The 63,496-nt window shown below is 37.0% G+C and overlaps 3 protein-coding genes and 1 pseudogene across 4 annotated transcripts; 3 read left to right on the forward strand and 1 right to left on the reverse strand.

Annotated features, from left to right (window-relative positions):
- Nucleotides 1-4,333: 4,333 nt before the first annotated feature.
- Nucleotides 4,334-8,636, forward strand: LOC127161835 (gastrula zinc finger protein XlCGF26.1). 2 transcript variants are annotated; one of them, XM_051104588.1, is made up of 3 exons: nucleotides 4,334-4,424; nucleotides 5,088-5,237; nucleotides 7,194-8,636. In XM_051104588.1, exons 2-3 carry the CDS (start codon nucleotides 5,153-5,155, stop codon nucleotides 8,477-8,479), a joined length of 1,371 nt encoding a protein of 456 aa, XP_050960545.1. In that variant the 5' UTR covers nucleotides 4,334-4,424; nucleotides 5,088-5,152; the 3' UTR covers nucleotides 8,480-8,636. The 2 variants fall into 2 exon arrangements, with proteins under 2 accessions (XP_050960545.1, XP_050960546.1); XM_051104589.1 differs by having other exon boundaries at nucleotides 5,101-5,237.
- An 8,565-nt stretch (nucleotides 8,637-17,201) lies between these two features.
- LOC127161825 (uncharacterized) lies at nucleotides 17,202-19,977 on the forward strand. The gene is made up of 4 exons (XM_051104574.1): nucleotides 17,202-17,216; nucleotides 17,488-17,857; nucleotides 17,932-18,258; nucleotides 19,856-19,977. The coding sequence occupies exons 1-4, from the start codon at nucleotides 17,202-17,204 to the stop codon at nucleotides 19,975-19,977; spliced, it is 834 nt and encodes a 277-aa protein (XP_050960531.1).
- A 4,956-nt stretch (nucleotides 19,978-24,933) lies between these two features.
- Nucleotides 24,934-43,161, reverse strand: LOC127161833 (gastrula zinc finger protein XlCGF57.1-like; annotated as a pseudogene).
- A 3,452-nt stretch (nucleotides 43,162-46,613) lies between these two features.
- LOC127161834 (gastrula zinc finger protein XlCGF57.1) lies at nucleotides 46,614-56,826 on the forward strand. Its single transcript, XM_051104587.1, has 3 exons — nucleotides 46,614-46,684; nucleotides 47,599-47,799; nucleotides 54,619-56,826. Exons 2-3 carry the CDS (start codon nucleotides 47,625-47,627, stop codon nucleotides 55,881-55,883), a joined length of 1,440 nt encoding a protein of 479 aa, XP_050960544.1. The 5' UTR covers nucleotides 46,614-46,684; nucleotides 47,599-47,624; the 3' UTR covers nucleotides 55,884-56,826.
- Nucleotides 56,827-63,496: the final 6,670 nt, after the last annotated feature.

Genomic DNA, 63,496 nt, shown 5'->3' on the forward strand with positions numbered 1-63,496 from the left:
AAAAAAATACCCTTTTTGCTTATTTCACTTAAAGTCAGAAAACAATCGAGCTAAGTGTCGTGTAAACACGGCTGAAGATGCAAAAAGAGGAAATGAATCAATTGAGTGAATCAATTACACTGCAGCCGCTCCGATTGATTCAAACTTGTGACTTCTGTCTTTCATTTCAAGTGAATCACTAGCAAAAGCCAGATCAAATTAAAAGAGCCTTTCATTTGTAAATTTTGACATCACTTGTAATGATTTTAACAAGCACATAGTGATGGGTGAAACTGAGCTTTCTGAATCTCTGCACCAGTTAAACCATTGCACTGTAAAATGATTCACTACTTTGAAGCACTCCAGTCGGATTGTGTATCACGAATCATTTGATTTAGATCGGAAAGCGTTCATGAATCATTTAGCAAATGAATCATTCAAATCAAATGATTCATGATATGTAAATCAAATTCAGATCGGGACCTCAAAGCATTTGATTTAGATCGGAACTTCAGTGCGTGAATCTTTTTCTTCTGATTTTTTTTTTTTTTTTCTCAAATAGTAGAAAACATCAAACTATGAATGCAGTACAGTTATAAAAACTACAAAAAAAAGTATTTTTACACAAATACAAATGGTTTTACTATAGTAAAGTGTAGTATTCTTTGTAATACTTTGCATGTGTTTTATTTTTGCCATTTTTTCTTAGCATATTTTTATTGATCTATTTCTCTTTTTTAGAATTTGAAATGGAATATTCCTTGAAAATCAAAAAAAAAAGTGTCAGCGCCAGCAGCCTTGTGAAATGATTTTTACTCAAATGATCAAAAAAGAATAAAGGAGTTGAACAAATCTTATTTAATTATTTAAAATGTTTCTTAAAGACACCTTGTCCTCTGCTGTGACATCTTTGTCCTGTGGCGTGACAGTACAGGCGTCACACCACTGGACATTTTCTGTCACACCAAAGGACGCATTCGTTACTATTACTCTGATCGTCTTTATCTTTACATTAGCGCGACGGTTTGTTTCACGCAGCCAAGAGATGAAGCGGAGACCTGCACTGCTGCGGGACACGACACAACAGAGTGCGTCCGGGACAAAACTTGATGGTTGACAATAAAACGATTCTCAAGAATCGCAAAATAGAAATATCCGAACAAAATAAAAAACCTAAATTGTTATTCATCTATTGCACAAAAACGACTAATATGACATAAAAATGATTAACAGGCGCAAAAATAGGCAGTTCAGATTTAAAACTCTTGTTTACAGCTTGAGCAATGAGCCATCTGTTGATTTCTGGAACACATATTGACCAATCAGAGGTGTTTAAGTTAGAATCCACTCACCGCTTATAAGTTTTTGCCCAGTGCTGAATGTCGCATGCTCGTGAATTGTCTCATTACAACACACGAAGTGTAGACATTGTGGAAGATTCATTGTGCATATATTCACTGTGTTATAAGAGCTTTATGAGATCACGATGAACTGAGATGTTTTATCTTTAAGGGAGCACTGTTTGCTCTGCACAGCAGACGATGCTTTTCTGTTGAGAATAGCAGTGGTTTCTAAACGTTGATGCTGAGCCTAAATAACAAATATTTTATCAGGATCATTTATGCTGAGATCTTGTGGAAATTACAAGATGTTACAGAACTATTTCATGTACATTTCATGGATGTAGTAAAAAAACAAATCTACATAGGTTACTTTTATGCGGGCTTTTGCAGGCGGGAGCGGGACAAAACATGAATGTCGTGGACAGGAGCACGACGAAATAACACGTTTCTGCGGGACTGGGGCTAAAAAAATCTGTCCCGTGCAGGTCTCTAAAGGTGAAGTTTGCGTGCAGCGGTTGTAAGTTTTGAGCCGCCGTTCAGTCTGTGTTTAACGGTGGGATGAGGTTTGCTGCACCGAGTCTGAAGCAATCAATCACAGAACAGGAGAGAGGCCGTGCTTTGACCATTTTAATCTAACACATTAATAATGAAATTAAGCTATTTTAGGTTAATATTTAAATGAACTTTAAGCTATTCCCCTGGAGGATCACTGAGGCCCTGATTCTCTGTTGTAAAGGGTGGATTGTATTAAATCGCTGGAATATTTGTATTTAAAGACTTTAAAACAGTGCAAATGCTGTGGTTTGATGATCATGTTCAGATTGTGCTCCTGTACTGACAGATCTCTCATCTTTCACACTGTTCTCTGGCGTAACACGATATCAGCACAAGTTGTGTTAAATACTTCTGTCAGCTGCGATGAATCTATTGTACTGGTTAACACATCTGTAACTGGAGAGAGAGATGAGGAAGTGTAAATCTCGTCAAATTACTCAACTGTAGAAGTAATGATCACACGAGCTGGCGTCTCTCCGGGGAGAGGAAGGATGTGACACAGAACAAAACTACGATCAGAACCAGATTCTAACACCTCAACATCGCTCACATGAAAACCAGATGTAAACACCAGATCAAGCGTGTGATCTTTACGAGTAGAACCTGAAACTAGCTGTGTCGAATTAAAGGAGTCCAACAAACGTTGTGTTTTACAACGAATATGAATACTGGAATCTCCCAGGATTAACAGTCTGTCAGAACGAGGTGCCAGCGCTGACAAAAACTCTGAGAATTCACCAATAACGTCCTTATTATACTGAGGTGGTCTATAGATGAGAGCACAGAGTATGAGACTAGTTTGATCTTCATTAGCTGCACTTCAAACCTTGTAAAGGCATCAACAGGCAAACGTTTGCAGTGATGAAGGTTCCTGAACACAGAAGCCTGGAGTATTATGAAAGGTACAGTCGGCTGGAGTCAGTTCTCCTGAAGAGGTGACATCCACAGCATTTTGTCAGGTCTCTGTCAAAAAGAAGAAGTCCAAGTCCCTAGAGCTAAAAAAGTCATTCAGAATGAAAGTTTGATTTGAAAGAGATCTGGCATTTAGTAGTGCAACTTAACAGGAGAGGAGCTAAAGTTTCTGATGGAGTTTTTATAGGTGGCTTCATAACCTCTGGATTATCTGTCTGGTGACGAGCAGATGAACATAGTGAAGGAATACAGATGTTAAACACATCACTGGTGGTGTGAGACGTCTCATAAATACGATGAGACCCTCAATGGACATATCAGGGACGACATGCAATTCCTAGAGAGGTACAGATTTTGTAATATATATTAGGAATATCGATACCTTTAATTCTTATTTTTCATTAATGAACTAATATTTATCTATTCTACTATTATACATTTATTTTAATAAAAAAAGGTTGAGTCCTGATCATTTTGCTTTATTTATAAGTAATTTGTCAAGAATTATTATATAGCGTGTCATCACTATTTATATTCTACAAAAACATCCAAACAATATATTTGCTTTCTATCAAAGGCACATTAATACATTTATTAATCTGCTCTAAAGCCTCTTGATAGATCTGTGAAAGATGATCAGTCGTTGAAATATAATTACTGCAAAAGACACAATCACATTGACCAGACTCTTATAAAGTCAGCAGGAGGACAAATGTCTCCTAAAATCTCACAGTGAATCTCTTTTTCTTTAGCCGTGTGTGTGTGTGAATAGAAATGTGAAATGCTGGTGTTGAGTGTGTGTTGTGTGTTGATGTTTGTGTAATTGTTGTGATTGTTTGTGAGTGTGAATGAAGGTGTGTGTTTCCTGATCTGGATGATAATGAGTGCTGTAGATCTGCTGATGAGTCTCAGCGCTTCCTACAACTGCTCACATCCTTCCAGTGCTTCGTTTGCTTTGTCTTCAGCCGTAAGGACGACCTCCTGAAATCTCAATCAAACCGCAGCGTTTCAGCGCTTTAGTCAGACTTCAGGACTGTTTGAGCTCCTTCAAGAATCTGATGAAGATTCACACAGTCTCCTGATCTTCACCTCACACTTTCTACAGCTGCTGCTGGATATTCAGGTATTTTTCTTGTCAAAACGACATTTACTTCACTAATATCATAACATGTAAGTAGTTGTTTTCGTACTCCTGTGATGAATCTTCCTCTGTGTAAACAGGTTAATGCACTGAAACTGAACACTGTGCTGCCATATTTTTGTTGAATAAAGAAAAGTAATATATAATAATATATAAGAATTTAATCAATTATTTTCCTTTAAACTTGCCTTTCAAAAATTGCTCATATGAAAGAGCGTTACTGCTGAAATCAATCAAATCAAAGACAGACCGTAGATTCCTTACGGAATGTGAAGAAGTTACTTTTCTCTAAGTGTCTGTTATTTCATAGAGGACTGGAATGGGGAGTAAAATTATGTGTGAACATTAATTTTCAATAAATGAGAAGCTGTTTGTGAATCTGAGAGCTTTTTTATTTCTTTTTAAGTGTGTGAACAGGACTTTTATTGTGGCGGGGCGGGATGACGTCATCAGTCTGCGCCACACTCCTGCATCTGTGATTCTGCTGAAGAAAGGTTTGTGATTTTAATCCTTTATAGAGTTACAACCAATACAACCTGCTTAGACAGTTTGATAGAGAGCTTTGAAATGAATGAATGTAATGTTATAATGAATGTGATCACATTAATGAACATGTTTTTATAAGTAGAGCACATCCACACATGAGGAACATCTAAGGTCTCATTTCTCTCACTGTATAGTGAAGTTCATCATAAACTCGCTGTTTGTTCATTTTCAGATACTGAGCTTTTCTAAATCAGTTCAGACTCAACTGAATCAAGTGCTTGTGTAAATGATTCAGTGTTTGTAAGTGCTGCAATCACAGCAGACTGACGACACCTGCAGTACAGCACCGTCAATACAACAACAACAACAACACAAACATCTGTCATCACCACTAATACACTCACAGTGTTTACGTGAACGTGGAATCCATTAACTATAATCCACAAATCAGTACATACCAAATGTACATCATACAACATAAATACAAAACCTCTGTATGATCTGTGTTCTTTTATTAATGTGCAGTGCTAGTTTTGACTGTTTTTTATTTGTGTAATCAGATCAAGTCCATTAACTCTCGCTCTGACTGACTGACTACTGAATTACAGAGACTGACTACAGAGATTTAGTGTGCATTTATTTTTCTGTCTGTTCATTAATAATCATGACAGAGTTTCCAAACAGAGAGAAACTCCTGGAGAAGCAAGTGAGATCCACATAAAACACAGTCTTAAAGATGGCGTCTGTTAAAGAGGAGAGTGAAGACGTGAAGATTGAAGGAGAATTCAGAGTCAAACATGAAGATACGGAGGAACAAACAGGTTGGTTTATTCTCAAAGTCTTTCTTCATCATGAATCTCTTTACTGTGTTTACTACACATAGCTCATGACAAAATGAATAACGTCACTAATGAGGAAAAATAATAAGACATTTCTAAACAATTATTGTGTTTAACAGTAAACACAATATTTACTTCTGAAATAAAAACAACACATTTTAGACTGAAAAATAAAATGCAGTCTGGCATTTCATTTTTGACTACAATCTCGAGGCAAGACTGTAAATACAATGTAATGAATGTAAATACATGTTTTACAAAGCTTTTTGATGATGCTCACACAATAATAGAGTCAGTTCATATTAAAATGTCAAGTATCGCTTCAGTTTATTTTCACAGTTTTTATTTTCAGATTCACAATTAGTCTGTATGTAAATCCTGTGTGTTCGAGTCACAACGGCAGAATGTAAACGAGCTTTTATGGGAATAAGCAAAAGAAATGCAGTAACGTTTTTTCAGACAGTCAAACCAAAATATATCCAGACTTCAACATTTCTTACATTTATCACAGTTTATTTGCTATAGTTCAGAAAATGGTAATAAAATATGACAAGCAGTGTTGGGGTAAGTAATGCGAGTTACGTAATATTATTTTTTTCAAGTAACTAGTAAAGTAACGCATTACTTTTGAATTTCTAAGAAAATATTTAAAGAGTTACTTTTTCAAATAAGTAACACCAGTTAGTTTTCTCGATTTATTGATTGACAAGTCTCCTGTGGGGAAATTGTGAGTGAACATGATGTTACTGTTTTCTAGACTAAATGTGAACATGAAAAACAGATTCAGTTCCTCAAAATGAATAAAAACAGTGAAATGTAAACTCAAACCTGCAATAATTAAATATGTTAAATAAAACAAATATCCCTTATGTATTTAATCTCATTTTATTAACCGGTGTTTTTGCTGCTGACCTTCAATGATCCAATTCAACCATATTAATAAGACAAAATGACTTTAGATAAACGAACATTTGTGCTTCATTTTTATATCTGAAGAGTGATCTTCTGCATAAATGAACTTTTCTTTCAGTCTGAGGTAAATCATTTCACTTTTGGTGTAAAAGGGCTTTTACATTAGAATTGTTTCATATTAAAAACAAAGATTCAAGTCCTGCCCACATTTAATAAGTAACACAAAAGTAACGTAACGCATTACTTTCCATAAAAAGTAACTAAGTAACGTAATTAGTTACTTTTTCAGGGAGTAACACAAAATTGTAATGCATTACTTTTCAAAGTAACTTTCCCCAACACTGATGACAAGAACTCAGAGTTACACTGTGTAAATTCAGCTCAATAATGTCAGATAACTTCGTAATCCATTACATACCTCTCTATCAATCAACCAAAAATTCAGACAGCTGTTGGTATGACGATATTTACACTATCAATATATATAGTTTATATTTAAACTATCAATACTTTGTTACATTGAATTACCAAGTAATGCTTAATTTTGGTCAGTCTGTGGTGTAAAAAAGGTTGCATTAACAATTAAAGAAACTCTTAGGCAAAACATGGTCAGGTCAAAGTGCATGAATAAACATTTTTTTTATCGTTAGTGCACTGTATGAAGAATTTCTGGGTATAATATGTCACAGTTTACTTTATTTTGCTGTCCTCTCTTACTTAAATTAACAACAGTCTCCTGTACCCACTAGTAAAAATATCAAAAATTATATCCAGTGTCTGAATAATTTTTGGTTTGACTGTAGAAATCAATCAACAACTGTATATTGATTTTATATAAAGTTTTTATAAAAAGTGGGTTTTTATAAAAAGTTTAATAACTGCCAGTTTGAAAGTATTTGGGACGTGTTACTCTTGTTGTTGACAAGAGGTTCTGAGATTACAGGTTACACGTTACATGTCTAGGTGTTTTCATGGCTTTGTACCATTAAACTGGCGTTGACTTGTTTTTGTTCCTGTTTTCTCTAGACCTGATGCCCCTGAAAGAGGAGAGTCAGGAACTGAATGAAATGGAAGAGAAAAATCAGTATGTGAAAAGTCATGACTTCATAACTGCAGACAAATCTTCTAGTTACTCACAGACTCATAAAACACAAACTAGGAACCTTAAAGTCCAGATGAGCGTTTACACCGGAGAGAAGCCGTTCATCTGTGAACAGTGTGGAAAGAGTTTCAGGCGAAAACAAAGCCTTCAAATCCACTTAAAAATCCACAGTGGAGAGAAACTGTTCATTTGCCCTCAGTGCGGACAGAGATTTACACTGAAAAAAACACTCAGTGCCCACATGAGAGTTCACACGGGAGAGAAGCCGTACTCCTGCCAACAGTGTGGGAAGAGTTTCCCACGGAAAGGAAATCTTAAAATTCACATGAGAATTCACACTGGAGAAAAGCCGTACCCCTGCCAGCACTGTGGCAAGAGCTTCTCGGTAAAAGGAAATCTTAAAAATCACCTGCAGGTTCACAGCGGGGAGAAGCCGTTCATGTGCTCTCAATGCGGAAAGAGTTTCTTACAAAACAGACAACTTGAGGTTCACATGCGGGTCCACACCGGGGAGAGGCTGTTCATCTGCTCTCAGTGTGTGAAGAGCTTTAAGCAGAAAAAAGAACTTGATGCCCACATGAAAATTCACACTGGAGAGAAACCTCACACCTGCAAACTGTGTGGGAAGAGCTACAAAATCAAAGGACACCTTACGATTCACATGAGAGTTCACACCGGAGAGAAGCCGTTCGTTTGTGATCACTGTGGAAAGAGTTTCCGATATAAAGAAAGTCTTAATCATCACATGAGGATTCACTCAGGAGAGAAATGTTTTATCTGTCATCTGTGTGGAATGAGTTTCCCAGACAGGAATCACCTCGAGAATCATGCAAAGATTCACGCCGGAGAGAAGCTCTTCATGTGCCATCACTGCGGAAAGAGTTTCAAACAAAGAGCGAACCTTGAGAATCACAGGAGGATTCACACCGGAGAGAAACCTTACACCTGCACTCAATGTGGAAGGAGCTTCACGGTTAAAGGACACCTTGAGTATCACATGAGACTTCACACCGGAGAGAAGCCGTTCACCTGCCCGAACTGTGGAAAGAGCTTCACAAATAAAGGAAACCTTAAGACTCACTTGAGAGTTCACACTGGAGAGAAACCTTACAAGTGTCTGCAGTGTGAAAATAGTTTCACATACCACACAGAACTGAAACGGCATTTGCAAACTCATTCTGGAGAGAAACTGCTGTTTTCCTCAGCGTGAAAGGAGTTTAGCAAAGGGAGAAATTTCAACAGTCTTTGTTGCATTGACTCTGGAGAAAAATAATTCAATTGTGATTAGTCTAATAAAAACATCACATCTAGACATACCAATGGATGTAAATGTGAGACTGTGTTTGTGTTCTTTAAAAGAATTAAAGAGTCCCATTACAAAAAGATTTTCAAGTGTGCTGCTGGTATACTCCTTTAAACTAAAAATGAGAAAGTATTCTTTTAGAAAAATAATTAAAATACACTTATTCATAAGTGAGTTGTACTGACAGAAAAGTCTATGTATATTTGCCCTATATCAATCCTTTGATGAAGATACATTGAAAATTAGTATTTAGTGTAAGTATTTTAATTATACTTGCTTGTAGTTGTTGACTCTTAAAGAGCCTTTTATAGATTTACATATTTTCTTAGAAACCTACATTTTTTGAGTTTTTGAATTAGAATGTTTTGTAATGCACTGGTAATGTACAAATTAAATAATTAACTCTTTTCCCACCATTGACTAAAAATGACCAGCAATCCACGTTTTCACTGTTATATGGTAGGGGGCGCTATCATATAACGCCTTCTGAAAGAGTACTGAATCTCCAGATCCCACAGCTGCTGAAGAAGCAGAAGCAAGCAAAGGAGGCGTTGTTTACACACATGTAAAACAATGTTCATCAGACACTAGACAGCATTTAAAATCAAAGCTGCCTAACGTTACCAAATGAAATGGTAAAGACTGTGAAGCTTTGGGGGCGATGAACTCGATCTACTCCATCTGTGTCCTGACAGAGAAAGAAAGAAAAAACAAACAACAACGGAGATATGGGCCATCTTGATATATTTTGGAAATATAATTGTAGTCCCTGCAAAAAAAAAAACATGGTTGCAGATTTCATATTTCTTATTTAATTAAAATGAAAATATTGTATAACATTGTGCTAAATTAAAAGTGTAGTCGGAAATAATCTAAATAGTTGGGCCTGTTGTTTTTTTCCTTTGTAATGTAATTTTGTGCTTTGGTAAGGATAACGAATCAGGGATCGGGATATGAGAGGGGGCGAGAGGTGCAAAAAGAGTGAGATGGAAATGTCAGACTGACATGAGTTTTTCCATGAGAAACACCAGCACTGTAGTCCATCTCAAGGACATTAGAGAGAACTTTGAGCAAGTGAACTTTTTTTAGTTACTGCTGGTTAAGCGTGGCTGTGGAGCTCCTGACTAATTCAAAGTGCCTCACAGACACTAACAGGAGAACTGCTGCGGTGAGCCAATGCTTCTTGCATAAACTGTCTAGGATCACACTTGCGGATAAAGATAGCGATAAGAGGAATGACAACATATGTGGACCGTGCTGACAGGATTGTCGTCAACCGCTGACCAGAGTGAGAGGATCGGAGTTCAGAAGGGCCTTTCTGTAATGATTGGTATCACCGTTATATGTCAAACTGCATTACCCATAAACCTGATGGTCACAGGAAATAACGTGATAATAATAATAAAAAAGGAGATCTGTCAAATGCATGACACGTTGTGTTTAATCATAATATTTCATGATAGAGTGAACAGAAAAGCATGGTGTCAGAATACTAAAAGAACTCATAGGAAGAGAAGATGGACTCCGCTGGCGTGCCGATGCCCAGGATGGACTGGGATTCTCTGGATTTGTCTGACAGATGGAGGAGATTCTGACAACACTGAGCTGATGTTCAAGGGCCCGTTCCATGAAAAATCGGAAGAGGAACACTGCTGTTATCTCCTGCTGGGTGTAGGGGAGAAAGAGTGAGACGTTTATAACACCTGGACATTGACTGAAGAAAATGCAAAACTTCTAAGCACATACAGATTCAAAGCATACATGATGGCAAAGAAAAAACATGTTTTTCGCATGCTACAAATTCCATGAGAAATGAAAGGAAATGAAATTGTTAGTTAAAGACTGTGTGTACACTAATGTAGACGAGATTCTAAAGGACAGAATAGTTTTTGCCATAAACTCAAAAGTGAAAGAAAAACTGCTAAACTACAGACCAGATCTCACCCTAGAAAAAGCCATAGACATTGCACGATCTCACACAGTAGCACAGGGTCAACTAAAGTCTATGTCCAGACCACACAGTGCAGCTCAGAAGCCACAGGTCGTGCACACCGTTTAAACGAGGTAACCGGCAAGGTCATGCGAAAATAGCCTTCAAAGCTAAGCGGGACAGCACAAAATCTATGATGTGGATGATGCACGCAGGTGTACCAAGATAAGGAGAAATGCCCAGCAATGGGTAGACAATGTAAGAAGTGCGAGAAACTAAACCACTTCTCTAAGGCTTACAAGTCAACAGCCTTGGAAACAAAAAGCGGTGCACGCTGTAAGCAACGACACTGAGCCAGACTGTGAAACAACAAAGGAATTCTTCATTGACACGATAAATGAAGAACACAGTAAAGTGGCTTTTGCCAAAACTGATGTAGGTTTGAATCTACACAAAATGAGATTTAAATTGGAGTAATTTAACACAAGTAAACAATCCCAGTAAACAAAATTAGAGATGTCACACACCTCTGTAAACTAAAACCAGCAAAAAAAACTATAAGGATATAGAGGAGAACCCCTATTTGTAAAAGACCAGCTCCAATGCAAACATAAACAGACCAAAACCATGCAGGAATTTTATGTCATTGACACCCAAGTGCCACCAATACTACTAGGACTTAAAGCGTGCCTAGAAATGGATTTGATAAATCTGGTAATCTCCATACAAACAAGTAGCAGACAGAACAACGACCTGTTCAGTGAATTCAAAGATGTGTGAACAGGGGAATTCCCAGACGAGTGTAAAATACACCTTGATCCAGCTGCCATTCCAGTAGTATATTCTCCATGAAAGGTTCCATTCACCTTGCGCTGACACTTGAAGGAGGAATTAAACAGAATGGAATAGAATGTCAAGGAATAATCTCAAAGGCGACCGAACTGACAGACTGGGCCAATGCCTTAATCGTAGTGGAAAAACCCTGCACCAGGGAACTCCACATATGCCTTGATCTGCACGACCTCAATAAGGCGATCAAACGGCCGCATTATCCACTACCAATACACTAATACTTCAGTGTTTTAGACGCCAGATGAAGGTACTGGGTCATCAAGTTGGCAAAAAAATCTTCTAAGCGTACAACTTTGAACACGATTTTTGGATGATACCGGTTCCTTTGTCTGCCGCTCGGAACAGTCTCTGCGCCGGACGAGTTCCAGAGCAAAATAGATGAGACATGAGGGGCTGTTTGGAGTAGCAGCTTTAAAAGTGTACTTGCTGCTGTCCACGTTACATCATTTTTGAGTAAATTGAGTGCTTGGAAAAAAAAATATGTGTCCTTCCACATTCACAGCCAAAGAGTACACTTTGACAGACTTGCCTTAATCGGGGGTTGAACTCAGCACTCAAGCCGAGCCGAGCCTGCAGTACTTCAGAATGAGTACAGAACAAATGGAGGACCTGCTGTCAGTTATTGGACCTGACATCACAGGGATGTCTATAAATTATCGGACACCAACTGGGCCAAAGGAAAAACTTGCAGTAACACTGAGGTAAGCAATTTTCTGTTTAACCTATTTGTATATCTGATTTACACTGTAATATTATGTTGTTGGAAGAAAGAAAAAAATTATTTCAAAACAATAATTCGTTAAATTAATTTTACCATGTAAGCCATATGACAAGATAACTACGGTGATCGGGAGGGGACACCTTCGGTTCACTTAAGTTTGTCGTGGCCACGACATATCAACTCGTGGGAACATCATATTATGTCGTGGCCACGAGATGCTGTGATGAGGGAACGACATCCATTTCATCCAGTTTAATGTGTAAACAAACCTGATTGACCATAGTAACCCGGAATTATCAGAGACAGATTTATTACCATTTTATTTTGAATTAAGGAATTACCCAGCAAACACAGAACGTTCCCCTAACGTTCCCCTATGGTTCCCGTTTGGTTATTTTTTTGGGAACCAAATGAGAACGTTCTAGGAACGTTCCCTGTAGGTTGTCTTTTTAATAACCTACAGGTTATAATAACCCTGCAGGTTATTTTTTTTTTTTTAATTTTATAACCTAAAAACAACCTTCCCAGAACGTTCCCTGCAGGTAATTTTTAGGTTTTATTTTTATAACCCTACAGAAAACGTTCCCGGAACGTTCCCTGTAGGTTATTTTTAGATTGCATTTTTACAACCTACAGGGAACATTCCCAGAACGTTCCCTGCAGGTTATTTTTTGGTTTATTTTATAACCTAAAAACAACCTTCCCAGAGCGTTCCCTGCAGATTGTTTTTAAGTTTTATTTTTATAACCTATAAAGAAACTTCCCAGAACGTTCCCTGCAGGTTATTTTTAGTTGCCATATCCGTGTAAACTAATAAAAACTTGGCAGATCTTTCTGATCATTCTAATGCTGAAATGTATTCTTTTTCATCATAAACAAACTATTTTTTGCAGAATTTCATGTCTGAAATAAGCCTTTAATAAAGTGTAGACATCAAAGTGGTCAAATCGCATTATAATTATAATATAATTCCAATTAAGCGAAGGTTAAGCGTAGTCAATAAATCATATCATTAACACTGGGTTTGTTTGTATATTTCTTTTCTGCGCGCCTCTGTTCTGCACGCGCTTCTCCAGCACGCGCTCAATCCTGCCTTCCACAGAAAGCCGCGCACTCGCGTAATTTAAAAATTAACGGTCATTTCGTTTTACTGACTGACTAACATTCGTTGATTGATCGCTTTAATGAATAATTACTTATAATTAATATATATACGAGAGTAAATATTGTGATTTCAGGGGAATTTGACACGTCTAATTGAAGAGAACATGATGTTAACGGAGAAGTTGTTGTGTACTGACCAAAAGAGAGAAGCACATCGTCGTTAATTCAGTAGTAAGAAACGAATGTAATACTATTCTAAGTAAGGTCAAATAAATGTTATTCGTTTTCAATGTCTGTAAAAATAAAATTAACATTTTTAAAATCAAATATTTTGTTGAAGTCAGTGTTATTTGGTGCTTTAATAAACAAAATCTGGGTTATGGTACTTCTAACCTTATATATTAACGAATAAAACAAATCTATTAAAGGATAATTTAATCTCATTTTATGGTGGCTAAATGTGCTCTAAATATCTGTAAGGATTAAACAATAGTTTAAAACAAGACATGGTTTGTAGTAGTGATAATTGAGGTCCACATCCGTCTGTTTTCCATGCTGCCTACTACGGGACGCGGAGTGCTGACGTACGGCAGCGGTATGGGAGTGAAGAGGTTAGGAGAACTTTGAACTTAGGGAACCTTCTAGGAACATAAATAGAACATTCCTTATTGGTTTGCCAGGAAAGTTTTCTTAACGTAAATAGAACGTTCCCTGTAGGTTAGGGGAACGTTCTGGAAACCTACTGGGAACGTTCTGGGAACCAAAACCTAACGTTCCCAGAACGTTCTGGAAACCAAAGATTGTTAGCTGGGTATTATATTAATTATTATAGAAATAAATACATTATTAAATGATTATATTAACAACAGGGGATGCTGTCTGTGTGAATGCTGTCTGTGCGCGATGCATTCGAAAGAAGTTTGTCATTAATAAATATTACCCAAAGTACATCAAATAAAATAGGCCTACAAGATATTTTTATCCAACATTCTATTAACTGATCATTTTTTAAGTATTATTATTATTATTAGCCTATTATTTTATTTTCGTTTATGTTCCATCTCTTTACTTAACGTTCTATATGAAAATACTGTAAATGCTCGACATATGTTATATGACTGTGATTTTTACTGGAATGCAGTTTAAAGGTTGAATTATATTTTATTTTGTTTCGTCTAATTATTAGACTAGTGTTTTAGTGAGGAATGAATCATTCACGTAGTTTAATTTGTAAATGAAAACACTCATTTATCGTCACACACGGGCATAAATACAATTATATAGTCAAAACATTATTGGCATAATTGTCAAGCATTAATAAAATTAGCCCTAACCAGTTATTAAAATAATAATAGCCTAACCATAATAATAATAATAATAGGCTAATAATAAATTATAAGTGACTTATAAGTGGCTATATTTTTTATATTTATTGTGTATTGTGTAACGTTCTGCCCTATATGCTAGTATTTGCTATATTTTGCAAATACTGTAAACAATTATGCCAATAAAGTTTTGATAGAAGTTTTGATTGTATTTATGCCTGTGTGTGACAAATATTGAATAAAAATATCTTGTAGGCCTATTTTATTTGATGTACTTTGTATTTATTAATGATAAACTTCTTTCGAATGCATCTCGTGACCGCCCACATGTAGAAAACAAATTTGGAAGCCGTTTATCCTTCTTTTTTTAAAAAAAAAAAAAAAGAAAAGAAAAAATCAAACTGAAATCTTTTTTGTTTTTCTGAACAAATGAAAAAATGAAAAAAGGAGCCGTCTTCTCCTCAGGCCCGGTTCCAGAACCAAATCACTGAGGGTGCTTCTGAAAATTGTGAGGGTGCTCACAAAAAATATGCATGGAACTGTATGAAAACGGTACCACCAAATAGGACTGAGTAATATAAATCGTCTACACTAGTATCGTAATTGTAGTTTCAACAAATGCCATCTAACATCAAGAATACACTGTGAAGGTTATTACTGCATGCTCATCTAGGAGCAGTTCACATGTCGCGCCTAAAAACGCGTTCTTTCCAAAGCGCTAAGTTACGCTCCCATGGCGTCTGTCGTTACTAGGCAACCATGGCCTACGCTCTCCATGAAGACAAGTTAGTTTCAGCAAATGATAAATGGCTTTCTAGCACTGCCCTGCTACAAAATGTATTTTAAAAATGTCTATCCCTGTACAGCTATGATCAGCTGTTTCACCGTCTTGGCTGAGTTTTCAATGTTGTTTCTATAAAGGATGAAGCTGATTGGTTGGTTCGTGTCACATGACCCGAGGTGCGCTTTTAACAATTCAGCTTGTGCATTTACAGTATTTTTTACAGAATTTGCAGCGTTAAAACTAGTACACGTTTAACATGATAGCAAGCAAGATATGGAATAAAAAAATGTCCCATTCCATGTATTAATTTTTGTCTAGTCTGCGTGTTCATTAATTTAAAAATTAATACGCTATTAATAATTTTATCTGAGGGTGCTTTTGCTTTTGTTTGGGGGTGCTTAGCACCCTCAAGCACCCCCGTAGAACCGGGCCTGCTTCTCCTTTCTGCTTATTTCATTTCAAATTGAAAAACAAAGGATCAAAACGTACACGGACTTTTCTCCTTAATGAGAACGTTCATGCAAACTTACTTTAAAATAACAAGCTTTACCAGTGTTACTATTACTTATGACTTTTAAAACCAGGTGAAATGACAATTGTACATTTTACTGCCATTAAAAACTCTCAACAGTAGATATATTTGCACATCGCAAACAATGCTCGACGATCACACTGACGGTTTACAAACACTTCAACAATATAATAAATATAATGAAATAAATAAAGATACTTACTTTGAACGATGAAGTTTGAAAGGTTGAGGAAGTTTGTTGTGATCTCGTACTGCACCTTTAAATGACGATCAAAATGGCGCCATCATGTGCTTGTAAAATGGATGTGCATGTCCAGTAAACAGTTCAAATGAAGTTGGTCTGACCATTTTTGAACCAACTTATTAAATCAACTTTTTTCAGTTTTAATGTCCAGTTAATAGTAGAAAGATTTCTACTATTACTAGAAGAAGAAGTCATTACTATCTTCCATCTCACTCTTGCAGCTCACTTCTATGGTTTATTTTCATTAGAGATGTGGTTTAATCTGGAAAACCAAAAGTTTCTTTGTGTCAGTTTTACAGTTAAATAAAATATACATCATTACTTTATACAAGACGTAGATTGCAGTGTGGTGTGATGCTGTACATACTGTATAACGATATTATAATTAGGGCTGTTTATTTTACCCATTTATTTGGTGAAATTAATTATGGAAAAAATAACATGTTAAAGGGATAGCTTACCCAAAAAAGATTTTTTTTTTTTTTTACTTACCCTCAAGGCATCACTGCATCATAACATCAGTGGTCCATACTCTATGTTGGTAGCGTTATAAAGCCAAAGTTACTTTGTCATCCGCCATGTTTGACACGTTGTCAAAAAGAGACTGGTCGACTTGGAGCTCCCATTTTATTTAAACCTTTAGCATTAAAGAACAACGCCACTCGATGATAATGAAGCTCTTCTTCAATGTACTCGGAGTAGCCTGGTTTTTACACATGCACGGTGAGATCTTACGACCTTGTTACTGGCAGTTGGCAGTTTCTGTGGCTTATTGGTCTGTACCACTGGGCGCTGTAGTCATAGTTGGTTTCAGTTGTTTTTTAAATAGGTCACGTTACTGGGTATAAACAAGTAACTTACGCCGACATTTCATATCAGCTTATTTAAACCTTCAGCATTAAAGAACAACGCTGCTGGATGATAATGAAGCTCTTATTTAATGTACTCGGAGTAACTTGGTTTTTTTAACGCAACCATGATGAGCTCTTTTCTGCCAGTTTCTGTGGTTTACTAGGTCTATATGCACTGGGTGCTGTAGTCGTAGTTGGTTATAGGTCACGTTACTGGGTATAAACAAGTAACTTACGCCGACATTTCATATCAGTGCATAAACTGACCCAGTGTAGCTTCGATGCAATGTGGGTCTCTTTGGTTAAACGCGTCTGGCAAATTCATAAAATGAAGGCCTAAATGTTGACTACACATTATTTATGTGGGAGATTAAGGATTAAAATATAATTATAAAACAGAAAATGGCACAGTAATGTCTTTATGTAGTGTAAAATAATGTTTAATTGAAAGGGGGTGAAAATATACGAGAGTGTTGTATAAGTTCACTCATGAGACTTACGTATGTTTGTCTGAAGAGTGAATGTGTAAATCAGTGACATAAATCCAGTCTTTATGATCTGTACATCAATAGTTTTACAGCACTATTGTGTGTGTGTTTGTTTCTTCAGGTCTGTGTGGTGTTTATACAGACGAAGTGTCAGTGTCGGTGATGGAGGGAGATTCAGTCACTCTGCACACTAAGGTTGAAACAAAGCACCAAGAGAGTCTTAAATGGTATCTCAGCGGCTCTCGCATCGCTCAAATCGATGGAGATCTCAGTTTTATCTGTACAGATGTTCAGTGTAGTGAAGGAACTGAGAGATTCAGAGACAGACTAAAGCTGGACAGTCAGACTGGATCTCTGACCATCACAAACATCACAAACACAGACTCTGGGGAATATAAGCTAAAAATCATCAGCAGCAGTGACAGTGAAAGGATCTTCAGTGTTTCCGTCAACGGTGAGTCATTTAATGAGTGTTTAGATGAAACTTAAATGACAAGATCCTCCAGCAGCTGTTGGTTTGTGTTTCAGATGTTCCTGCTGCTGATCTATATGAAATGAAGGAGGGAGAGTCTGTCGCTTTAGATGCTGGTGTAATAAAACACCCAAATGATGTGAAGACGTGGTATTTTAATGATAATCTCATCGCTGAAATCAATGGAGATCAGCGTAAAATCTGTACAGATGATCAGCGTTATAAGAGATTCGGAGACAGATTGAAGGTGGATCATCAGACTGGATCTCTGACCATCACGAATATCAGAATCACAGATTCTGGAGAATATAAACTCAAGATCAACAGCAGCAGCAGCACATTCAGCATCACCAGAGTGAAGAGATTCAGTATTTCTGTCACTGGTGAGTAAGTCATTTTTTGCATTTTTCCTTTGAGGAATTAAAAAAAAATCAAACCAATATATGTTGTGGTGTGGACTGTTTAAAAAAGCAATAATTAATGATATCAGCCAAATTACCTGTGAGCCATGATGCTTCCTGTTGAGCTAAACGTGCTGTGATGCTGTTTTAACTGTGGTTGCCAGAAGAAAATACAATCAATATCATGCAACTGATGACTAAAGTAGAAAGTGAAGGTGAGGTGATGTGTACACCATACTTGGAGTTTGTCATTTGCATTTAACCCATCCAAGTGCACACACACAGTAGTGAACACACCTGGAACAGTAAATATAATTTGAAGATATTGGTAAATATTGGATTCATTATCATTCCAGATTCAGGTCTGTCTTCAGCTGCTGTTGCAGGAGTAGTTGTTGCTGCTGTTCTTTGCTGGTTGCTGCTGTAGCTGTTGTTATGGTTTGCCATCAGCTGTACAGCAGTACCACAGAATGTAAGTATTACATACAGCTGATTTAACAAGATACCATTTTATGATTTCAATAACATTAAAGGAGCAGTCCACTTCCAAAACAAAGATTGACATATAATGTAGTCACCCCCTTGTCATCCAAGATGTTCATGTCTTTCTGTCTTCAGTCGTAAAGAAATGATGTTTTTTGAGGAAAACATTTCAGGATTTTTCTCCATATAATGGACTGATATGGTGCCCCGATTTTGAACTTTCAGAATGCAGTTTAAATGGGGCTTTAAAGGCTCTAAACGATCCCAGCCGAGGAATAATTCTTAATATCTAGCAAATCGATCAGTCATTTAAAAAATATCTATATCTATATACACTACTGTTCAAAAGTTTGGGGTCAGTAAGACTTGTAATAGTCTTTAAAGAAGTCTCTTATGCTCATCAAGGCTGCATTTATTTGATTAAAAATATAGGAAAAAAACTGTAATATTGCAAAATGTTTTTACAATATAAAATAATGTTTTTTATTTTAACATACTTTAAAATAGAATTTATTCCTGTGATGAAAAGCTGAATTTTCATCAGCTGTTACTCCAGTCTTAAGTGTCACATGATCCTTCAGAAATCATTCTAATATGCGGATTTATTATTAGAATGATCAGTGTTGGATAATATCAACAGTTGTGCTGCCAAATATTTTTTGGAACCTGTAATTTTTTTTTTTTTTCAGGATTCTTTCATGAATAACAAGTTTAAAAAGTACAGTGTTTATTCAAAATATAAATATTTTATAACAATGTAAATTATTTATTATTAACTTTTAATAAACTTTTAATTATTAACTTAATACATCCTTGGTGAATAAAAGTATTAATTTCTTTAAAAAAAAAAATAAAAATGTACCGACCCCAAACTTTTGAACGGTAGTGTATATATATATATATGTATGTGTGTGTGTGTGTGTGTGTATACCTTATATAATATTTTATATATATATATATATATATTTTTTTTTTTTTTTTTTTTTTTTTTTCACGTATCAATTATATTTAACTACTTGGGTAGAGGTGTTCCAAATGCCCTGGGAAGGTGGTTGTTTTAAAAAGATGAGTGAAGACCTGCTACTCAATTCCACAGCCGCTGCTAACTTTGAAGAGACGGGATCCTCGCTGACCACACCAACAACATTCGGCATCTCCCCGTTCTCAACAGAAGAAGACTCTGCACATGCTGAGCAGTCCTTCATTGAACAACAGTGAAGCTCACAACAACTACAGACACTTTCAGGAGGCAGTTATGTGCCTCATTAATGTAACGCGCAGATATTCCAACACTTAAAGATTCGAGGTTTGTGTTTCTTGTACTCTTTGTAACAGTTGATTTAATTCTTCCCATTATAAGTCTATTGTTATAGACTAAAAAGTTAATTAAATGGTCTTAATATATTAATGTTTCAAGTTCTTGATAATTCAGATGCTTATAACCAGCAGGTAGTTTGAGTGGGGGGAAATAAACCAGCATGTACCGTACTTGCTTATAACATTTATTAAATCAGAGTCATTAAACAATGTCACACTCCAATTGTAACGTTCCTTTTTTGTCTGTGTGTAACATTTCAAAAACTACAGAACCATTTTACCACGTTACTAGAGAAAAAGATTTGGGTTTGTGTTTTTACAACTTCTTTTTAACTACTTTCTTGAACAGCTGAACAGAAGTTTTTGTGGTTACTTTTTAGGAACGTTGTACATATTTATTGCCTGGTCCATTGATGATCCAATTAGTGGGCCTGAGCTAATATTAATATTTTAAGAAAAGGTATTGATCTTCAATTAAAAAAAAAAGAAAGGAAAATTAAAGATTGGAATGTATTAGTGTTACCAGAAAATAGTGCACCATAAATATTTGGAACAAACAAAACAATGTCATTATCTGAGAATTTTACAGCATGTACATCATTCTTCATGTTTAAGATGTTGATTACTAGGTCATTTCAGGTTGCCAATTTGAAAACACAGTCTGGACACTGCAATTACATACACATTTACAAGCTTTTCATAAACACTAAAGTGTGTAGCAAATTGGGTAACACTTTACCTAAAGGGGTGTTTATAACATCGTCCTGAAACCTTCATGTCATGAAACCTTTACACGTCGTGAATAAGATGTTATGCATGATTCTGACAACTTGACATTACCAAGACAACAGGACTTATAAATCTGTCATAAACCTGATTATCATGAAGCCATTTTAATTGCCATGAATATTTTTCTGATCACTTTCGGTAGAACAAGCAGAACGCCACTTGGATTGGAATACTGTAGTTGAGGTCAAGAAAAATACTAATGGAGGCGTTATAAAATTCATGATGAAATAATGGCCTCGTGATAGGACTAATTTATGACAAGTTATGTTACCTTGGTAATGTCAAGTTTTCATTACAGAGACGGGTTATGATCCATTTGGTTGTCAAGATGTCATAAAGACACGTCAAACACAGTCATGTTTGCATTTAAAATGACAACTGAATTATTGACATTTAATAACCATGCATAAAAACCTTAATCATATTTATGACATGCATCAGGAACAACCTCAAGTACAGTGTGACAGAGAATTGTTGAACACATCCTGCTCCTGGTGTTCTTTACCTCTGCAGGCAAGGCAGGTGAAGGCCTCCTTGAGCTGTGTTGGTTTGGCTTCTTTCTGAAGCGGCCGGTGCAGTGAGCTCTCCGATTCTGACAGAAACACTCCAACACCTCCTCAACCTTCTCTAAAATCTCCTGCAGTCCAGAATCTTCTTCCCTGCATAAAGAAAAAGACAAATTATTACCTTTTCTAACTAGATCACTAATTACAGACATTACACAAAGACTCATGTTCATCTAAAAGCATCCCATGTATAGATCTATCAGTCACCTTTTCCTTTTCCTTCTGTGTTGAAGCCTGCTAAAGTCGCTAGTCAGCATGGCATTCATTTTTCTACAGTTGTGTGTCCAATACTGGAAACCTTTAAAAAAAAAAAAAAAAAAGAAAAAAAAACTTGCTTCTCTTATCAAAATTAATCAAGATACAAATTGCGAATTTACAACCCCAACACTTTTGTAAAAGGCAATATAAAGAATACATCTTCTGCTCAAACTGAGACTTCTCTGGAATCCCTTAATCTTGTCACAATATTTTATCTGTTTTTTTATTAAAGATTTTGCTTTGAGAAATGTAATTTGGGATTTGAAACTGCTCGACTTTTGGCATAAAATAAGCCATGATCCAGCTTTTCTTGACAAAACTGAGATGCTCATTTTATATCCAAACACAAAACCCTAATGTGTGACCCGTTTACAGTTTCAAAACAGTTTAATAAGGATGTTCGATAAACTCTTATCATACTTGTATTCCAGGTTTTTGGGAGGTTGTTACAGCCATCGAAATCAAAAAGTCCCTTTTCTTGGGAACTGTAGTTGTATCGGCTGCCTCGTGTTCCTTCCGAATCCATCATTTCATTCCAGTTCGAGTCAAGCAAGATACGACATTCTGTTGCCCTCAAGTCAACTTGAAGCTTTTGAACAATGCCCGGGACACTGACCTCAGTTTCAGAAAACCTCACTACCACACACTTTTTGGAACTGGTTTTCCATCCTGCACTTCTGCAATGTTTATTGCTCTAAAATTAGAAAACAGGTTCAACAATTTGATTAATTCTCAAACAGTCAGAATTGTATTTATGTGCATTCAACTTGTTAATAATAAACAGTTGGATTCAACATCAATATTCTATTCTTTAAAACAAACAAATAATAATAATAATAATAATAATAAAAACACCCAAGTTTTCACTCAACTAAATGAATGATCTGGGCTGCGTTTCCTCAGTGTTAACCCTCTGGGGTTCTTCGGTCACTTTTGACCGGAATTTTTTAAATAAAAAAAAATTAAAAATCGTAGCTTCACCGGAATGGTACGAAACTTAGTGACTTTTATGGTACTTGGTATATGAACACACAAAAAAATTGGGGACAGGATTTGAAAAGTCTAAGTGGTCGTAAAAAAAATAGTCACACTCAGGGCCTTCGGGTCAAAATGACCGGCCATAGGAAATGAATGGGAAATTGGCAAAAATATGAAAATACAGAGTTTTTTTGTGCATACAATCTACAAATCAGCCACAATCCAGAAAAAAAGCACACGACAGTGAAGGGGTGACTCTCTAAAACATCAGTAGTGCAAAACACTACAATACACTCACACACACACACACTTATACACACAAAAACACACACACACACACACAATTGAATGTGTCATTTCAAAAGCTAATTTTGGGAAATGTGTGAAATAGAAGCAATCAATGTAAGAAATAAAGTGCACAGCAATGAAAGCATGAGAGTGTAAGCCATCAAGGTTGCAAAATAGACACACACACACACTCACACACACACGCGCGCGCGCACACACACACACTCACACACAGGGAAATATGAGACTGTAACAGAAGAGTTATTGTTCATTGAATTTTACAAAAAATAATTTTAATGAAATGTTCAAAATAAAAAAATTGTTATGACTGAAAGAATTGCATTTTTATTAAGTTAGAATTAAAACAATGGGTAACAAAATGCTTCCCATTGGTTCTCTTTCTAATGCAACGTTCAGGTTTGACTGTATTATAAAGTAAAACTGGCGCTTCAAATTACCAGTTAAACCAATCAAACAAACAAAAAACTTGGCAAATAATAAATAAAAATAGTCTTTGATAATCTCATATGATATATTAAAATCCACAACCTGAAAAGGCAAAGGCAAATATGTGCAAAAACAACTAGAATTCACAAGCCCTTCTACAGAGAGCAGTACATTCACCTAGTGATTAAAATATGATATTGCTTGATAATTATGCTCACTACACCACCAGATGGCACCATTCTGACTTCAAAAAATTGTTTTCTATAGGCCAGGTCTCTACTTTAAACTGAAATACAGCATTAATTAAAAAATAATAAAAATTATATATATATAAAAATGTTCTATTATATTCAAAGGGAAAAAATAGATCATAATTATTGCATAAATATTAATTATCATCATAAAATTCTCTTAAAACACCACAGTAAAAAAGAAAAAATATTATTGAACAAAAATACATTTGATTGATTTTACTGAAAAAAAAAAAAAAATAATGATTTCAGAGGTCCAGTCACTTTTGACCGTGAAGGTCCTGAGTGTGACTGGAAAACGAAGAACCCCAGAGGGTTAACGTTAACAGATTACATTACAGCCTCCTTAATTCTTATATAGAAGGTGTTAACGTTACAGCGTTTAAATGGCTGTTTCACAAAGTTTTCAATTTTTCTTTAAACAGTTATATACATACAACACTAACAGTTAACTCGATTAAAGTGTCATCTCAAATGACCCGCGTGTCATCATCTTTGACAGTAACCACTGATCTATATATAATGACTGGATCGCTCATTGTGTTCTAAAACTATCGTCACGTTGTGAAGCCACCGGAAGTGTTCGATCCGCCATCTTCCTCTTCCCTACTGACAGAGGCTCCAAGGTCTGCGCTACAGGGATTGGTAGTTCCTCTTCACAAATGACCCGCTGTGCAGCCTACAAGCGTGACACGAAGTTCGCTAAAGGATGTGGCAAAACTGCACACAGGTTAAATTCAAGAAGTTTTAGTAATTTATGTTTAAATTTGTATTTTTTGTACGAGGCAAGAGAAGTGTCTTTTAACAAAATTAATATACAATTATATAAATTAAGAGGTATAAATGTGCAAATTACTTAAATTACTTCAAATTTTTAAGCGTCCAATAGCGACACCATCAGACAGTTTTAGGTGGAGGTATCGTCTTTTAAAAAGATGTTCATAGAGCCATACAAATACAACCACACTCATCAATGTACCGTTACTTACGGTAACCCGTGCATCATATGAATGTACTGAATATGTATTTACCTGTTGGATAAACACTGTATTAAAACAAACCACTATATAATAACAATTATACTAATTATTTACATGCACAAGCAATTTGTATTTATTTACAGAGGCATTCAATGTTCATAGTTTCTTTTTATTGTTAATTTCTAAATATATGCTCTTTAAAGTTCATTTTAACTGCTGTAATTAAGTGATGTTAAAAAAAATGTAAAAACATGTGCTTGAAGTTGTGTAAATAAAAACTTTATTTTGATTTGTGTACAACTCATTTGTAGATTTCCAAAAGATCCAGTCAGGAGGAGAGAATGGGCAGTGAAGCTCAGGAGACAAAACTTCAGGCATCTGCTCTGACCACTTCGCTGCAGAGTGTTTTGATAGAACAGGACAGACAGTCAGGCTTCGACCAGATGCCGTGCCAACATTACTTGCAAAAGGTAGACAGACAATTGCTTAGCTAAACAGATTAAAGGAAGTCTTTTTGGTTTGTAGTGTCAGTCATAAATTGCATGACAACATTCTGACAAGCTCAAGAACGGTTACCCAGCCACCATGACAATTTATAAACTTAGGTGAAACTTGGTGACTGCAGTAACAGTTAACCTTTAAATGAGATTGTAATTTACTCCCCCTCATTTCACCTCAAACCTTTGTTTGTCTTCTGTGGAACACAAAATACAACATTTAAAAAAAAAAAAAAAAAAGCATTCACATACATTTTTGCCATGAAATAAATTATTCTCGAATGCACTGGTGATCTGATTTGAAGCTTGAAATCCAATACATATCCTGTTTATGGAAATGACCAGCATTTTGTCATTTGTGTTCTTCAGATTAGTCAGTTTTACAGGTTTAAAATAATAATAATAATTAAAAAAAAAACTAAGTAAACTACCTCTTAGCATTATGAAAGCTTTCATTGTCCACTGTGTGTCAGTTACTTACCCATGACAAAAATCCAGCTTAGCCTTTTGGCTGGGGCTCCAAGAAGGTAGCTTTAGAAGTAGGGTTGCCTCTTTTTTTCCTAATTCACCTTATTTTAGACACATACAGAGCGCGTAAGAGCAGTGTATAACAGAGAAAGAGAATATACAACAACACACACAAACAAAACAAAACAAACAAAAAAACACCAACCATGTTTTTCAGGAACAGATCCATAGAAAGGCACCTGCATTAAGGGAAGCAGAGGCAGTGCAGTGCAGTGAGGACAATTCTGACGACCCAACAGAAGGTCTTCCTGACGCTCCAATACAAAATGAGCACAGCTACTGCTTTGGCAGTCCAAAGACCCTCACCACAAAACTGCTTAAAGCAATCAACACAATTAAAGATGTAAAAAAGAAGTCTAGACAGTTTCAACAAAAGAACAGGAGAAACAAAACAAAAATTTCAAACCTTCAGAGTATCATTCAGTCCCTCAAAACATCCCAGTCCTTGTCAGAGAATGGAGCTTTCATGCTGGAAAACTGCCCTGATGTGCCATTGGAAATGCTGAAGAGACAAAAATGTAGTCACGCAGAATACCACCCATCCCTTAAATCATTTGCACTAACTCTACAGTTTTATTCAGCCAAGGCCTACAAGTACGTCAGGGAGACCTTTGACGTAGGGTTGCCTCACCCATCTACGATAAGGAGATGGTACAGCAGCAACCGAGGAGACCGCGGATTCAGTAAAGAGGTACTAGCCTCTCTCCAAATTAAAGCTGCTGCAGCCCAGGCCAACGGACAGGAGACACTCTGTGCTCTTATGATCGACGAGATGGCCATCATGAAGCACATCGAGTGGGATGGGAAGAAAATGCTTGGCTATGTAGATATTGGCTCAAAAATAGAAAGCGAAAACATACCAGTAGCTACTGAGGTTCTGGTATTAATGGTCGCTGGAAAGCTCCAGTGGAGTATTTTCTGACTCGTGGAATGACTAGGGCTACTCTGGTGTGCCAATGCATTCTCAAATTGTCTGATGTGGGTGTGAAGGTGGTGTCCCTTACATGTGGTGGTCCATCAACACATTTTTCTATGCTCAAGGACCTTGGAGCAGACTTGCAACCCACAACACTCAACACCAGTTTTCCAGATCCATCAAATAGCCATCGAAGTACTCACGTCATCTTGGATGTCTGCCATATGCTAAAGCTGGTACGCAACACCTTGGGGTCCTGCGGCATTATTGTAGATCCCTGTGGAAATAGGATAAAATGGGAATAGATCAAATCTTTGCACAGTCTGCAAAAAGACGAAGGGCTACATATAGGCAACAAACTTAGATCAGCTCATATAGATTGGCAAAGTCAAAAAATGAAGGTAAACCTTGCTGCACAGACCATTAGCGCCAGTGTGGCAGATGCTCTCAGGTTCTGTGAGCGACACCTGCAGCTCCCCCAGTTCGCTGGCTGTGAGCCAACATGCAAATTCCTGGAGATTTTTGATATGATGAACTCCAGAAATCCTATTGCCAGGGGATTTAAAGGTCCACTCAGGCAAGCTAATGAGAGAACCAACATGGCCTTCTTAATGGAAGCTTACAATTACATCAATGGATTGAAAGAGCCAGGTATTACCGGACGACCCCTGGTGGCAACAAAGAAAACTGTCTTTCTCGGCTTCCTGGTGGCCATAAAGAGTTTCAAACAATTATATGACACATATGTGAGACCACCAACATCACAGTTACCAGGGTTCCCGCGGGTCCTTAAAAAGTCTTAAATTTAGTTTATCAAATTTAAGGTCATAAAAAGTCTTAAATTGTACAAGAAAGTCTTAATTATGATTAAGAGGTCTTAAATTTTAGACACGGGAAGACCAGAATTGCGATACAGCTTAGTGTCACGATTAAACTTCAAAAGGCTGTGATTTCGTTAAATAAACACCAGCGCTGCGCGTTCAAAGTCCGGTGCTGAGCTGCTTCGTGTAGTGCGGTTACCGGGGAAACACATGTCTGCAGTTCCGAATGCGCCATCTGCTGCCAGAGATTGAATGTGCATTTTCAATAAGCCTGTTGTTTTGAGTAGAGTATTCTTACAGTACAGGAGGCTGTAGTTTCAGACCCTGTAATTTTTATTGTATTGTATTGTATTGTATTTATTTATTTGTATTATGTATGCATTAACAGCTCATACTATTTATAGCAGTAGCTATTCATTTCTGTATATTATTATTTTTAAGGAAATACTGAATGTAGTTGTTTAATTGTATACACTTAATTATTGTCCTAGCCAACTCCTAATCCTAAACTTACCCCTGGGTAAAATATTTAGCCTAATTTATTTCAATATATTCTAGACTTCAGTTCATTAGCTGCTGCGCTTCATGTCTGACGTGTGACCCGCTTAACAAAGTGAAGTAAACAGTAAAACAATTGCTGTACAAATTAGTGTGTTTATTAGTACTTTAATAAATTTAAAATAATTTGAATACAAATACTAATTTACAACATCCAGCAGCACAATGAACTGTTTTGGACAGTTTAATGGGCTAAATGGAGATTGCTGACACCCCTTTGAACACTCAAGTTTATGTCAGCATTTACATTAAAAATAAGATGGAAAGATTAAAAAAAAAATAGTTTCAATGGATCTAGTCTTTGCGTCTGTTTGATATTTCTTTGTTGGAATAGAATTGCTAGATGGCGCTGTCCCAAAAAATAGGGTCCCAGAAATGTGGTTTTGCAGGAACATAGTATTGAGGTTGTTTTTGTTCAGACCAAAGCGAGAAGAGACCCATGTTTTTACCCTGCAAACATGCAGAGCTGTAAATGTGAACTGGTGGATCATTAAGAAGATAATTCATCATAAAAATCTAAACACTAACATGTATTTGTATGTTTTTTAAATTAATATAATAATTTATTGATAATAATTGTTTCAATTAATAAAAGAATACTTTTTTCTATTTACTTAAAAATTGACACTTTAAAGAAATGTGAAATGTATCACTTTATAAAACCTTTTCTTTTTGTGAAAAATCTGAACTGTAAATCGTTTTTTACAGTAGTTTACAGTCATTTCACAGTTTAATATTTAACCATAGACATTGCCTTACCCTGCTCATATGGTATTCATTTTATTTGTGCAGGTCTTAAAAAAGGTCTTAAAAAGTCTTAAATTTGAGCTTAAAATCCTGCAGCAACCCTGAGTTACAGTACTTACTGACCTACAAATTTAGCCAAGACCACCTTGAGCTGTTTTTTGCTGCCATTCGCTCAGCAAATGGATGCAACAACAATCCCACAGCAAGACAGTTTAAGTCAGCATTCAGAAGAATGGTAGCGAGTCATGCCATCAAAACCAGTGGAAACTGCTCCCCACTGGACAGCACAGCAGTACTGGAGGCAGCACCTTCTGATATGTTGCCATTTCGGCAAAGCGACACGCAACCTAAAACAGAAGAGAACAGAGAAACACACATCCCAAGCCTTCCCAGTCTGTCAATGTTCAAAGAGGCTGTGGCTGGTTACATAGCTGGCTTCGTAGTTAGAACAGCTATGAAGAAGATTCACTGTAGGACCTGTTTATCAGCACTCAGTGTTGAGAGTTCTTCACAAGATGAGCTTGGACACTATGGGATTATTTTTGTGCCAATAAGAATGAACGTAACTTTATAAAACTGAACGTAACTTTCCAAGAAACCATCAAAAATATGCCACTGCAAAAGAAGAAAAACACAATGAAAATGAAAAAATGAACTCAGTCGCACGAATTTAACATGCTCTTCAAATATGCTTCATTCTTTGTTAATGATTTTCAAAGAATCGTTTTTGCGAATCATGGATTCTGAATGCGTCGCCACAGCTTTCGCTTACGCTTCGCAAATGTTCGTTTGCTGTTTTGGCACAAACCTCTCGTGGGGGCGGGCTTAACAGCGATCTACTCTGATTGGCTAATGAGCTTTTGATGGACAGTTGCTCTCTGACCTGGAAGCACGTCAGTGGCGCACATATTGGAAAGTTGTTGCGGTGTGCAATATGTTGTGCTTTGTTTATATTAAGTATTAATGTTATTAGTATTTCACCTACGGTCGTCTCTTAGTTTCTAAAGATGAGCTCGCAGGAGAGACACGGAGCGGCATCATCTTCCACCTCAGCTTGTCCCTCAGGGCAGCTTGAAGTAAGTTCGTGTTGCTAAAGTAACGTTAATCAATAACATCGATAAAAGTTTTATTCATGTACAGTGTGCAACAGTTCTGATAGTTTCTATAAACAAAGCACGACGTATTGCGCCACTGACGTCACCGTCCGTGCTTCCAGGTCAGAGAGCAACTGTCCATCAAAAGCTCATTAGCCAATCAGAGTAGATCGCTGTTAAGCCCGCCCCCACGAGAGGTTTGTGCCAAAACAGCAAACGAAAATTTGCGAAGCGTAAGCGAAAGCTGTGGCGACGCATTCAGAATCCATGATTCGCGAAAACAATTCTTTGAAAATCATTAACAAAGAATGAAGCATATTTGAAGAGCATGTTAAATTCGTGCGACTGAGTTCATTTTTTCATTTTTTTAATTGTGTTTTTCTTCTTTTGCAGTGGCATATTTTTGATCGTTTCTTGGAAAGTTACGTTCAGTTTTATAAAGTTACGTTCATTCTTATTGGCACAGAAATAATCCCATAGGACACACCGTCATTGACATGAAGTCCAGAGGTGGACTTATCAGGCCATCAGACAGTGTTCTACAAGTCTGCAAAACACCAGAGAGGTACATTCAACAGCACTTCCTCACCAGCCACATCCCAGAATTGGACAGCAAATTTAAAGCCAGGCTATCCACACAGGTTCTGGAACTCAATGGTGGCTCTGCATTCAAGGAACTTGAGCAGCACATGTTCAACCTGGAACCATACAACAACCATGTTTTCATTCTTATTAAGTACACTGCAAACAGCTACACCAATATCAGGCTCCATTTCCTTGCAAAGGAAACATCATCTGCATCGCACTGTAAACGGCTACGCAAAACTCTGGGCAAGCTTGTTCTGCACAAAAATCAATAAGACCTATATCAGTTCCAACAGCCAGTAATCATCACATCCATTAATTTATGTTTTTTACATTAATTAAACCTTTTATTTTTAACATTGACAATGTCTCTCTCTTTTAATTGTAAAGGTAGTTATTTGTTAAAATTTAAAACATTTGAAATTACATTTTAAAGTCGAAACAAATGAGTTTAATAGTTTTCAAACAAACAAAGAAAGGTTACCACAGTAAATATTAAGCAATTCAATTTTACAGCCAATCTACTGTAAGGCTAGGAATTGTATTTACATTATAATACAGCAATTCATAACATCATTTTCTTCATTCAACAATTTATCACTTTTTTTCTTACCTGTGAAGCTCTTCGATTAAAACAAGGCCAATCAGTGTGTTCTCATTTAGGTTTTATTTGATTTTTTAGTCTAAATAAAAGCTAGCTAGCAAGTGGTATGTCATATTGTCATAAAAATAAATAACCCTGACAAAGAACTATACAAGGTGAATAAAGTTGTACTCATACTTCACACAAGTATAAAAAAAATCTATTTATGACGAACATTTGAAAGAAAAATTAGTTGGCGATCCAAGTAACGTTACAGCTGCACTATAAATCGCACGCCATTGTCACGCATCTGCTCAGTAAAGCCGGATCTGTGATTAGCATTAAGTTTCCATCACGTGCGTTCAGCTGGAGTGACAATGAATACACAGAGCCACAAAATCACTGATAAAATACATAATCGAATCTGATTAATCTGCGATTATGAACGCGATATTGCGTAGCTTGTCAGTGATCTACGGCTCTGTGCATTAATTGCCACTGCAGCTGAACGTACGTGATGGAAACTTAATGCTAATCACAGATCCGGCTTTACTGATGAGATTCGCATAACAGTCGCATAGGATTTATCGTGCAGCCCCACTAAAAATATCCATCACTTGTCTGTGCTGCACGGCGCAGCTTAATCGAAGGACATTCCGTACCTGTGCTTCTTCTTTCTTCATTTAAATGGCGGAGAACAAACTAAATTAATGCATTACTGCCACCTGCTATTAACCAAGACCAGGGACCATCATATTTCCGTGGAGGGAGGAATCAGATATAAAAATGGTGTCCCGTTAGGCAATGTCTTGTCGTTAAAATCGTATAATTTCCTATTCATTCAATAGAATGTTTGCGAGTACTAGGGAATAACAATATGGCGGCGCGGTGGCTTCTCTTCTATGACGTCATGAGCAGTTCAGTTCTCTATTATAGATCAGTGACAGTAACTCTTCTATTGCCAAGAAAAAGCAGGTAGGATCATTAGGATCAGGTGGATTCAATCATCACAAATCGTCCGGATGTGCAGCAGCAGAGAGCTTCCGGTGTACTAAAACACGCTTTGTGCAAAAAAAAACTATAATTTTGCGATTTGGTTTTGTTGACTTTTTAATATCTGCATTTGAACGACGTGTAATGAAAACAAAATTGAAAATATGAATGAAATTCGTTTTTGTGTTCCCGAGAAAATGTAAATATTGCATAAACCAATCATTTATTCGTTTGTTTGTTTTGAAAACAAAAACGAGAAAACCTATTTGTCTCAAATCGTCTTATTACATTAAAAAAAAAAAACAAGATACCACTGCTGCTAAATACTACTTACATTAGGTTTACAGCTTGAAAAAATGTAAACCTATAGAATTAATTGTTTGTTTCATATTTTTCTTTCTCTTGAAACATGTTTACATATGCAAAATATCCACCTTATTTTTCAAAGCGGAAGTGAGCTGTTTTCTGGTAATGTGTTAGACGTCCGCTTCATAATCCACCATAGGAAATAATGAGAAGAATATCAAAGTGCAGTGAATGGTAAAACAGTTTGTACTACACACCGGTGTGTTCATAATTAAGATAATACATTAAAATAATATAATAAGACACGGCAGTTTGCAATATCAAGCAGCAAAACAAGCTTTTTGTGCTGTCGGCGACGAAAAACGTATCGACGAAGCAGGGAAATACACAGAATTATATGAAACAAACCATAGATTCTTCAAAGACAACATAAGGAAGTCATCAGCGTGGAGGAAGATTGACGATGTCATCGGTTACCAGGGAATAAACTGTCCTGTATATTTATATATATTTATCTAGGACTATACAAACATTCAATGGCCACACTATGGTTTTCTTTATTTTCATCAAATCGATATTATAAATAGATTATAAACTGAAACCTAAACCTCAACTCACTGAAACAAAAACTTTTCATGGTGTTTGGTTATGTTTTCACTCAGGTTGACTAGATAACCTTAACTAAACTAGTTTAATACTATGTAACATAGTCTACAAAAAAACAATAACAGACTTATCAGATTCTTTTCATTGATAAACGTTCAAAACTTAGCTATTATCAATTAAAATAATATATAGTTATAATAATATTAATAATATATTTAGTTAAAACTCGTACAGCTCAGAACCTCATTGTAAAATGAGCTGGCGCGTCCGGTGTGTGATACCTCGAGTTGTCCTGGGCGCTGTGTGACCTCCTTTAGGTTCGAGCCCAGTTTGTTTACCATTAACCATCAGAACTGGATGGACAGGCCAACTCGTGAAACAAAAATACAATTGTTTAATATGTTCAGTCGCTACAATAATCGAAAGTTTCTAAACAGAATGTGATTTTTTTTGTTATCCTGATCAAGCTCTTAAAGCGTTGCTTCATTCTTGAGAATCAGTGAATGTTTTCATCCTTTATGTGTGATAATAGTTATGTGTGAGCCAATCGGTTGTCCTCAGTGATAAAGATCTCATAAGCACACAGACAGTGATGTACAGGATTCATATGTGATGTTTTATTAACAAATTTCGGGAGGAGCACGCGCAGATAATTAACACGGCCAATTCACCATCAGTAATCACACTCTCTAAGCAAGAGAGAATCCCTATAAATAACCAAGCAGTCCTACCTCCTCCATCTCTAGTCTTTTCAGCATCCCTCCTCCACCCCGTCTCCTCACCTTCAGCCCGGGGGAGCGCTTATTGGGTTCGGGCCAAATGCCGAGCTCGTACCCCTCTCCCTAGGCAGAGGGGGTGCCCCGGGTTCGGGAATGATTTCCGAGCTCGGAGCCCTCTCCCGGACAGCACGCCAAACACGCTTAATTTGTACTCTGTTTATTATTTGTAAGTGGGAACTCGTGAAATGCAGATTCTGGAGGACCTGGAGTATTATTCTGAAGGACAAACAAGGGACTCATGACCATCTCATAAAACTCATGAATCAGTTGTGGGTCATGCAGGTCAACAAGATTTTCCATTATGTCTTTATTGATCACATGCCATTAAATCAATTCAGAAACATCACAAACTCTTCTTGCCTTTGTATATGCGGACACAAACAATAGCAACATCCACTGAGCCTCTTGCCTCTTTTTGTGTGGAAAGTTTGTTTGTTTTGTCCCCAGAAATGCCTCTCTTTTATAGCACATTCAAAACACCCCAAAGACACTGCAACCAACATATATGACAATGAGCAACACCTCTACATAATCCAAATAAACAGGCGTCTACCTCAACTGCCTCAAAAGACGATGGTTAAATAAATAAATATAAAGAAGTGGTCATGACAATCTGATGAAGCTCACGTTCTGCTGCAGGTTTCAAACAGATATGCATTTTCTATTGTCATACTATTTAAAAAATAACACAAATAGTGTCTCATATGTAAACGACTTCGCATATTCATGTATAGGTGTGATATTTTATAGCATTGATCACAAACTGTCTTTTTCCAGAGTGAATGTGCAGATGTTTTCTGAAATAATAACCTTGTCAGACTTACGAAAACGAGGTGTTCTTTCCAGAATGAGTTTGCAAATGATTTTTCAGGCTTATGTGATATGGGAAAGTCATGTCACATTGAACACACTTGTAAGGCTTCTCACCAGTGTGGACGCGCATGTGAATCTTAAGGTTTCCATTGTTTGTGAAACTCTTTCCACAGTGTTCACAGGTGAAAGGTTTCTCTCCGGTGTGAACTTTCATGTGCAGCGTCAGGCTTCCTTTAACCGCAAAACTCCTCTCACACTGCGTGCAGGTGTAAGGCTTCTCTCCAGAGTGAATTCTTATGTGATACTCGAGGTTTGCTCTGTATGTGAAACCCTTTCCACAGTGAGGACATAAAAAAGGCTTCTCTCCAATGTGAACTTTTACATGAGTCTCAAGGTGATTCCTCTCTGTGAAACTCTTTTCACACTGATGACACTTGTACGGCTGCTCTCCAGAGTGAAGGCGCGTGTGAATAAGAAGATCTCGTTTAATCGTGAAACTCTTTCCCACACTGAGGGCAGGTGTAAGTCTTCTCTCCAGTGTGAACTCTCATGTGATCCTCCAGGTTTGCTCTGTTGGTGAAACTCATTCCACATTGATGGCACATGTAAGGCTTCTCCCCGATGTGAACTTTTACATGATTCTCGAGGTGATTCCTGTCTGTGAAGCTCCGTTCGCACTGATGACATATAAAGCAGTTCTCTCCTGAGTGAATCCTCATGTGATTATTAAGGTGTGCTTTACATTTAAAACCCTTTCCACACTGATCACAAACAAACGGCTTCTCTCCGGTGTGGACTCTCGTGTGAATGTTAAGACTTACTTTTTGCTTAAATCTCTTCCCACACAGTTGGCAGGAGTACGGTTTCTCTCCGGTGTGATTTCTCATGTGGACATTAAATTCACTGATCTGTCTGAAACTCTTTCCACACTGAGAGCAGATGAACGGCTTCTCTCCGGTGTGAATCCTCACGTGAGTCTTCAGATGTTTGTTTTGAGAGAAACTCTGCCCACATGTTTTGCAGGCGTAAGGTTTCTCTCCGGTGTGGACTCTCATGTGGTCTGTAAGGGTTTGTTTCTGTGTAAAACTCTTCCCACACTGAGGACACGTGAACGGCTTCTCTCCGGTGTGAACGACCGTGTGAACCTTCAGCTGTGCATTTTGTGAGAAACTTTTCCCACACAGTTTGCAGGAGTAAGGCTTCTCTCCAGTGTGGATTTTCAAGTGTATTTTAAGGCTGTCTTTTCGACTGAAACTCTTTCCACAGTGTTCACAGGTGAAAGGGCTCTCTCCAGTGTGAACTCTCATCTGGACTTTATGGTTTCTAGTCTCTGTTCTATGGGTCTGTGAGTTACTTAAAGATTCTTCACCAGTCATGAAGTTTTTCTCTTTTATTTCATTCAGTTCTTGACTCTTCTCTTGCGGCACCATCGGCTCTAGAGTAAAAAGAAACAGAAACGTGTTAAGACCAGTTTAATGGCATAAAGCGACAGACATTGTGACACACACAAAAACATTTAGACCTGTAATCGCAGAACCTCTTCTTCATATATGTGACCCAGGACCACAAAACAAGTCATAAGTGTCAATTTTTCGAAATTGAGCTTTATACATCATCTGAACGCTGAATAAACAAGCTTTCCATCGATGTATGGTTTGTTAGGATAGAACAATATTTAGTCGAGATACAACTATTTCAGTATATGGAATCTGAGGGTGCAAAAAATTCAAAATATTGAGAAAATCACCTTTAAAGTTGTCCAAATTAAGTTCTTTGCAAAGCATATTACTAATCAAAAATTAATTTTTGATATATTTACAAATGTACAAAATATCTTAATGGAACATCATCTTTACTTAATTTCCTAATGATTTTTGGCATAAAAGAAAAATATACAATTTTGACCCATACAATGTATTTTTGTCTATTGCTACAAATAAACCCCAGTGACTTAAGACTGGTTTTGTGGTCCAGGGTCACATTTTAACTTTTAAAGGGGGCACACACGGTTTCTGCCAATCTCACAATAATCTTAAGTACCTATATAGTAGTATAGTATCTTTCCTTTCTGAAGAGTCTTTAGTTTTATCAGATGTAGCTGTACCACTTCCTTCTGAAACAGTCGAGCTCCTGGAGGTGTGCCATGGGTGTAAGCTTTCTATATAAGATCCCACAGTTAACAGTGCATGCCTCAGAAAAAAACAAGGCATGAAGTCCAAGAAATTGACTGTAGACCTCCGAGACAGGATTGTATCAGGCACAGATCTGGGGAAGGGAACAGGAAAAAATTCCGCAGCATTAAAGGTCCCAATGAGCACAGTGGCCTCCACCAGGACTCTTCCTAGAGCTCGCCTCCTGGCCAAACTGAGCAATTGATGGAGAAGGGCCTTGTCTGGAGTGGTGATCAAGAACCTGATGGTCACTCTAGTTGAGCTCCATGATCATATGTGGATACAGGAGAAATCTAAAGAAGGACAAACATCACTGCAACACTCCACCGATCTGGACTTTATGGCGGTGTGGCCAAACTCAATCCTCTCCTCAGTGAAGACACATTAAAAAACATACTAGGAATTTGCACAAAAGCACTTAAAGGACCCTCGGACTCCAAAGCCGGGCTCACACTACAGGAGATTTAAAATCCTAACCGATTCTGAAATCTGTTTGTGGCGCACACATAAGAAGAATCTTTGCCGATTATTTTCCCTCAAATCCTAAACACACTACAAGATTTGAAAATCGTGGCGCATCACACACTACAAGATGTTATTAAAGGGGAAGTCCACTTCCAAAACAAAAACCCCCTTGTCATCCAAGATGTTCGTGTCTTTCTTTCTTCAGTCGTAAAGAAATTATGTTTTTTGAGGAAAACATTTCAGGATTTTTCTCCATATAATGGACTGATATGGTGCCCCGAGTTTGAACTTCCAAAATGTAGTTTAAATGATGCCAGCTGAGGAAGAAGGGTCTTATCATGTTCATTTTCTAAACACTGTGTTGTAGGCGATGTAGGATGATTTTGAAATGGTTTTTGAAGTTGAGGGACAAAATACAATTGGAGTTTTTTGACATACACGAACTGTCTTGAGCCAGAATACACAGAGTTCAGGGAGAAAAAGACAAGACGAGCATTTGAGATTAAAAAGTATTTTTATATTGCTAGATAAGACTCTTCTTCCTCGGCTGGGATCGTTTACAACCGCATTTGTGATCGTTTGAAGCTGCATTTAAACTACATTTTGGAAGTTCAAACTCGGGGCACCATATCAGTCCATTATATGGAGAAAAATCCTGAAATGTTTTCCTCAAAAAACATAATTTCTTTACGACTGAAGAAAGAAAGACATAAATGTCTTGGATGACAAGGGCGTGAGTACATTATATGTGAATCTTTGTTTTGGAGGTGGACTTCTCCTTTAAGATTATCATGATGGAGGGAGCGCCTCACGTGACCTTATGTAACAGATTATCATTTCAGCAACTAATGTTTACATATGTTAAGCTAGCAGCTTTCTACACTCACCCGATATGTTCAGAACTGAGACAATTTCACCCCAGAGCTTCTCTCACCCTTACAGTAATGGTACGTGTTTGACAGATTATACAGACAGTGTTACTACAAAAACTCAAGCAGCAGTTTCCTCCATCTCCACTATCCAGTGGACCGTACAGCAGCTGTTTTGCGGTCGTGCATTGGCTGTTGTGAAGGTAATGATGTAATCATAGCCGTGATCATCCCGATTTAAAATCCTGAATATCAAACATGTTTGATATTAATCGAGGTGGCCCTGATTTGTGTGCGAGCAGATCGGGAGGTGCAAGATTCGATCTGTGAACGTCTCACATTACCAGATAATCTGAGTCGAACATCGGGACCAACTGAGGTGCTCGACAAGATTTTTGCTCAGATTCAGGAGGGGAAAATCAGGCTGAAAATCCTGTAGTAGCTTAAGGTAGATCAGTTAAAAAAAAAAAATACATCTTCACAATGTGCACAATGTAATTTCACAACTAAATCTCATACATTTAGCCATCCTCACTCAGGGAAATAGTTAAAAATTAAGAAAATTATTTCATGTGACACCAAAAACATTATTTTTTTGATTAAATGTCCAAGCGTCATTTTAAACCTTGCACTGCCGGACACAGAAGTGATATACGAATACATGACCAAAAGAAGCCCATGGCCGTTCACATGCTTTTAAACATTATTTTTTTACATTATTAAAACCTTTTTTGTGATTTGTGTGATTACGTACAGTACTGTGCAGAAGTCTTAGACCACTAGTATTTTCATCAGCTAAAAATGGTTCAAAGTCAGTTGAAGTCAGTCTTTTGCTGTAGTGTGTCAGTAGGAAATATCAGTTTACATTTCTAAACATTCATTTTGCCATTTATTGTAATAATCCAGTGAGATTTTTGTATGGAGCACAGGCTGTTGTCAGACTCCTTGTGCAAACAGAGATCTGATCTCTCCATCATTCAATCCAGTCTGTCTTAAGAAACAGCAAAAACGGAGACAGACTAAATCCAGAAGAACTGTGGCAACATCTCCAAGATGCTTTAAGAGACCTACACCTACAAAGCTACAGTACTGTTGACATTTTTAGACAGTTAGGCACATAAAATGAGGATGCTGTCAAAAACAGTGTCATAAATAGATTTTCTTTATCAATGAACTTCTATTAACTCAAATAAATCAGCATTTGATGTGACCATCCTTTGTGTTTACAGCAGCTTTTGCCCTATGTGCACTTGTGCATAGTTTTTCAGGTAGCTTTGCAGGTAGGTTACTTGAAACATCTTGGAGATGTTGAAACAGTTCTTCTGGATTCAGTTTGTTCTGTGTCTTCATGTCATTCCAGAGACAGACTGGATGATGGTGAGATCAGATCTGTGTGGAGCACAGGCTGTTGTCAGACTCCTTGTGCAAACAAAAATTGATATTTTTTACTGACACACTACAGCAAAAGATAGAAATAACTTACTTTAAACCATTTTTTAAGTGGTACTATACTAGTGGCCTAAAACTTTTGCACAGTACCGTATATATGGGTTATTGTTCTGTAGTGTCTTTCCCTTCGTTTTCATTCTGTAGATGATTGGGTAATTAGCGTGATGAATCATGATTGATAATGTTAATAATAAAAAAAAAAAAAAAATGACTCTTCTGACCACTTGATGTTTGCTTTACGAAGACCTTAGGGTCGAAACGATGTGATGATTGTAATAAATAGACTTTTGAGAGCACTAGCGACAGTGGGATATTTGGAGTGTCTCATATGATTAAACACCTGCCTACAGTTTTTGGATATGTGGGTCATTCCAGCTGGAATCATCAAATTTTGGAAAAGTTCCCCACCTGACCTCCTCAGATTTGTCTGAAAAAAATCCATGTGATGGGTAATATGCCCAATAGATCATACACAAAATTTCAGATCTCTACTGTGCGTACTTTTTCCACAAAAAATCTGTAAAAAAAAAAATTTGTTTTTCACCCTGTTTTGGCATCACTGTCTGAGTGACCATGTTCAGCCTGAAATATCTCCAGAACTATTTGTGCCAGGTCCATGAAATTTTCTGGGCTAAGAGTCCAGAACTGCATGAATTACAACTCACAGCATTGTTACTGAATTTACACCTGAATGCTGGCCCTCTACTTTTCTTTGAAACTATTACTTTAAGGGTTTTCAGATGTCCATAGAAACCTCAATCTTCAATGTATAAGCATCAAACTTGGTAAATGGTCTGATATGTACCATGTCTTTCACATCCTTTGACATCAGACAATAGAGTCTGATGGATGTTGAGATATTAAGGTCCAAAAATTGAAAAAAACTCATTTACACCAATGTTCAGAGCAATATTTCCCATGAATGACACCAGGTGTGAACATAAAACTTGTTTTTTTGAAAAAGCATGTTGTTATTGATAAAATATAAAAAAATTAGGATGGGGTTTTGCCTCATTTTTCTGTAATGATTTTTTTAAAACTCAAGAGTTTCGTCACTGATCCTATTGTTCACTTTTGCTATTCACCTTGGTATGGGCATTTCAACAGAATTTATTAATGTTCCACTTATACAAAAAATACAAAATACAAAAAACATACTTCCAGACATGAGTCACTTTAATAATGTATACCACCAACACAAATAAATGTGTGACATAACAGTTACTGAAAGTTGTTCATGAAAGTGTCTGAATCCACAGTTTCATTTTCTTTTATGACATAGCATCGTCCAGTGGAAGTAACTGGCACCAACTTAAGTGGCCGTTCCATTGCACTTTCCTGAGGTGGAGGTCGGATTTCCCCGAGTCCCGAGCACAATGGAATGCTGCATTATAGCATTAATTTAGGCATATGAGTTCAAAATAGCTGGTACTACAGTAGTTGTGAATGTCACACAACAATGATTTTTTAAAAAATTATTACAGAAAAATGAGGCAAAACCCCATCCCAATTTTTTATATTTTATCAATAAGAACATGCTCTTTCAAAAAAAAAAGTTTCATGTTCACACCTGGTGTCATTCATGGGAAATATTGCTCTGAACATTGGTGTAAATGAGTTTTTTTCAATTTTTGGACCTTAATATCTCAACATCCATCAGACTCTATTGTCTGATGTCAAAGGATGTGAAAGACATGGTACATATCAGACCATTTACCAAGTTTGATGCTTATACATTGAAGATTGAGGTTTCTATGGACATCTGAAAACCCTTAAAGTAATAGTTTCAAAGAAAAGTAGAGGGCCAGCATTCAGGTGTAAATTCAGTAACAATGCTGTGAGTTGTAATTCATGCAGTTCTGGACTAGGACTCTTAGCCTAGAAAATTTCATGGACCTGGCACAAATAGTTCTGGAGATATTTCAGTCTGAACATGGTCACTCAGACTGTGATGCCAAAACAGGGTGAAAAACAAACTTTTTTACAGATTTTTTGTGGAAAAAGTACGCACAGTAGAGATCTAAAATTTTGTATATGATCTATTGGGCATATTACCCATCACATGGATTTTTTTCAGACAAATCTGAGGGGGTCAGGTGGGGACCATTTGATGATTCCAGCTGGAATGACCCATGTGCATATTTTTCGTTATCAGATGAGATCATTGTAAACATTAAATAGATTTAAAGGTCCCCAAATCTCATGTAAGGAGGATCGTGTCTTCTCTGCTGCTGCGTGTCTCCTCTGGAACAGCCTGCGTGTGGATATCAGACGCTGTTCTACACCGGGTCATTTTCAATCACATTTACTTGCCTGGGCGTATGGTTGAACTGGCACTGGATTGTTTATCTGTAGTTTTATTTGCACACTGTGGTTTGGTGTTTTATGTTGTTTGTAATTCATGCAGCAGTGTTGTTTTGGCCTGAGGACACATAAAAACTGCATTTCTTTCTCAAAAGGAGAACATTTCTGTCAGTTTTATTTCCTTTAAAATGTCATTATTTGCATAAGTTTGCAAAGATCTGAAATGATTTGTGATCGAATGCAGTTTCTCATGTGAATGCAAAGCATTTACACGAGAACACAAAAGCATCGACTTACAATTTTTCCTCCATCAATTTTTTTTCCCAACCACCATGATCCTTTAATGACTCTGTAAAATAGAAATAAAGAAATGAATAAAGAAACCAACCTGTTTGATCCTCAGTGTCTTCATGTTTGACTTCAATCTTCATGTCTTCACTCTCATCTTTAATGAACAGCATCTTTGTTTGTTGTTCTTCAGTATCTTCATGTTTGACTCTGAATGTTTCTTCAATCTTCACGTCTTCACTCTCGTCTTTAATAAACGCCATCTTTAAGTGGATCTCAGTCTCTTCAGCAGGAGTTTTTCTGTGTGTTTAAGATGAGAATAATGAACAAACTAAATGTGTGTGTGCGTCTCAATCAGCTCCCTAGTTCAGTAGTCAGTGCACTAGTAAGGGAGTCAGTCACAGTCACAGTTCATGGACTCAAATCACCTGATTACACAAAAACACTCACAACTAGCACTGCACATTAATATAAGAACACAGTTGCATCACACAGACAGTCAATAGTCAGGTAATGTAACCAAAGGATAATCATTATTATTTTTTGGATTCAGCTTGAATAATTTGATTTTTGTCTAATTATTTTTAAATAAATTATTACCAGTCTTAAAGAAAAAAATGTGAAACTTTTTAAGACTAGTCTAAACCTTTTTGATCAGCAGTAGTTGTCATTATACAGGTTTGATGTTTGTGTATTGATTTGTGGTTTATATTTACAGATCTCATCTTCATCAACACTCAGAATGGTAGTTGTCATTACACAGGTTTGTGTTTGTGTTGCTGTATTCAGATGCTCATCAACACTGAATTCAGTGAAGAATCAGTTTGTTTGTGATGAACTAGTGGAACTGTTTGTGATGAACTACAGGGAGTGAAACGACACAGTTTGTGTTTGTCATGTTTGTGCTGTACTCATTAAAAACTGCTCCTTAACATTATTATACACATTATACCGTTACATTCCCAAATAATGACTCCATTATCATTTAATACGTTCTCTGTCAAACTGTCATGAACGGGTTGTATTGATTTCAACACTTTAAATGATTAAAAACACGAACCTTTTCTCTCAGCAGAATCGAGCGGCGCGTCCCAATGACGTCACGCCGCCACGCCAAAATAAAAGTCGCGTTCTTAAAAGATCTGCTGCATCAAAGTCGTGTCGCTGCCCTCCTCAGTCCGTCTGAAGAACACCGCCTATAGGTTTAATTCTCTCATAAAAATAACAACAACTTTGTTATTAAACATTGATTTTAAACGAAAAAATAAAATCCAGATTTCAACAGCTCAGAAAACATGATCATTCCTGCAGTTTGATTAATAACACGCTCCATTATTACATGTGTCACAGTCTCCACATCTCCACAGAGGCTCCTGCTGTCCGGAGGCTAATAGTAACTGGCAGTGATTCAGTGCACAGTGAGCCAGTCTCAGTCTAGTGATCCACACACCATCTCCTGTCTAAACGTGTGACTGATGTGTGCTGGATCACAAATCAATGTCTGTCTTTATTGCCCTCTTCCCATTCTTTCTGCCATAATGGTGTTTTTGTTTTCCTGAATAATACTCTTCCACTCAACTTTTCCATGCATTACTCTCAAGCTTCATTCTTGTGTTTAGCTTGATCTGTGTTTAATCGCCATTAGTGCTGTGGTGGAATCTGATCATATGTCATTTCTTTCAGGTCTTAGTTCCTCCATCCACACAAGGACTCACAAAATTGCTATAGATCTGTAGTGAGAACTGCCATGTCATCTGGACACAGAATCAGTGATTAATACATGATTGTGGGACACTGTTTCCTAATGCTGCTGTCCTGCCTGATGAAAAAACAGCATATGCTGGTAGGTCTGTTTTGATGCTGGTTTAAGCTGGTCCTTTGCTGGTTTATGGTGGTCCTTGACCAGAAACATGACCAGCAAAAACCAGCATCAAAACAGACCTACCAGCATATGCTGTTTTTTTTCACCGGGGCTACTGAGAGTGTTCACAGAGCTGTCAGTATGTCATCTGTAAAATAAGAGTCTGTGGTTTTTATTGGCAGTCAGGTTGAGGTGCATTACTGCCGTCTGCTGGACTTTGGCTTTGATGTAAAAAAGAGGTTATTCAGAACGGTTATAGATTGTGTGCAGACAGACAGGTTTTCTTTCTTCGATGCCCTCTCCAGTTCTTAACGTTTTTTAGAGTGCATGTTTTACGTTTTCCACTTTTTCCATTTTCCACACAGTGTATACATAATCCTGTCCTCTGTTTTCCTATTCATCTTAAACAACTGTTTTTTAAACTCGTGTGCCCTGTTCTCAGACTTGTTAAAAGAGTTTCCTCCTGCCGTCTCAGATCACTGTCCTTTTTAACTATCACTTTCTCTGAATTCTGTATAAACGTCTTCCTTTCTCCTCCTGATCGCATGTATCCTGCCACATTCTGTTGACATTGTCTTTAATTATGACTTTAATTTCTGATTTGCTGGGATTTGTATATCTATGTTCTGTTGCTAACTTATCCACTTTTTAATTTCCCTCGATACCCGCATGTGTTGGAACCCACATAAACTGTGTATAATCTAAAAATGAGCTGATTTATTGGATCCGGTCTTTACATATCGATGTTCCACTCTGAACACTTGAGGACACGGGATCTGAGACGACAGAAAACACACTCAAATGATCAGATCAGATTTGTTTCAAAGAACAAACTCAAAGGTTGGCTTATTTCAAAATAATTCTAAATATAAAATATAATTATTACAACTATGACATTTGTGATTTTCTCAGTCGTGAATAAAATATCTTGATCTTCATATTACAAAGGACTGGAAAGAACCGTTCAATATCTTAGACTTACTAAGAATATGTTGTTACAAATTAAGCTTGTGGTTGCACTAAGATGTGAACATTTTGGAAATCTAAGTAATTCTTGCCAGTCATCAAAGGAGAAGTCCACTTTCAGAACAAAGATTGACATGTAATGTAGTCACCCCCTTGTCATCCAAGATGTTCATGTCTTTCTGTCTTCAGTCGTAAAGAAATTATGTTTTTTGAGGAAAACATTTCAGGATTTTTCTCCATATAATGGACTGATATGGTGCCCCGATTTTGAACTTCCAAAATACAGTTTAAATGCGGCTTCAAATGATCACAAATGCGGTTGTAAACGATCCCAGCCGAGGAAGAAGGGTCTTATCTAGCGAAACTAAAAATAATACAATTGATATACTTTTTAACGTCAAACGCTCGTCTTGTCTTACTCTGTCTGGTCTGTTTTTGTTCTGGTTCATGTCAGTTAGTGTATGTGGAAAAACTCCCATCTCATGTTCTCCCTCAACTTCAAAATCATCCTATATCACTGTTTTACCTTTTTTGTTAAGGGTGTTTGATCTTCTTTGCATGTTCACTTTGTAAACACTGTGTCTGTTCTTCTGCAGCGATGTAGGATGATTTTGAAATGATTTTTGAAGTTGAGGGAGAAAATACGATTGGAGTTTTTCGACATACACTAACTGTCTTGAACCAGAATACACAGAGTTCAGGGAGAGTAAGACAAGACGAGCGTTTGACATTAGAAAGTATATAAATTGTATTATTTTTATGAAAATAACCGATCGTTTGACTAGATAAGACCCTTCTTCCTCAGCTGGGATCGTTTACAACCGCATTTGTGATCGCTTGAAGCCGCTTTTAAGCTGTGGGTGATGGACACAGGGCCGATGATTGTATGACAACCCTGAGCTATCACTGGATAAGACTTGAGGAAGATCCATTTCATCCTGTTTACACGGATCAAGGTAAATGTTTGTTGGAACAGTCAGCTTCATCTGAGCTCCTCTTGTCTGGATTGTGTTGTTCTCATATCACAGAGATTGGGGTGTAGACATACAGAAACATCGTCCTCGCTGGTGAGGAATCAATTTTGGGAACCCTTGACGTGTTGATTTAGTTTTGTCTTTAAGTTGCAGACTGATGTGTCCTCATTACAGACCTCTGAACACATCTTAAAGATGCCCTTTAGAAATGCCAGGTCTTTCACCAACAAGACTTTTTACTTAATTAACGATTTTATTTCTTCTCTCCAGTCGTACCTTGTTTTTGTGACTGAGACATGTTAAATTGAGGAAATAGGCGTTCTTTCTATCAGATATTTATAAAACAAAAATTCACATCACCCTGTTGAAAAAGTTTCAAATTAAATTAAAATTAAATAATCTAACCTTTAATTATTATTTTTCATAAATCTTAAGTATTGATGTTTTGATCAGTTTGTCCATATGTATAAAAAATTCTGCAAGAATTAATATATTATTAATATATAGTTTATATCATCATCTTAATTTTTCCAAATATATGTATTTATTTTCTAACAAAGGCCCATAAATAAATGTAATGCACACAAAGACCTCCTTGGTAAATTTATTTAAAATTGGACAGGGAAAGATGACTTTTATTTTCAGTTTCATTACTTTTTTAACATGATAAAGTTTCTAATAGAAAATTAAAAATGACTGACCTTTTGTTCTCATGGAAACACGTGATCAGGCCAGTGCTGCTTCTTCAAGGAAGTTTCTTATTCTCTCCATCTGAAGTGTTTGTTTTAGCATGTGAACGGGACTTTTATTTTGGCGGGCGGCGTGACGTCATAAGGCCGCGCCGCGCTCTGCATGAGCTGCGACTCTGCTGAAGAAAGGTTTGTGTTTTTAATCGTTTAAAAAAATATAACCCGTTCAAAACGTTTTACAGAGAATTTACAAATAAATTATACATTCACGTAACGTTATAATGTAGCCGATGACATCGATGAACGTAGTTATTGTGAGTAAAGTGAGTAAATAAAAATAATGAACGTGTTTGTGAGTAAACAACATAAAAGGTGCGTCTCATTTTCATACAGTGAAAACTACAGTTAGTTTACATTCTTAATTGATGTAGCTTAAAATGCTTTATTGATTTAAATAAATTAAAAACTGCCACATTTGAAAAAATACACAATAATAACAATAATCTCTTTCCAGCCAATAAAATAAGTTTGAGCAGTGTTAATATAATAAATGTTGTTCTTCTGAACTTTCATTTATTAAGGAGTCAAGAAAAGTCTTGTACATAAACACTGATAATGATCAGAGATGTTTCTGTGAGGCTGAAGGCGTAGCTTTAATTTCATCATAAATCCTTTAAAAGAACCTTTCTAATGATTGATAATCAAAGCATGTTAACAGATATCCCTGTTTTATTATTGTTTTTATTTTTTTAATACGTTTTCTGGGAAATAAATATTGGTTTGTAATTATTATATTGTTATATTTGATCTTAAATACTCTTATTTCAGGTTTTTATAATGTAAATAGTATTACATTGTAAAATTTCTTATTTTAATATATATATTTTTATAATAATATAAAAGCACAAGATGTTGGGCTAAATCGTGCAGCCCCTACAGAGAAACACAACAAACCTGCTGTTTGTTTTTTCACCTACTGGTTTTAAAAATCACATTTTAACTAATTAGTTTTTCCTCGTGCATTAACTCTCAGTCTGACTGTCTCCCTTACTCCTGACTGACACACATTTAATAACTGGTCATTATTCTCGTCTTCAACACAGAAAAACTCCTGCTGAAGCGACTAAAGATGGCGTTCATTAAAGTGGAGAGTGAAGACATGAGGATTGAAGAAGCTTTCACAGTTGTTCATGAAGATACTGAGGAACAACAAACAGAGATGGTGTTTATTAAAGTGGAGAGTGAAGACGTGAGGATTGAGGAAACATTCAGTCTCAAACAGGAAGATACTGAGGAACAAACAGGTTGGTTTTCATTCTCAAAGTCTTCAGTCATTCTGTGTCATGAAACACTTTATCTCTTATTTGTCTCATAACATGGTTGGAAATGGCCAAACCAAACAACTGTTTTGTGTCAAATTAAGCAATATCCACGTCTGAATTAAAACGAATGAAATTAATTCATTTCTATCACTTAATTATGCAAGATTCCTTTTTTTTGCTATAATTGAATCTTGTAAACATTACTTTCTTTCCACGCAAACTGATTAAAACACATTTACTCCTGGAAATAAGGAAATAAAACGGAAAAAAATCTTTTTTTTTTTTTCTTTTTTTTTGATGCACATGGAAGCTGACAATATTCAGTATTAGAAATTCTTTATAAAAACTGTCTGTAATGAGTGCTTGAAGTGGTCCGGTACGTGATTAGAAATAACACTATATAAATCACATCATCAGGAGGCGTCTCTCGTCTCCACAAATCACGTGAATGAACACAAGTGGGTTGTCACCGTCTACTTGGCGTACTATTTGTACACAGACATTGACATTGGTGTATGCGTATGCGTCTGAATGCAAAGAGAACAGGCATAGGTGGATGAACAGCACTGTCATGACATGTAAATTCTCCGCTGTAATGCGTTATCTTATATCGTGTGTCATTTCACCTGGTAGAGCAACCGCCTGCACCAAAACTTGCATCTGTGTTGTCGCACCAAGGAAATGAGCACCTCTCACCCATGTCTCTGAATGTCAACAATGAGGAAAGACACAAGTGATGCTTCTCCACACATGATACCGCAATTATATTTTATGTATATTACAGCACAGTAGGGATGTGACGAGATCTCGTGGGCATATCCTCACAAAATATTTAGCAGTGTTTACATTAGAGCTGCACGATTAATCTTTAAAATGTCGAGTTCTTGATTCAAACACCCACACAAACTTATTCCTAAATGACAACGATTTAGTTATGTCTATTACGACTGTTTTACATCGCGAGTGTCAGTGGAGCGTGAGAAGCACGTTTTTCAACCACATTATCATCATTATTTCTGTGTTACAGACATTTAAATAATAGAAGTACTGGGATAAAAGTGTATAGATTGGGTATAAACACTTGTTGTCTACAGCAGCGATCAAAACGAAAGTATCTTAACACATGTGTGTATTGTAACGCTGATCCTCTTCCGCCAGGAGGTGCGACAACTGCCCGTTTAAAAAAGTGTGTCATTGAATCATTCATTCGGATTTCAAGTCAAACAAGCGAGACACTGACCATTGAATGTTTTTTTTTGTTTGTTTTGTTTTGTTTAAATGAATATACGTGTTTTAAAAGACTTAAGCAATAAAAAGTTTGTCAGAACCACTAGTAAATTACGTTATTTTGTTTAGTTTTCTAATCTTTTTTTCTCCAGAACCGTGTTAATTTATTAAAAACAACTGGGATTCTCAATTCATCCAGCTCTTGTTTGTTGCTTTTTTACTGCATATAATTCATTAAAATTAATATTAAATTTTATAAAGTTCAAAATGCACCTACATTTTTTTGCATTTTGTCTTTTTCAGTTCAATAAAAGACTATTTTCCTTACACATTTAATCATTGAGGATTTCATAAAAAATGTTTAAAAATCTCGTCTCGTTCTTGTGAACCCAGTCTCGTGTCTCGTCTCGTCTCATGGGATAAGTGTCTCGTCACACCTCTACGGCACAGTGATTAGATTGAACAAGCTCTTTCTCATGAGTAAATGCAGAGGAGTGCTCCGAACCAGATGATGCTGAATCATGTCATATGTCAATCATGACATCGCTTCAACTTTGCTTTTCAAAGCAGAAGTATGAAATTGCTCTGAAAGATGCAAAAATATCCCATTTCCAGTTACTGATAAACTTTGAATCCTATTAGTGGTTTTACTGTTGTACACATCTGTTCACACCTCAGAAATGTATTGTGGGGTTTCATGACCCTTCAATGTACTTCTTGAGCCACTCCTTTGTTGCCTTGGCAGGATGTTTTGGGTCATTGTCCTGCTGGTAGACTCACCCATGTCCCCTCCAAACACAGCAAAGAGCTCAGTTTTGGTCTCATCTGACCACAGCACTTTCTCCCAAGCCTTCTCTGAATCATTTAGATGTTCATTGTCAGACTTCAGACAGCTCTTAAGCAGGGGGACCTTTGTGGCCACTGCACAATATAAATCCATTACAACATAATGTGTTACCAATGGTTTGTTTGGTGACTGTGTTCCCAACTGCCTTGAGATCATTAACAAGCTCCTCCTGTGTAGTTCTGGGCTGGTCCCTCATCTTTCTCATGATCATCTTTACCTAATGAGGTGAGCTCCAGACCTGGGGCGATAGGTGGTTTGTATTCTTTCCAATTTCCAATAATCACACAAACAGCCTCTTCTTGCTGATTGTCTTGTAGCCCGTTCCAGTCTTGTGCAGGTCTACAGTCTTGTCTGTGACGTCCTTTGATTGCTCTTTGGTCCCATAAGGGTGGAAATCAGCAGAGGATCAAATCATTTTAAAACATATAAAACATCACAAAATGTAGCAAATACCAGAAATACCTCATGTGTAATTGCACTCCGGCCTGCACCAGTAACATTGCTACAGCTCGTACAGATAGTGAAGAATTTACGCAAATGTTTGGGCTAAAGCAGGAGAGCCCAATCCTGATCCCGGAGACCTGTCTTTCTACAGAGTACAGTGTCAGTCTGATCCAGTGCTGGATTAATGGTGTTGGATTTGAGCACTGTTTGAGAGCCTGGATCAGGACAACTTAATATAACATCTCATTATGTGGATCTCAAGGCTGAAGCCCTCAAATGTTTCCCCGCAAACTCGCTGGACAGGACATGTTTAGTTAAGATTGGGACCTGCGGCTCATCGTCTATTTATATTTCTTGGGGGTCCCACAAGGATCGATTCTTGGTCCAAATTTGTATTATTTTTTCCATTGTTGATGTTGCCCCTGGGGTTCATTTTTAAGAAACCGGTAGTTATCTGTCATTTTTATGCTGGTGTCCTTCAGTTGTATCTTTAAGAGTGTGATGACTGATCATCTTTCTTCCATTTGACAATTAGTTTGACTGAAGTCAAAGTGTGGTTGGCTAAAAACTTACTTCAACTCTGTGAGGATAAAACCAAACTCATTTTTTTTTTTGAAAGAGTCGGAATGACAACAGAAAATGGTTTATAGTTGTGGCTCACAGTCCAGTAACATTGTCTTGTGAGGAATTTGGGAGCAGGTTTTGACCTGGAAATGCCACTTTCCTGCAGAGTTTAGCTCCAACCCTGATTAAAATGAACTTTCTAGTAGTCCTGAATCCCTTCATTAACTGGTTTAAGTGTGTTTGATAATGTTGGAAGACATTAAACACTGTATTCAATTAGTGCTGGGTGGTGAACCAGTTCATCTAGTGTATCAGTTTGAATTACGCAAACAATATGTATTTTTCAAATACTGTCATACTGATACAGTTCTTTTTAATGTCCACAATTATGTAAAGTTTATTGAGAGGAGAGCTCTGCTGCATACCCAGGGCTGTACTAACTTTTTTTTGCGTATGGCACTGGTGCTACAGAGGTTGAAAGGGTTGTAGCACAGGCCACACCGTTGTAGAACAAGAATAAAACATTACCATCTCTGAAAACAAGAATTAGTGCAGTTCATCACTTAAATAGGACATTTACATTCTAAGATTATTGCTATATAAAAACCTTAAAACAGTCTAACAATATTTCTATTGTAGTAGCACTTTTTCACTATAATATACAAAACAGTATTAAGAATAAATATAATAATCATTTAAAACAATTATATTATTGTATTTTACATAAAAATTGCAGGGTAGCCTGTTAACATAAGGGACCTTTAACTATAAATCATTAGAAATGTGTTAGGTTTTATTATAAACTATTAAATGATAAGAAATTCTGTCAGTAATCTTTACATTTTTGACAGGAAATCTTATGCATCCAATTTGTTCCCCACTATTTTTACTCGAAATAGGGTGTGTTAGGGAGCATTAGTGAGTACGTTATGTAAAGTCTGTTTCATATGTATTCATCACCAGAGGGCGCTCTCGCACAGAAACTCCACAAGTGAGACTCACAGAAGTAATAACTTATGACGTTCCAGGAAATGGGCTAAGCATCCAACTCTCTCTCTCTGTAGCTGAATAAAATGCAGAAAGTGACTTTTAATCTATTGAAACATCAATACAACAAACATATGATTGCGACAATCTATGTTTGTCTGTGTTCTTAAAACCATCTTGGGGATTTTTATAAGCTCAAAGGATATTGATAATGCAATGTTAATGACCATTCTAGCTGCCACATTATAGGCCAGTTGCAAAGGCTTGATAATACTTATTGGAAGACCCGCCAATAGTCCAATCTGGAGAGGACAAAAGCTTGGACAAGGGGTCGGGTTCCTTCTTTGATATGAAGCGTCTTATCCTTCTAATGTTGTATGGGGTAAATCTGCAATAAATCAGGCTGTAATAGTAATATGGTCCGTTTAACAGATAACAATTCCAACGTTTCTAGCTGTCCTGGAAACAGTTATGGTTGACGATCCTAGCTGTGTAGAGTAGTTGTAATGAAGTGCTGGGTTAGCTCAGACCACGAGCAGATCTGTCTTAGCAAGGTTGAGTTTAAAGTGAGAAAACGCACCCCTCCAAGACACCCTGAAGGACCTACCTGAGAGATATAACTTAAACCACTGGGGTGTGGTTCCTGAAATTCCCATGTTTATGAGGGTCGACAGGAGGATCTGGTGGTTAACTGTGTCAAAACTGTGTGATTTGGATACCTCTCCACCCCAAGACACCCTGAAGGACCTACCTGTGAGGTGAGACTCAAACCAGTGGAGTGCCGTTCCAGTGAAGCCCAGCGATGACCGGGAGGAGAGAGATGGGTCTGTAGCTCTCAGAAAGTCGGGTGTCTTGTGTCGTCTTTTTATCAGTGGGGTTACCTGAGCCTGCTTCAATTTAGTGGGGAAAATGCCTGTGAGAAGAGAAGAGCCTAATGGTTAGGGAGTCTGGCTTGCAACCTAAAGTTGCGGGTTTGAGTCCCAGGTCCAGCAGGGATTGAAGGTGGGGGAGTGAATAACCAGCACTCTCTATAATGACCACCATCAATACCACGACTGAGGTGAGCATCGATCCCCAACTGCTCCCTGAGCACCACAGCCATAGCAATATGGCCGCAACTGTGTGTGTTAGGGTTGCACTTGGATGGGTTAAATGCAGAACACAAATTCAAGTATGGCCACATGTCACGTCCTTTCCTTTCCTTTCCTTAGAGACATAAGTCCAAAGAGAAATGGCTTGCAGGAGGGGACTGGGCCTAGAGAGCAGGTGTGAGCAACTGGAAAATTGTCAGTAGTTTTATTTATATGTACCTGTGACTTCGAGCATCCGAAGGTCGAAGTAGAGAGTGTAAGTCGGCAGCAAACGCTCGTCATGTCCACTGACAAAAAACTTAATTTCATATTTGCTGGTATTTGGGACGTGTCCTAGAGACGGCAAAGAGTTGAGGACAAGAGGTTCTGAGATTACACGTTACACTTTCTTAGTGGGTACGGGATCTTGCATACGTGTCATTGGATTTGATCTTTTAATGTCTTTTGTAGGGATGCTCATTTTAACCGGTTAACCGTTAACCGACAGAAAGAATTTTGACCGATTAATACAAGAAATCAGTTAAATGGTTTAAAAGGTCTTTTTTTCAGTAATTCAGTAATCAAAACATTTTAAAACGTTTTCTGGATGGTTAAAATAAAATGAAATTGCATTTTTGAGAGAAAAAAAGATAACGTTAAGTCGCATTTTATTATACATTCAGAAAGACCTGGTGTCGACGCGAAATATTTACAATACACTATAAACATAGACTAGGCTATTTTAGTTCCCCTCACTCCACAAAAAATCCTTTCAATTTAACAGTATTTAGAAAAGAACAAGAATGAAAAGTATAAGAAGCTACAGGCGACAAGACAAAACTAAACTGAAAGTAACATTGGGTCTCATACGACACAAATCCAAATGTCTCCGTATTCAAGATGTATTTAAAATGCTAAAATATTATTTATTATGTAAACCTGGTTTTGTACTTCTCGCATTACAACACCCACATAAAAAACGTTTGGCATAATATCACGGCAGTACGTTGATAACGATTAAGCAGTGTGATTTTTATATGCTTATATGTTTATATGTTTGTGTGATTGTGTGTGCGCGTGCGGCGCCGGCGCAATCACTTGATTTTTTTCCTTCTAACAGGGGAAACGACTCTTTACAGATAATCGAAACTGTAAACGGTTCGCTGTTTGTAAAATAAAGAGAAATAGGATGCCGCTTTCAGCCGTCTTCCTTTCGCGCAGCACAAAAATGAACCAAAACTCTGCATACTAGCTACTTGTTGCACTTTTTTTTGTTTGTTTGTTTTATTAAGTAAAAATATTTATCTTATAGGCCCATTCATTCATTTTATATATATATATATATATATATATATAGCCTAGTTTTAGCTGCAGGTGATGTGACGTGTCCATGTAAATCCTCCTGTTCTGTTGTTTGCTGCTTTTTGCGCATGTAAAATAAATCCCGGAAAACAAGTGTTGGTATTTTAACGGGTCACAGACACTTATCCTTTCTAAAATAATTAAATTCTAATTTAAAATAATCTTGTCGGTTAACAGTTAATGATCAGTTAACGAGCGTCGGCTGTCGATTAGGAAAAATAACCGAAATGAACATCCCTAGTCTTTTGCTATGTGCTAATAAACTGGCGTTAACTTGTTTTTGTTTCTTTTTCACCCTAGACCTGATGGCGCTGAAAGAGGAGAGTCAAGAACGGAATGAAACGGAAGAGCGAAATCAGACTGAAAAATGTCAAGATGTCATGGCTGGGAAAAAATCTTGTAGTTTCCCACAGACTCGTAAAAGAGAAGCTAGAAAGCTTAAAGTCCAGATGAGAGTTCACATTGAAGAGAGACCTTTCACCTGCCAACTGTGTGGAAGCAGCTACAGTCAAAAACAAACCCTTAACAAACACTTGAAGCTCCACACTATTACCCGGAAACGTTCTACATGCAAACCGTGTGGGAGGAGTTACGTATCAAAAAAAAGTATTAAGTCTCACATGAAAGTTCACAATGCTGAAAATCTGTTCCCGTGCTTTCAGTGTGGAAAGAACTTCAGTCAGAAAGAAGGTCTTCATGGCCACATGAGGATTCACACTGTAGACGGCCCTTTCACCTGCAAACAGTGTGGAAAAAAAATCAGTCGGAGGCAAACCTTTGATGGCCACATGAGAATTCACACTGGAGAGAAGCCTTTCATATGCCCTCACTGCGGCAAGAGTTTCAGACTGAAAAATAAACTTAAAATCCACTTGAGACTTCACACTGGAGAGAATCTTCATTCCTGCACACTGTGTGGAAAGACTTTCACTGCAAACAGCCATCTGATGGCACACATGAGAGTCCACACTGGAGAAAAGTCTCACACCTGCAAACTGTGTGGGAAGGGTTTCATTGCAAACAGCCATCTGACGATACACATGAGAGTCCACACTGGAGAGAGGCCTCATACCTGTGAACGGTGTGACAAGACGTTCAAACATAAAAAAAGCCTTCACTATCACATGAGGATTCACTCGGGAGAGACATGTTTTACATGTCATGTGTGTGAAACGAGTTTCGCCGACATGATTCGCCTCAAGAATCATGTACAAAATCACATTGGGGAGAAGCCTCACATGTGCCATCACTGTGGAAAAAGTTTCACAAGCAAAGGAAACGTCAAGATTCACATGAGAGTTCACACCGGAGAGAAGCCTTTCACCTGCTCTCAGTGTGGGAAGAGCTTCACGGTTAAAGGAAACCTTACGCTGCACATGAGAGTTCACACCGGAGAGAAACCCTACAAGTGTGATCAGTGTGGAAAGAGCTTCAAAACGAAAGGGCACCTTGATATTCACATGCGAATCCACACTGGAGAGAAGCCGTACAAGTGTGATCAGTGTGACATGAGTTTCACATATTACATAAGCCTGAAACAGCATTTGCAAACTCATTCTGGATAGGGGATGTGCCGAACGAGGCTTTTACAGCAAACTGCGTTGATGCGTCGAAGCTTTTGATCTGCTGGTCAATAAACATTCTTACACAAAATGTGTCATCCAGATGTCTTTTTAATTGAGGTGTCATTGTAAGGTTTATTTGTGAATTTTAAAAGCATGTATGTCAATAGAAAGGCGGCGCATGTGAGTTTCCAAAATGTGTTGTACTTCGCACAAAACAATGACAAAGACTTTATCAAACTTTTGTCTTTTCACCTCCTATATGGAATGTTTAATATGCCAATAAATTAGACCAACGTAAACATTTTGTCTTCTTTATTATAGAACACAAACATGCACATTGTTAAAACTGCACAAATATTAGAAATTTTGGACAAAAGTTGTGGATAAATTAGAAGAGATTTTAAATATTATCTCTCTGTCTCCTTTATTATTACTGCTAGTGGACCTTTCCCAAAAGAAATCAAAACATTTATTTCTATTTCATCACTATTAGCAAAAAATAAAAAAATAATCAAAAACAATAATAATATTAAAGAGAGAAAGGACAGAACTCAAATTTCTATTACTCATTGGCAGTGATCTGTTAGCAGACACTCTTACACTTGAGAGGTTAACGTCCTCACTCAGGAGTAGAATGTCCACTTTTATTAAAAATATGGAGACCAATTCTGGACAGTTCCTGGACAGTTGAATCTGATATGAGAACTGCATATAACCAAATGTATGGAAAAGTAGGTGTTTTGACATGCATTTTCTCTGGCTCTGATTGATGTTTATCACAATCATATGTAGTCTTTTGACATGTACATGGTTTGTGTGTACATGTTTGTCTGTCTTTCCTTTTTGTTCTGTATACCATTTATATATGTAAATGTGTAGCAGTGTAAGCTATTCATGTAATATTTGTTTGCTATATGTTCTGTTTTTGGTAATAAAAAACACTAATAAATGAGCAAAATGCACAAATACAAATGCAATTATTTAATTATATATATCACCAATGTGAGCTGTTAACAACTGAGAAAGTTGTTTACAAGCAGCAAAAAAAGTTTGTGGTTGAAGAAGGACTTTATCTTTTTATCAAGGTGTTTTAATTTTCATTCAGACAAGAGCCATTCAATCACACATTTGTTTTTTTTTCAATAGTAGCATTTTAACAACGATACACTACGTCGTAAAAAAAAAACGAAAACGAAAACTCGAAACGTGTGTCGACACTAGGTATCGATCTACCCATCCCTAATTCTGGACAGAATTCCTCGTTTTCCGTCTGACGAAACGGTGTAGATTTTCAAGCAGACTGTCTACGGCAGAACAACGCATCAGTGACGCAGAAGATCAGGTCTCTGTACTGCAAAATACTGAAGACCATCTTCAGCAACAGGTAAAATTTCTGGGAGTTAGACTGTAAGATCAGGAAAATAAAAGACTTCTTGAATTCAAAGGATAAAGACAAAGTGTTAAATCGTGCGGGCTAAAGTCAAGGTAACGTACGATGAACGCAAAGTTAAGTTAAGTTCAAGATATTGCCAGAGAGACACATATGAAAAGATGAAAATACTACGAAGTGAAGCAACAGCTTAAAGCAGTGGTTTTTAACCAGGGCACCTCTGCCCTGCACATTTAGTCTGTCTCCTTTATCAGACACACACAGTTCAGGTCTTGCAGTCTCTAATGAGCTGATGAGTTGAATCAGGTGTGTCTGATGAAGGAAAACATACAAAATGTGCCTCTAGGACAGGTTTGAAAACCCCTGTCTTAAAGCAATGGACAGCCGATATGGAACAGTTGTCCTGTAGAGCTGCGAGTCACTCACGCAGGACGAGACCGAACATTTGAGACCCAGAAAATTTCATCCGCAACCTAAAGGACACAGGCTGTTAATACTCCAGTCAGGAAGGCAGAATACAGAAGAAAAGAAACTCTCACACAATGAAATAGAGTGAAATAAGACTGACTGACTTTGAGATTTGACCAGTGCAACTCAGTACGGTTGTGGTCAGTGACTTGTAATTATTTCTGTAGGTTTTATATTTGTTTTAATTCACAGAATATTTTGAATCTGAGACGAGCTGATTGCTCTTGGATATTTCCGCTGTTGCTATAGGCTAGGGGTGCCCAAACTCGGTGTCCCGCAGAGTTTAGCTCCAACCCTAATCAGACACACCTGAACCAGCTAATCAAGCTCTTACTAGGCACGCTTAGAAACCTCCCAGCAGGTGTATTGAGGAAGTTGGAGCTAAACTCTGCAGGTCAGCGGCCCTCCAGGCACTGAGTTTGTTTGTGGGAGCATATGATGGTCGAGAACATACACATGATCTGTGCTATGCTGCTCTTTATAATAGGATCAGCGATGGAAAATGTTGAATCTTCAGTTTTTGTTACCACAGGTAAAGTGTTGGCGAGTTCAGGCTCCCAGTACTAAGAGAAGCGTCCTATGTTGTTTCCTTTACTATTTTTCCACCACAGGGCAGATGTCACTTTATTTTAAACAGGCTAAGGGACAAATCTGTAATATTAAGCAGTTCTCAATTTATGTACGATTTACTGCAATGGGATCCAATTCAGAGTTAAAAAAATATTGTGTAATGTGAGAGGTTTGGGGAAAATAGGATTGGGCGCTGGGAAGGCCAAATTTATTCATCTTTATTTTCTCCTACCTAACTCTCCTAAATCTAGGGGGGTTATGATTTTAATGCATAAGTTAATTCCACTTCAAGGATCTAAGGTTTTACAGGACACAGCAGGATGGTAATAATTCAAGTTTCTATTCTTAGTGAAAACATTATTTTGGTAAATGTGTACAGACCTAATACAGATTGTCCAAGTTATATTATTAAACCCTAATAAAAGAACATATTCATGCTGTTATACAGTGACCTTTCCTTATAGCCACAATTACTCTGGGTAGAAATAGAATCAATAATTGCCAAAGATATGGATATGGACTTGTTTTTGTACTTGAATTTGTATAAAAATATTTAAATTTCTTAAAAATTCCTAAATGGTATGGAATAATGCTCAGTGTACACTGGGAGAAGTCCCAAATTGTTCCTACTTTTTCCTCATTTCAAATGAATGTCAATCATATTGGCCTTGTAAAACATTAAACCAATTCCAGCGTGGGATTACCTTCCTGATTTCACCCAGTTACCACTGGAAGAAATTGTTGTCCAAACTGAATTTAAAATTGTGTTACAGCGTCGTCATCAGTGACTAATATTTAACGTCACATTGATATCAAGTTGCCCACTGGGAAATCATTTACACTGAGTTCAGTTTATGTGGACTGATGTGTCATTTACATTGATATTAACAGTTGATCACTGGGAAATTGCTGAAACACAATCAATCTGCGTACATGATGTCAGTTGTCTGATACCTTATGAGTATTGTCTATGTCAACTACAGACATAAATTGGTTTATTTAAATGTAAAGGACGACAAAAACATACCTAAGGATATAAAGCACACGGTTTTCACCTCTGTAAACATTTACCCCTATAAGAATTATTTGTGTTATTCAGAGTGATGGAACCTGATAGAAAAAAAGATTTCTTATCTTTTTTCATCTCTGCTTAAATCACATGAATATTCACAAGAAATTTTGCACATATCATCTATAGACATCAATGACACAATGTCATTAAAAGAACTTTAGTCAAACCATTTAGAAAATATACACCAACATTTTGTAGCCATTGCTCCATACTCTTATGAAACTCTATCTTCTAAACCATTTGATAATGTATGTAGATGCAGGAATGTGGTCAGAAGTGGTCGAAAGTGGACAGAAAAGACGGATTAAAACACCAGGTGTAAACGACTGTGCGTCCATTCTCCACTTGTGATCCGATCGACCAAAAACATATCCAGTTAACCTTTTCAAAAAAGTTTACACAGAGTATATGTTACGTTCTGCATGTCTGTTTGTTTTGACAAAATGTTTTGTGAAAATGTGTATGTTTTTATTTAATTTAGCTATACCTTTGAGAAAATAAGTTTACATTAATGCAATATTTTATTTAGTAAAAATAATTTATTTTGAAACCATTTCTAGCGTATAACAGTAAAAACAGATTCTCAGAGCACAAGTACAGCTCAAATATACTTAGACGAGTCAGATGTCAGTATGTATATGTTAAATGTCATTTTAAGTGTATTTCTGAGAAATGTGTAAAAAAGTATACTGAAAGTTCACTTACACCAGTGAGGACCACTTCTAGATCTCCAAGTTCATGTGCCATGACGTCAGGACAGTGGACAAGTTTTATGTTTTACATAAGTCTGTTGCAATTTGTGTATCATGTTGTTTTGTATCAGTTTATGTGAACAATGTTATGTGTGAAGAGTGATGTTATCAGATTCAGATATGTCGCACACGTTCATATGCATATCAGCGGACGTTTAAATGAGAGACTGTGAAAAGGACTCATATTTTGAATATCGTATGCTTTGTTTCTTCTAGTTTTCACTGTGTTTACTGAAAAGAGAGAAAGAAAAGAAAGAGAAATGGCAAAATCAGTACGAAGCGTGGCTATCATTTCTTTAGACCAGTGCAGCTACAATGTTGTTTTTCCCCTTCATGTTTGGTATCGTTCTAAAGGTCTCAGTGCGACTGGTAAAATGGTCTCAATTTCACAGCAGTCACTTATATTATGAGGAAGACTGACACTTTTGTAGAGTTGTGTGTTGCTATTGAGGGGTGTGTTTTCCCCTTAGGGTCGGGTGAGAATCTCCAGCCAGGTGTGACCCTGGGGCATGAGATCTCCTGACAAACCAAAAGGTCTTTATGTTTTTACAGCTGATTGGAAGATTTGTTTGTTTTGGTCTGGGTATATAAGCGAAGTGACAAAACACTACGGGGCTAGGACAACTGACTGGATGCACATTATCCTGCTTTTTACGCATTGAGTGAAAATATTCGCTACTGAATGCAAAGTTTCCAGTAAGAAGCTCAAACTAGACAGACATTTAGGGATACGTTGCAGGTTTCTTGAAGCATCTTGAAGACATTGCCACAGTTCTTCTGGATTGAGTCTATCTCAGTTTGATGTTTCTTCCTGTCATTCCAGACAGACTGGATGATGGTGAGATCAGATCTCAGTGTGGAGCACTGCCTGTTTTCAGACTTCCTGTGCAAACAAAAATCTCACCAGATTATTACGATATATGACAAAATGAATGTTTAAAAATGTAAACTGATGTTTCCTACTGACACACTACAGCAAAAGATGTAAATAACTTACTTTAAACCATTTTGGGCTGCTGAAAATACTAGTGTTCTAAACATTTTGGCCACCACTGTACATTTTTTGTGTGACCCACACGGAAATAACCTATATAAACATATATGTTTTAATATAGGTTTTGATATAGGTTTTTAATATATGTGACATATATAAAATTGGCCGTTTTCCTATATTATATGTACATATATGGGTTGAAATTGGAAAAAAGACTTGATTGACAAAATAAAACAAACGACAAACCATTTTGTTATACATTTCCTTCTTTTCCACTATTTTCATACAAGAAAGAATTGACCTTGTAAATGTTTCAGGAAAACGTGTAGACATCATAGCTTTCCATCTCCTCTCACTTATTTGCCATAGTTAAATTCCATAACATGCCAATTACATGTGATACCAATTTCACGTGTTCGCGCATAAGTTTTTTGCATTTTTTGCATTTTTATTTTTTAGTTAGTTCTTAGTTATTGCCTTGATAATAGAAAATATGAGCTAGGCATCATGTATGACAGTTGCCAAAGTGAGATATGAGCTAAAATGACCAGATCCTGCCATGAGCTATATAGGAGACATATCTTGTATGTACATATAGGGCTTTTTTGTGGATGTAAAGAAGCAATACAGGAGACCTATATGGCCTGTATATGCACATATATGCACTTCAATTTTGCCTATATGTGGCATATATACGCATATATGCAGCATATATATTATCATATATGTGCATATATACTGCATATAGGTTTCATATATGCGCATACAGTACAGACCAAAAGTTTGGACACACCTTCTCATTCACTCATTCAAAGAGTTTTCTTTATTTTCATGACTATGAAAATTGTAGATTCACACTGAAGGCATCAAAACTATGAATTAACACATGTGGAATTATATACATAACAAAAATGTGTGAAACAACTGAAAATATGTCATATTCTAGGTTCTTCAAAGTAGCCACCTTTTGCTTTGATTACTGCTTTGCACACTCTTGGCATTCTCTTGATGAGCTTCAAGAGGTAGTCACCTGAAATGGTTTTCACTTCACAGGTGTGCCCTGTCAGGTTTAATAAGTGGGATTTCTTGCCTTATAAATGGGGTTGGGACCATCAGTTGTGTTGTGCAGAAGTCAGGTGGATACACAGCTGATAGTCCTACTGAATAGACTGTTAGAATTTGTATTATGGCAAGAAAAAAGCAGCTAAGTAAAGAAAAATGAGTGGCCATCATTACTTTAAGAAATGAAGGTCAGTCAGTCCGAAAAATTGGGAAAACTTTGAAAGTGTGAGAAGGTGTGTCCAAACTTTTGGTCTGTACTGTATATTCTCATATAGGTTCTTTCCATGTGGGTAGAGTAGGCCTGTATTGTGCACAGCTGAAAATACCAGCATTCGCCCGTCAGCAACTGCATCCACTGGAACTAGAAGCACCGAGGGGACGTGCTGCTGTCAGGATTCATGTGGAAAGAGTCATTGGCCTGGTCAGGAACAAATACACGATCCTTCAGCTCTCTGTCAAGGGGCCACTAAAGGACAACCTACCTCACTCGACAAGATTGGGACAACTGAAGGATTACAAATTTAAGAATCTGTTTCAAATATGCCTATCCTATGCATATTTGTTATAGGTTCCAATATAACAACATGAACTGAAAAAGTCATGTATATTGTGACAGTCTAAGAGCAGGCAGCCCAGGCCCTGAGACAGTAACCTTTTGTCTTTATGCAGTTCCTGAACATCTGGCAGGTTTTTCCAAGTTAAGTGTGAATTCTAATCTCAAGGTACAACTGTGCCTTTTGTTTAAGCACCTATGCATTTGAATGACACTTGTATGCTAAATAGATCAAGGCTGGGAAAAATCTTTAACTGAGCTGTTTTCCTGTACCACATTTGCATGCTTTCTTTAGATTGATTCCACCTCTATGTACTCCTCCCCCTTCAAACCTATATACTCTACTGTGCTGAGATTTAGAAGAAGACGACTTGTTTGAAGACTGCAGTGCCAGGCAGCGAGTATCTGAATAAAGAGAAACTTCTGCTTCAAGATATCCAAAAACGTCTCCTGGTCTCTAAGAAAAAATTCACAACAGTTTGTTGTGCTCTTTGTAATGTATTTGCCCATCTGTGGTCCCCACTGAATAGACAGAAAGTAGTTGCTTACTACAATGTAAAATGGATGCATTCAAATATTTTCTGTGCAATCTATGCTATTTTAACATGTATGGTTCAGTGCTGTTGAAAATACACGACCATAAAGATCAAAGCCAATAGACACATGTTTCCTTTCTGAGTTTTACTAATATCAATAATGCAGTACTGAGCAAAGATCAAGCTTCATTTGTGGTTAGGCATCATCTTTAACAT

The sequence above is a fragment of the Labeo rohita genome, unplaced genomic scaffold, assembly GCF_022985175.1.
Source record: "Labeo rohita strain BAU-BD-2019 unplaced genomic scaffold, IGBB_LRoh.1.0 scaffold_75, whole genome shotgun sequence".
Taxonomy (NCBI): domain Eukaryota; kingdom Metazoa; phylum Chordata; class Actinopteri; order Cypriniformes; family Cyprinidae; genus Labeo; species Labeo rohita.

Excerpts from the sequence above, each read along its gene's own strand:
- LOC127161835 (XM_051104588.1), top strand. The coding sequence starts at position 5,153 with ATGGCGTCTGTTAAAGAGGAGAGTGAAGACGTGAAGATTGAAGGAGAA. Across the intron at positions 5,238-7,193 it reads AGATACGGAGGAACAAACAG|ACCTGATGCCCCTGAAAGAG; the intron begins GTTGGTTTATTC and ends TGTTTTCTCTAG.
- LOC127161825 (XM_051104574.1), top strand. Across the intron at positions 17,858-17,931 it reads CTTCAGTGTTTCCGTCAACG|ATGTTCCTGCTGCTGATCTA; the intron begins GTGAGTCATTTA and ends TTTGTGTTTCAG. Across the intron at positions 18,259-19,855 it reads ATTCAGTATTTCTGTCACTG|CCGCTGCTAACTTTGAAGAG; the intron begins GTGAGTAAGTCA and ends TCAATTCCACAG.
- LOC127161834 (XM_051104587.1), top strand. The coding sequence starts at position 47,625 with ATGGCGTTCATTAAAGTGGAGAGTGAAGACATGAGGATTGAAGAAGCT. Across the intron at positions 47,800-54,618 it reads AGATACTGAGGAACAAACAG|ACCTGATGGCGCTGAAAGAG; the intron begins GTTGGTTTTCAT and ends TTTTCACCCTAG.